General features: G+C 48.2%; 3 protein-coding genes across 8 annotated transcripts in view; 1 reads left to right on the forward strand and 2 right to left on the reverse strand.

The window, feature by feature from the left end:
* The window catches only part of SPHK2 (sphingosine kinase 2), a 32171-nt gene extending 30045 nt beyond the window's left edge, over nt 1-2126 (forward strand). Inside the window, exons 5-6 of the mRNA XM_084805675.1 lie at nt 1-799; nt 882-2126. The exon at nt 1-799 is cut by the window's left edge and continues 500 nt beyond it. Of these exons, the coding sequence (XP_084661801.1) occupies nt 1-515 (515 nt within the window). The 3' untranslated portion in view covers nt 516-799; nt 882-2126. The remainder of the gene's footprint in view (nt 800-881) is intronic.
* Nucleotides 2127-18893: 16767 nt separating this feature from the next.
* Nucleotides 18894-36886, reverse strand: DBP (D-box binding PAR bZIP transcription factor). Its single transcript, XM_084805683.1, has 4 exons — nt 36450-36886; nt 28827-29162; nt 23729-23949; nt 18894-19192 (listed from the first exon to the last, which is right to left on the reverse strand). The coding sequence occupies exons 1-4, from the start codon at nt 36610-36612 to the stop codon at nt 18977-18979; spliced, it is 936 nt and encodes a 311-aa protein (XP_084661809.1). The 5' UTR covers nt 36613-36886; the 3' UTR covers nt 18894-18976.
* Nucleotides 36887-39306: 2420 nt separating this feature from the next.
* Nucleotides 39307-57032, reverse strand: ISOC2 (isochorismatase domain containing 2). 6 transcript variants are annotated; one of them, XM_084805685.1, is made up of 7 exons: nt 57001-57032; nt 52699-52879; nt 51278-51416; nt 49150-49362; nt 48417-48487; nt 48160-48277; nt 39307-39924 (listed from the first exon to the last, which is right to left on the reverse strand). In XM_084805685.1, exons 3-7 carry the CDS (start codon nt 51407-51409, stop codon nt 39844-39846), a joined length of 615 nt encoding a protein of 204 aa, XP_084661811.1. In that variant the 5' UTR covers nt 51410-51416; nt 52699-52879; nt 57001-57032; the 3' UTR covers nt 39307-39843. The 6 variants fall into 6 exon arrangements, with proteins under 6 accessions (XP_084661811.1, XP_084661812.1, XP_084661813.1 ...); XM_084805686.1 differs by having other exon boundaries at nt 52699-52917; XM_084805688.1 differs by having other exon boundaries at nt 39310-39924; nt 48160-48273.
* Between the last annotated feature and the right edge of the window lie 3037 nt (nt 57033-60069).

Raw genomic sequence — 60069 nt, forward strand, 5'->3', positions numbered from 1 at the left:
CCCTGTCGGAGGAGCTGCTGGCGGACAGCAAAGGATCCCGGGAAGCAAACCCAGCTGTGGCTGCGCCCGCCGTCTCACCTTCAGCCCGGCAAATACGCGGCCCCCCGGACGACTTCCTGACCCCGCTGGACCAGCCGGTGCCCAAGTCGTGGGTGACAGTGGAGGATGATTTTGTCTCGGTGCTGGCCATCTACCAGACTCACTTGGGCGCCGACTTGTACATGGCTCCCTTCGCCTGCTTTAACGACGGCCTCATCCATCTCGCCTATGTGAAGGCGGGCATCTCTCGGGCAGCCCTGATCCGCCTCTTCCTGGCCATGGAGAAGGGCACTCACTGCGAGCAGGAGTGCCCCCACTTCACCCACATCCCGGTCCGGGCCTTTCGCCTTGAGCCCCTCACTCCCAAAGGCATCCTCACCATCGACGGCGAGAGGGTGGAATACGGCCCCATCCAGGGGCAAGTCCACCCTGGCCTCGCCAGCCTGCTTACTGGCGTCAAGGTTACAACATTCTGACCCAGGACCCAGCTGCCTCCCCTGCGAGATCAACGTTGTCTTATACGTTGTTGCAAGACGGGGTGGACGGGGAGGCCACTTTTTCTGACTTGTTTGCCCTCTGCTGGCTGGAGAGGGCATTGCTGCTTAAAACCATCCTCCGCCCTTCTAGGCCTTTGAGTGTGCACACCGTATATCCCCCTTAATGAGCCTAGAGGGGTAACAGCTCTTGCCACTTCCCCCCCACACACACACACGCGCACACACACACACACATTCCTCTGCTGCTATTTGAGGTATTTGAAGTTGCCTTCTCTCAACCTGGCGCCCTCCAGATGTGTTGGACTACAATTCCCTTCGGCCCCCAGCCAGCATGGCCATGTGGAGGGTGCCAGGTTTGGCGGGTGGGGTTGGCCAAAGTCATCTTGCTCAGTTTAGGATTGTGGAGTGGTGACAGTGATGGGGATCCGGGAAGTCAGTGGGGGAACCGATAGGTCCAGGGGCCCAGCTGAGCAACACTAAGCTTCCTTGGCCCTTCAGCCCATGGGACCAAGAGCAATTGCCCTGTTTCTCCATCCTTCCTCTCTTGCCCCCTGTTCTAGGGGTGGATCCAGAATTAGTCATACTTAGAGCAGACCCAAGTATGACCAAGTCTGGATCCTACTCCTTGTGTTCTAGGTTGGCCCACCTCCAAACTGGAGTTCACGCCCCTCTCATGCTGAATGGGAGCCCTGTAGCACCATTGCCCCGAAGGACCCCAAAGGGTATTTGCCGCCCTTGGATCCCAAACGAGGTTAGGGCAACAAAAGGCCTTCCTTGCTGGGCCTGTGCCACTCCATTTTTTGCCCAGAAGAGTGTGTGTGTGGATGTCTTAACCAGTGTGGTGGTGCCCTCTAGACTTATTGGATGACAATGCCCAGCATTCCTGACCATTGGCCATGCTGGCTGGGGCTGATGGGAGTTGTAGTCCAAAGTATCTGGAAGGCGCCGGGTTGGGGAAGGTGAATGGGCAACCTTTGGCCCTCCAGATGTTGCTGGACTATGGCCCCATTACCCCTGACCATTGGCCATACTCACTGGGGCTGATGGGGATTGGAGTCGAACAACCTCCGGAGAGCTACAGGCTTCCCACCCCTGGTGTAAATAATGGAGGGACAAAGGCCTCTGAAGCTGGGAACTGAACATATGAGGGCGCTTGCAAACACTACCCTTTGTCTCCTCTTTGAACCCTTAATGTGAAGGAGCCGGTTGTTTCGCGTCCTCTCTGGGTTTACGGGGAAGCAGCAGGAGCCACCACTGCCTTTTTGAGGTTGTGTTTGGCTCTTCTGCCATCCCTCCTGCAGGGGCGACCAAGGACATTGAAGGGAAGGGAAGGACCTCTCCCTCTCTCCCTCTGTGCAGCCTGCTATGGTTCACTTCTAGCTGGACGGTGTAGTGGAAGGGGATGGGATCACACCCCTCCTCCCCAAATACCTATGACCCTTAATCTGGCTCTTTCTGGGAATACACTGGATGAATGTAACTGAATTTCCCTTGCTGGAGGTGTTTTAATTTTGATAGGGAAGTTATCTTCTTTTTTTCTCCTCCCCACCATGTGGGGCTTAACAAGCAATTAAAATCATCTAATACTGTAATAGATACGTGTCTGTATATGATATGGTATTCATTACATATGTATTGTCTGTCTGTCTCTTAGTGGGTGTCAGTCTTGGAGATCAGTTTGGTAAGCGTCCTTCTCCCTTGTGGCAAACTTTTCCCAACTCTCCCCCATGAAGTGGTAAAGCCCATATATAGATCGGAGGTCGGCAGCTAGGTTGGCAAATGGGCTGATCTAGAGCAGAGCCTCACAGCCATGGGCTACAGTTTGCTGGAAGTCCCAGACTGCCACACCGCTTCCCCTGCCCCACCCTTACTTCCTTTTTCAAAAAGAAAACTAAAGAATGGTTTGCTACATCAGACCAAAGACCCACGTACTCTCTTTCTGCTAACAGTGGCCAGCTGAGTCCCTCTTAAAGACAGCGTTCCCCAGCCTGATGCCCTCCAGATGTTTTGGGCCTCAGTGCCCAGAATTCCTGATCATTGGCCATGCTGGCTGAGGCTGATGGGAGCTGTAGTCCAGAACATCTGGAGGGCACCAAGCCTGGAGGAGGATGCTCTAAAAGGTCACAAGCAAAGCATATTGATTCTAATTACCAGTTGCTGGTGGCAGATAAACTACTTCTGAAGTTGGAGGTTCTGTTCTTAACTGTCATGACATCCTTGATAGGTCTCCCCCGTTCCCCCCCCTGCTCTTTTCAAAGCCGTCTAAGCTAGTAGTTCTGCAAGACTGGCTACCCTCCAACGACAAGCTGGATCTGGGGGAAGGGCCCTTGTTATTCACTAGAGCAGCCTTACCCAACCTGGTGCCCTCTGGATGTTTTGGACTACATCTCCCAGAATTCCTGACCATTGGCCACGCTGGCTGGGAATTAAGGGAATTTCAGTCCAACATTATCTGGCGAGCACGAGGTTGGGGAAGGTCATACCAGGGGGGTAGAGAGGACTGATGGGTCAGCTAGCACCAGATCTGCGGGCCAGATTTGAGCCAGGGGCTGTTGATTGTTAACACAGCCATATACAGCCCACAGTAGGGGTCTAACAAACCCATTCGCATTCTTTAACTGCTGGTTTTAGTTTCCACTAAAGAGTTAAGCACGAGAGCAGGATCTGCGTACTGCTCCTGCCTGAAGCAAAAGCTGGTCCGCGGTGTTTCCACGTCACAAAAATGTCCACGGACCAGGCTGTCGTTGCTGATGATCACAGCTGTACCATGAACCACATGGGTGTGGGGGCCACCCTGACCCCTTCCTGGGGCATCTGTGTCCACCACAGCAAAGATGGAGGCTTCCTCACTGAGGTGGAGGGCCCTTTGGCAGCCTTCCCCAACCTGATCCCCTCCAGCGGTGTTGGACTACAACTCACAGCATCCCCAGCTGGTCTGGCCGGGGATCAGGAATTCTGGCATCTGGAGGGCGCCATGTTCGGGGTGGTTGCTTTATGGTGTTTGGCTGAAACATCAGGCAGGTTTGTAAGAAGTGGGGGAAGAAACATTGCCTGGTCCTGGGCTTCACTGGAGTTTTCGCATGGGGCTATGCTACTGATGTTTGGGAGGGCAGATGCGAAGGCACGGAGACCCTTGTTTCTGAATGGTGCTCCTGTGAACACTCCTGGGCATTCTGCCTGCCTGCAGAGCTGGGTATGTCCTGTTCCCCCCTGCCCCCCCCCCATGGGCCAACTCAGACTGGAGGCTCTAGCAAACCCGAACATAAGTATAGTTGGGCATCCCAGTCTGGCTTGTGGGGATGGAATGGGAGCGGGGGGTGAGGGACTGAAAAGGAGGAAAGTATGACAGAGCTGTGGGTCGGGGGCACAGGCTCCGACCCACAGAAGTAGGGTGGAAAGGCAGGAGACTTGTGCCTAGATAACAAAGGCGCCACTTGTAAACAACCAGGCTAAACTTGGCCAATGTTGTGTGCAGTGAAGGCTGGTGGCTCCAACGTCAGTGGGGCAGTAACACCACTCCATTAAAGGAGCTATCACTGATGCCACTGAAGTTTAGAGAGCCCCCTGTAGACCCACAACCAGCCTCCACTGGTTGTGGGTCTACAGGGGGCTCTCTAAACTTGGGTTTGCTACCTGCCTGGGACTGCAAATCAGGAGTCATCGGCCACGTGGCAGGCCAGGACGCAGGGCTAATGGGTCATGTTTGGCCTGGCGAGTTATAATTTGGGACAAACACTTCCCCCAGTACGAGAATCTCTCTTTTTCTTTCTTATCTCCCCCCCGCCCCATTTTAATGACTATAATTGTGGCTTACCTCATGAGCAGTGCATTAGGAAATATTGCTATTCTGTGTTTTGCTGCTTGTTGCACTTCTATAACCAGCGACAGATAGTGTTGCACAGTCTGACATCTGTTATCGTAGCTTTAACACGAGCTGCGCTGCCAAGAAACTGACTTTTGGGACACTGTTAAGGTTGTCCAGTTAATTTTTGCTCAAGATGGCAGCCCTGATCCAGGCTCCTGGGAGAACGGCAGGAAAGGTGAATGGCAGTTCACCTTTCCCCAGCAATGGACTGAAGTGCTTTCAAGAGCTGTGAGCGTCAGTGTCAGCGCCAGGTTTTGGGAAGGGAAGGCCTTGGGCAGCCTGCCCTGAGTGGGCTGCCCTCCCCTCGCTGTTGTCACCACTGCCCAGAAGGAGAGGGCAAGGGAAGTGGAGGAAGCTGGCCCTGGTCTCCTTGTTCCTGACACTGCACACTTGGAGACGGGCAGGAGAGCAGGCAGCAACAGCAAGGTCAGCACTGGGCCTGTTCCTGGGAAGTAGGCCATGGCAGGTGTCCAAGGAGGCCATCTCCTGGCACCAATCCTGGACAGCACTGGTTATCAATTAGCCTGTGTGTATGTGGCAAAATAGCACTGCATTTGCACACCTGACACTGGACTGGTTGGCTACCCATCAATAACTTTTTTTTTGGTATTAGTGGGACAGGTGACATTGTTTTTCCTGGATCAGGGCTTGTGCTCCAAAATCTTTGAGGAAAAATGCTAAATGTTTGACTTTGTTCTCTTAGAGACCATCAAATGTCATTGTCAAATAACATCAGAAGAATGCTGGATATCCACTCTCAAAACGGGGACACATACAGCTTAGTATTTATATATGCAGGGGTAGGGGGAATAATTATATGGATTATGCACACAGATGCAATTATTGAGCTACTTATTGCTCTTAATTTATTCTGGAGCCTGTAGAATTGCTGCTTTAGTCTTTTTCTTTAAAAAAAATGCATATGCATAAACCTGCTTGGGCATTGAAAATTTGCTCTGACTTACTAAAGAATGTTGTAAGAGGTTTGAAAGGTGGGGAAATCTCTCTCCCTCCCTTCCTCCCTCTCTCTCTTGTCTCTCTCACATGTGCCGCTTGCCTTATAGCTCCCATCTTGGCCTCCTCATCTTCATTGTTGATCATTTTTGTGGCTGTTAGGGAAGCTTAGCTCGGAGACCAACAGGCAAGGCCGTGTGTCTTAATCTGGAATCTGCTGCACAATTTTAGCTTGCTGAGCATTCCAGCCTTATCTTTTTATTAAAATAAAATAAGGCTTTAGCCCAAGGGTAGGGACTGTTTTTTCCATCAAGGGCCACATTCCCTTGGGGTAATCTGTTGGTGGGCATATGCCAGTGGTGGGTGGGGCTGAAGCCAACTGTGGCTGGAGCCAGAGCCCCCACTGTCTGACACCCTGTCTCTCTGTAACACCCCCCTCTCTTTGACACCCCTTTTGTCTCTCTGTCTCTGACACCCCCTTTCTGTCTCTGACATCCCCTTTCTGTCTCTGACACCCCCTTTCTCTCTGTCTCTCTCATACCCCCCCTTTCTCTTCCTCCCCACCCAACAGGCTGCTGTGGAAGGGATAGATTGCTCTTGCCAAAGATCAGACGTGATAGCTTGCAGAGGGCTTTTGAAATGAGTCTGAGAGCTGCATGTAACCCACCCCTATTCTAGCCCCTTATGACAGTGGAAATAAATTTTTGGTAATGGTAAAAAATGCTTACTGGTTATGGAGATCTTAAAAAATACAACACCCGCTGTTGGTAAAAGAGAAGGGAGAGAAGGTATATCTTCACCTAAACCAGTTTGGAACCAGTTGAACTGTTGTTCCCAGCCAAGAAACCTGTTGAAAGCATGAAGAAAGTTGACTCCTAATTGTTATGTATTGTACACTCTTACAGTCATTCCATCTACCTATACAACGCCAATAAAAGAGCCAGTGTGGTGTAGTGCATTGGACAATGTCAGATCTGTATTGGAGAGACCCAGGTTCAAATCCCCCCTCAGTCATGCCATTCACTTGGTGTCCCTTGTACTCTCAGCCTTGCCTACCTCATAAGGTTGTTTGAGGATTTAAAAAAGAGGGGGAGTAACCATCATATGCGCTACTTTAATGTTCTCGGAGGAAAGGTGGGATTAAAATGTAATAAAGGGGGGGGGAGTGTTCACAGTCACCTGTTCATCTTTCCCTGTTTTTCAGAATTATGTGGGATTCACCCTGCCCTCTCCCCCCTAAAAAGTGCTGAAGGGTGCAATCCTATGCATATTTAGCAGAAATAAGTCCTATCTCCCAGCTTCTCCATGCTAGGAGTTGTAGGACTTCTGTCTAAACAATGCGTAGAATCAGGCCCTAAACTACTGTTTAATCAATATCTATATATGGCAGGAGTGTTGAACCTCAGACCCATAGACCAAATTTGGCCCTCTAGGGTTGCGTAGATGGCCTAGCCTGGCCCTGCCCCTAACCCCCCAACTGCCAATCATTGGGTGGTGTCCCAGCCCCCCTCCCATTCCAAAAGGTTGAAATGCCTCTTCTAAGGCTTAGCTACTCTCAGTAAGAGCTTTAAGCTGAAATCTGCTGGTATTTTTTTCTGTTCTGGCCCCACCAACCCCTGGAATGCAGGGCCCGAGGGTGTCTCCCAATCTGAATTTGCTCCTTGTGCTGAAAAAGGTTCAACGCCCTGTTGAGTGGCACATATCATGCCAGTGGTTTCTGGTGGCCTGTAGCACAGTTTGAAGGCGCATGGAGAAGAGGGGTGGGTGTGGTCAATGCCTGTGTACGATGCCCTGGCTTCTGTGGAAGAAAGGTAGGATCTAGATTAAATCCATCAAATCTGTGGCTGAATGTACATTCCTGACACAGCATGCTTGTCACTCTTTTAGAGGGAATAGAAGACATTGCAGCTGCAACCCGGGCAGTGATGGGAGAGATGGCAGCGGCTGCTGGAGTTCTACTGATCTTTATGATCGCAAAGCATGATGGGGATGTAGTTTTTATGACTAGCCCTGTGCTGTGGGAAATGACCCAAGCTGCCTTGAACAGACTTTCAGAGGAAAACCTTAATGCTACCTTTGCTGTTCTTTCCTTTTTTAAAACAGCAACAACTCTAAAACATTTCCATACAGACCTAATTACAAATGCTAATAGTTGTTTCCATTCGTCTTGCTGAAGAGCTCTGTGTGACCCCCAAACACCTGCTTATTCTCTTACCAACTGAGTCTGGGCTTTATCTGTTTGAAAATGGCAGAGGACTCATGACAAATATGATCTGATACAGGTAAGAATTGGTTCGCAATCTTATTCAGTGGAGGCGATGGTGGCAAAGGAACTGGACTTCTCTGCCACCATTTTGGGTCTGTTTAGGGTTTCCCCATGGACCTTTTTCAAACGGTTAAAGGCTTCCTTAGAGTGGGCTCTGGAGTGCAACAGCTTGAACCTTCAACAGCCTGCCGCGACCGATTTGCAGGGCATTTCGTGGAGAAAACTGCTTGTATCCATGCCAGCGTAGATGCCCTGTTGTGACGGAGGTGGGTGGGGCCAGAGCTCCGTCTAGCCATGTTGTGAGGGATTCTTTCCAGCTTGTATCCATGCCAGCGTAGATGCCCTGTTGTGACGGAGGTGGGTGGGGCCAGAGCTCCGTCTAGCCATGTTGTGAGGGATTCTTTCCAGCTTGTATCCATGCCAGCGTAGATGCCCTGTTGTGACGGAGGTGGGTGGGGCCAGAGCTCCGTCTAGCCATGTTGTGACGGATTCTTTCCAGCTTGTGCAATTTGAGGATGTAGACAACCTGCTTGGCGGGTTGAGACCGGCCACGTGCTCCTTGGATCCTGCTGTGGGAATCTGGGCTGGACATACAGACCTTGGGAGTGGTTAACACCTCCCTGAGAGATGGTGTGGTCGCTGCTGCTTTGAAGGAAGCAGTGGTGAGTCCACTCATGACGATGCCAGGCTTTGATCCCATGGTTTCTGATAATTGCCTTCCTTGGGCAAGGTACGGGAGTGTGCAGTGGCATCTCAACTCAGGGCAGTGCTGGGTAAAACTGGTAATTTAGGTCAGGCTTCCCCAACTTGATGCCTGGCAGATGTTTTAGACTACAGCTCCCAGCACACCTGACCATTGGCCATGCTGGCTAGGGCTGATGGGAGTCAAAGTCCAAAACAACTGGAGGGCACGAGGGTGGGGTAAGATTGGCCGAGAGCCATTCCAGTCTGGTTTCAGGCCTGGTTTTGAATGGAAACAGCTGGGTCATCCTAGTGAATGACTTACACTGGAGAATGGATGCGGGGGGGGGGGCAGCCCTGTTGGTTCTCCTGGACCTCTTAGCAGCTTTCCGTAGCATCAACTGTGGTATCCTTCTGTATCGCTTATCTGGGTTGGGCTTGGGAGGCATGGTGTTCCAGTGGTTCTAGTCCTTCCTGGAGGAGTGGTCTCAGAAGGTGGTGCTGGGACTTCAGTTGCACCCCATGGCTATTGGTTTCCGGTGGATCTATTCTGTCCTCTGTGCTTTTGTTAACATCTACATGAAACCACAGAAGGAAGTCATCCAGAGATCTGGGCTGAAGCGTTATCAGTATGGGGATGATAACCAGCTCTCTCATTTCCATCTACACATCCCAGGAAGGCTGTGAAATTCTTGAACTGGAGGCTGTTTTGGAGTGGATGAGGGTAAATGAGTTGAAACAGGCTGGAATGGAGATGCTATGGATAGGGAAATTGCCTGCTCTGGATGGAGGTTTACATCTGGTCCTAGATGAGGTTGTGCTCCTTCTGGGTAAGTTCAGCAGTCAGGGAATTCTAGACTGCGATAACTTGGAAAACTCAGGTAGCTCTTGTGCCCAGGAGTGCTTTTTACCAGGCTGGTATGCCAGCTGCAGCCCTGTCCAGAGAGAATTGACTTTGCCACAGTTACCCGAGTTCTAGTGACATCCAGACGAGTGCTGCAATGTTCTTCACGTGGAGTTGCCTTTAACAGGTGATCTGGAAAATTCAGTGCAGAATGCGGCAGCCCAAGTATCGGTGGGGGTGGGGTGGTTGGCTCATGCGACACCCACGCTGTGCCAGCTGCACTAGCTGCCAATTTGTTTCTGAGCCCAATTGGAAGTACTGGTTTTGATCTTTAAAGCCTTGAATGGTTTGGTACCTAGTTACTCCAAGGTTTTCCTTCACCTGCACTTTGACATCACAAACTGGGGCTCTTCTCATGCACCCACCATTAAGAACAATCAGGTTGGTGGGCTTGAGGTAAAAGGTTTTTTCAGTGTTGGCCCCCTAACTGTGGAATGCACTGGGTTTTGAGAGGCCCTCTTCTTACATTCTTTCAGGAAGGCCTTAAAGACCCATTTGTTCTCCACAGTTTTCTTATAAGAGAGGTTTTAGTGGACTGTTTTCTTGTTTTCTCTGTATTTGTTTATAGGTTTTAGTATATTTCTGGGTTGGAGTTTTAAATTGCCTGGTTTTTAGCACTGTTTTTTAATTAATCTTTTGTTCTGTTGACATTTTTTCGCAGTTTGGGAGGATTTTCACCTTCAAATGTGTCATATAATTTTTTTTAAATAAATAAATCTATACCAAGCTGCTACAAGAATGTGCTAATATCACAGGAGGAGGGAAGTCTATAATGCACTGCCCAGTGTCCTGTCTCCAAGACCCTGCTGCCCTTCCTCTATTTCCTAGTAATGCTCTACTTTTTCTTGGTCTCTGTTACAAAACACTCTCCACAAATCCAAACATCACTGTGTAAATGTTTGGGTATTTTAATTAACTGCATTATTATTTAGCCTAGAGCATGGAATTTGGTTTTCTGATCTGGCCCAGAATACATTCAGCCTTGCCTGTGTGAGCCCAATTGACCTTGCATTATGCCTCATTCTTTGCCCCTCATCAAACCTCTCACCCTGTCCATTCTAGACTAATTTCGCTTTCTTTCTTCTTAGCCACGTCCCATATTCTGTGCGGGACTGATTGTACCTGCAACTCTGGAACTCTCTTCCTCAATGTATACGATAACTGGAGAAATGCAGGCTTCATTTGGGATGTTTATGTCTCTGTCCGAAGTGTTGTATTGGTTAACTGTTTTTGTCTTCAACTGCCTCCTGCCAATGATATAGTGTTTAAAATAAACCTTTTTAAAAACTAAAAAAAGCAAAACAAAAAAGCCCCTACGCAATAAAAGCAATAGCATGGAATCCAATGGTTGTCTAGATTTTTTGCTGAGTTGGGCAGTGTAATAGGGATGCAGTTGTATTGCGTCAAGTGAAAGGAGAACCACCTCTGACTTCTGTTTAGCTCATCACCTACAATAGAATCGTAGAGTTGGAAGGAGCCTCAAAGGTCATCTAGTCCAATACTTCTACAGCATTTCTCATCCAGCCTCTGCTTCAAAACCTCTAACCAAAGAGAGCTGGCCACTTTCTGAGGCTGTCTGACAAGCAGCTCAGAGCACCAGGAGGTTCTTTGTAATGTTTAGTTGAAATCTCCTTTCTTGTAATTTGAACCTGTTGGTTTGGGTCCAGTGGAGGCTGGTGGCTCTGATGTCAGTGGGGCTCCAGGTTTCTGCGCCAGGATTCAGTCAGAACTCTAAAGGAGCTATTCAAGGTGCTTCCCCACCAGGCTCCACTGTTTGGGCCCTGTCCTGTAGAGCAACAGAGAACAATTTTGCTCCATCGTCTATATCAGCGGTGGGCAGAAAGTTGATATCTAAATTTTTTTGGGGACTTCAGCTCCCAGCATTCCTGACCACTGGCTATACTGGCAGGGGTTTCTGTGAGCTGAAGTCCAAAAATTTGGAGATCTACCATCTTCCCACTCCTGATCTGTGTCAGCCCTTCAAATATTTGAAGAATCATATTGCCTCTTAATTGTTTTTTCTCCAGGCTAAAGATACTCCAGCCCGCTTTTAAACTTTTCATGTAGGACTTGGTCTCCAGCTTCCTTTACATCTTGGTAGCCCTCCTCTGGACACATTCCTGTTTGTCAATATTTTTAAACTACAGTGCCCCAAACAGGATGCAGTCCTCTGTATTTTGAGGTCTGACCAAAGCAGAACGGAATGGCACCATCACTCCATGTGAAATGTAGCATCCAGATATCTGTTGGAATGCATTTTGTTAGTTTTGGCCCCGTTCTCCCTCCTGTCAGGATTGTCGTGAATCCTGTTTCTGTCTTCTGCCTAAGGCAAGGGGGGCAGCACCACTTTCACGCAGAGGGCCAAATCAAATTTTGGAGATGCTCTCAGGGGCCACATTCCAATGGTGGTGGGGGCCAAAGGCTGGGGAGGCAAAATGCCAGCATATTTGAGCTTAGAGCTCTTTCTGCCAGTAACAAAGGCTTGGGGGAGGTATTCCAACCTTTTAGAATGGGGAAAACACACACGCAAAAGCTGGGAAACTACCAAACGATTGCTGGTTGGGGGAAAAGGCCCTCTGGAGAACCCTGCAGGGCTGGAATTGGCCCCTGAGCTTGAGGTTCTGCACCCTCTGATCGAAGGGACCAGCTCAGGGCTGTCCCTATCATTAGGCATAGTGAGTCAACTGCTTCAGACAGCAGATGTGGGGGGAGAGGCCGCAGGCCTCTGGCCTTTCCTTCTGAGTCCCCCAACCATTCCCCTACCTTGGAGAGCATGTCTGTGACATGTCTGTCCTGCACCCCTTCAAATAGCCTGCTGCCCTTTGGGCGTGCTATCTGGTTACCAGGGTTGAAGTAAGATTCAGCTGCCAAGCCAGTAAGCTTCAGTATGTGGAATGGAGAGGGGTACCATCTTGTCCTTCCCTCAGGCAGCAAAATACCTCGAGCCAGCCCTGTACTAGCCACTTCTCCCAGCTTGGGAGTGCGAATGTGATGAGCATTGCCTCTGTTCCCTCACTCAAGCCCTCCATGAAGTGGTATAACCCTGGAGCCAGGTGGAAGCCTGTGGCACCCCCCCCCCCGCCTCTCTGGCCCGAGGAGCCATTAATGAGCACTCCCTGGGTATAGTCCATCAGCCAGATAATAGCTGTTTCTTAATGGGGCTTGCTGGCTAGAAGAAATGGCTTTAAATTAGCATTAATGACCCATAATGGCTGGTGGCTACTAGCTTTCATGCTGTTATTCAAACACAACCTGGAGCCAAGAACTCTTCAGATATGGTTTGGTCTTTTCAACTCTGATTGTGTGTTCTTCAAATAAGGAACACAATGTCCCACAACTTTAGGCTGAAGGGGGTAGGCATGTCTTTTGGCGAGTTTGAAGCTCACCATGCTTTTAAACAGCTTCCGCTACCTGGTGGCTCATAAAAACCATGTACCAGTTTCTTCACAATGACATCTGCACCGAAGGCTCTGATTTGCAGTACCCATCTTTGGGCACAAGGTGGCAGCCATGTTGTAGTAATTGTTGTTGATGTAAGTCGAGTCTCTTCGTGACCCCATGGACCACAGCACGCCAGGCCTTCCTGTCCTCCGCTCTCTCCCGGAGTGTGCTCAGGTTCATATTCATTGCATCGGTGATGCTATCTAGCTATCTCATCCTCTGCCGCCCCCTTCTCCTTTTGCCTTCAATCTTTCCCAGCATCAGGGTCTTTTCCAGGGAGTTTTCTCTTCGCATTAGGTGGCCAAAATATTTGAGCTTCAGTATGTGTCCTTCCAATGAGCACTCAGGGTTGATTTCCTTTAGGATTGATTGATTTGTCCTCCTTGCCGTCCAGGGCACTCGTAAGAGTCTCCTCCAGCACTACAGTTTGAAAGTATCAATTCTTCGGCGCTCAGCCTTCCTTATAGTCCAGCTCTCACAGCCATACATTACTACTGGGAAAACCATAGCTTTGATTAGACGGACCTTTGTTGGCAAGGTGATGTCTCTGCTTCTTACTATGCTGTCTAGGTTGGCCATAGCTTTCCTCCCAAGGAGCAAGCGTCTTTTAATTTCATGGCTACAGTCACCGTCAGCGGTGATCTTGGAGCCCAAGAAAATAAAATCTGTCACTGCTTCCATTTCTTCTCCTTCTATATGCCAGGAAGTGATGGGCCCAGATGTCATGATATTAGTTTTTTTAATGTTGAGTTTCAAACCAGCAAATGTTGGCGATTTGATCTCTAGTTCCTCTGCCTCTTCGAAACCCAGCTTGTACTTCCGGTAGTTCTCGGTTCACATACGGCTGAAGCCTAGCTTGTAGGATTTTGAACATAACCTTGCTGGCATGTGAAATGAGTGCAATTGTACGGTAGTTTCAACACTCTTTGGCATTGCCCTTCTTTGGAATTGGAATGTAAACTGACCTTTTCCAGTCTTGTGGCCACTGTTGAATGTTCCAAATGTGTTGGCATATTGAGTGCAGCACTTTAACACCATCATCTTTTAGGATCTTAAATAGCTCAGCTGGAATACTGTCATCTCCGCTAGCTTTGTTGTTAGTAATGCTTCCTAAGGCCCACTTGACTTCGCTCTCTAGGATGTCCGGCTTAAGTTCAGTGACCGCACTATCATGGCTATCAGGGACATTCAGATCTTTCCTGTATAGTTCTTCTGTGTATTTTTTCCACCTCTTCTTAATCTCATCTGCTTCTGTTAGGTCCCTGCCTTCTTTGTCCTTTATCATGCCCGTCTTTGCACAAAACGTTCCCTTGAGATCTCCGATTTTCTTGAAAAGACCTCTAGTCTTTCCCATTCTATTGTTTTCCTCGATTTCCTTGCATTGTTCATTTAAGAAGGCCTTCTTGTCTCTCCTTGCTATTCTCTGGAAATCTGCATTCAGTTGGCTATATCTTCCCCTTTCTCCCTTGCTTTTCGCTTCCCTTCTTTCTTCAGCTACCTGTAAAGCCTCATCAGACAGCCACTTTGCTTTCTTGCATTTCTTTTTCTTTGGGATGGATTGAGTTGCTGTCTCCTAAACAATGTTACGGACCTCTGTCCATAGTTCCTCAGGCACTCTGTCTGTCAGGTCTAATCCCTGAAATCTATTCCTCACCTCCACTGTATATTCATAAGGGATATGATTTAGGTCATACCTGAATGGTTTAGTGGTTTTCCCTACGTTCTTCAATTTCAGCCGAAATTTTGCAACAAGCAGCTCATGATCTGAGCCACAGTCAGCTCCAGGTCTTGTTTTTACTGACTGTATAGAGCTTCTCCATCTTTGGCTGCAAAGGACATAATCAATCTGATTTCGATATTGACCATCTAGTGATGTCCATGTGTAGAGTCACCTCTTGTGCTGTTGGAAGAGAGTGTTTGCTATGATCAGCGTGTTCTCTTGGCAAAACTCTATGTTGAAGACATAGAGACATATACAAGACAATGCTTGGCTGTTATCCCGGTGATTTTTTGACTTCCTCCTTTAGCATTCCAATCCCCTATGATGAAGAGGACATCTTTTTTTGGTGTTAGTTCTAGAAGGTGTTGTAGGTCTTCATAGAACCGATCAACCTCAGCTTCTTCGGCCTCAGTGGTTGGGGCATAGACTTGAATTACTGTGATGTTGAATGGTTTGCCTTGGATTCGTACTGAGATCCTTCTATCGTTTTTGGGATTGTACCCCAGTACTGCTTTTCCCACCCTTTTGTTGACTATGAGTGCTACTCCATTTCTTCTAAGGGATCCTTGCCCACAGTAGTAGATATAATGGTCACCTGAATCAAATTCGCCCATGCTTGTCCATTTTAGTTCACTGATTCCCAAAATGTCGATGTTCAATCTTGCCATCTCATGTTGACCACCTGCAGCTTGCCTTGATTCATTGATCTGACATTCCAGGTTCCTAAACAATATTGTTCTTTACAGCATCGGATTTTCTTTTCACCACCAGACACATCCACAGCTGAGTGTCCTTTCAGCTTTGGCCCAGCCACTTCACTCTTTCTGGCACTACTTGGAAATACCCTCTGCTTTTCCCAAGTAGTATATTGGACACCTTCCGACCTGAGGGGCTCATCTTCCGGTGTCGTATCTTTTAGCCTTGTGATACGTTCCATGGGGTTTTCTTGGCAAGAATACTGGAGTGGGTCGCCATTTCCTTCTCCAGTGGACCACATTTTGTCAGAACTCTCCGCCATGACCTGTCCATCTTGGGGGCCCTGCATGGCATAGCTTATGGCTTCACTGAGTTACGTAAGCCCCTTTGCCACAACAAGGCAGTGATCCATGAAGGGGGTTGCAGTAATTAGAGAATTTAAATTAAAAAGAAGAGGAAGGCTAATCTGGGGACTGGAGTGAGAGATATTTTTTTTGCAGGAATTGTCCAAGTACGTTTCCAAAAAGCAAAACAGGGATGTGGTGTGTGCACTCCTGTGCAGGCACGCACAGGTGCAACTCCAGACAAAATGTACATGCTCGTCTATTCCTACTCCAACAGGAATCGACGTACAAGTGACTGCTCTACTGAGGCTGGGCCTGGCTGAACTCAATTGGAATGGCTCTGTTTTAAAAAGCTCTAGGCAGGCCCCACCTCACGCACTCTGTATGCCCGACATGTTATTTCAAGACTGATCAACTTCCCCAACCTAGATCCTTCCAGTTGTGGTGGACTGCAATTCCCAGCCAGCATGGGGACGGCTGTAGATGTACCTTGTAGGGTGACATTTTGGCCTTCGCTCCAGGTTGCATGCATCCCACCCCCAATCTGATTGTTATCCTTTTCTAAAGCAACAACGGTTGGCTTGGATTCTCCTCACTGCCACCACCGATTCTAGCTTGTTGCCACTTGCACGTTCCTTTTTGTGGGTGAAAAATTCCTCTCAAATACAAATACACACATACCAACTTTACCGGTAGGTTCTTTTGCAAAGGTTGCTTGGAGGAACAGTTTTGCATCTGAAGGTCTCTTGGCTCCCACAGAAACCTGGCTGATTTTGCTCCCCCCTGACCCCGGCCTTCTGACTTGAGTGGATGGCAGTAAGAAACATGAGCCTTTGTGGTCATTGCACCTCACATGTGGAATGTGCCATCCCTCCTGTCTACTGCTGACTTTAATAATTGGACGATGCAGCTCTTCTCCCTTTTGCGTTGAATACAAACAGATGCTATTTCTAAAAGCTAACAGCAACTGTTTCATTTGTTGGCTTTTGGAGGTTGTTTTATTGCACCTTTATATCAGTTCTCCCCTTGTGCTTCCCTGCAATTATGAGGCAGGGCATAAAATGTGTTGGATCTGGATTTATACTGCACTGCTAGAACTGAACTTCCCTGCCCTCTCCTTCCCAAGGCAGCTGGTCCAACTCTCTAAAAATGCTAGAGTCAGGCATCCCTGCTGTACGGAGTTATTGGAGGGATCTCCCAAAATTGGGTAGAGGGAATGTTCTGCAAGTGGAGCCCTTCCCCACGTAGGAGGTCCATTCCTCTTGCAGAAGCAGATCCTTAAGCCAACCTGATATTTTTAAGTAAGTGCCTACATAAATAAATGGTTCTAATGGAAGAAAGCCTTTGTCCTGAGTTCGCCAGTCCAGCCAGCTGTCTTTGGCCATACAGGCAAAGAGCAACTGCACCCAGCTTGAAACAATACAGGCACTCAGAACCTGGAGGCTGTGTCAGGTTGGGACACTTCTGTCCCTTCCCCAAGTACAGGATGCAGAACAGGCAATAATGTGCCAAGTGACACAAGTTACACCATCAGGGATGGAGAGCATGAGCCCTTCCAAGGGATGCCAGACCAACTCCCATCAGCCCTACCAGTGTGGTCAATGGCAAGGGATGTTGGGAACTATAGTCCAGTATCTGAGGGCCCCCAGGTTCCCCACTGTTGCTATATAAGTTGCAGACTTGATCTGTCTTGGGAAGTAATGTTGCCCCCCCGCACCCCCCCAATACATGGAAGCCTTGGCTAAAAATTTAATAGGATACAATAAAGCAGTCTTCTCCAACCTGGTGCTCTCCAGGTATTTTGGACTACAACTCCTAGCATTCCTGACCATTGGCCATGCTGGCTGGGGTTGATGGGATTTGAAGTCCAAAACATCTGCAGGGAAGCAGGTTGGTGAAAGGACCCATTTTTTTCTTCTACCATAGAGCACTGGGGAATGATGGGGGATGGCCACCTTCTGTAAGCCAGAGGGCCAACAAAACCTGGAAAAGAGAAAACTGACACAGAATGTATATAAACTCTCACAGGTGTCAGTGTGTATTATATCTATACAGGCATGGTGAACACAAAGACAAAGATCTCGTTTTGTTCATTTTTTTCCCGAATCCTGTCTTTCTTTATTCCTCATTGCTCATAGTATACAACTGTAAACATCCTTTTGAAAAAAATCTCTGGTCATGCCCATTTCTCCCCCCTCAAAAAAGTTCTCAGCAACACTGTTACATGGAAAATTTAAAAGACCAGGAACCTCCCCAAAGGAGATAAAAAGACCATATTCCCCCATTCCCTTTCTGTACGAAAGAACCATCCTTTCCCCAATAGAAGAGCATAGTTTAATCTCTCAAGTCTCTCCTGGAGCCTATACATACATACATACATATATATATGTATATATATATATATATATATAGTTTGTTTTACAAAAGAAGAAATTTATATATATATATATATGTGTATATATTTATATATATGTTCATATTTATGGAGGGTCACCAATGAGGTTTTGTGTTTGTTTTTAGCTTCTGTACATATGACAACATCAGACAGTGCTGGACACAAAACGTGAGGAAGGCAGAGGGGGAACAGAAACCATCACTTGCCTTTTAACTAAAAATAGGTATAATAAGATAATCATAATAATTCAACTAGTAACCCCTACACCTGCCTTCTGACACAAAGCCCCATTCATCCAATTGTGGAAAAATATGAGTGTGCAACCCGTTTGTTTTTCTAATTTGGCATTTCATAGGCAGAAGAAAAGTTATGACGTTTACTAGTGTCCAAAGGAAGAAAACGCTCCTGTCTTCTTTTCAGGATGCCAGGACTCCTGGGTTCTCTCATGAAGGGCATGGCAGGGCATAGTGGTTCGATGGGCTGAGATGGGAACCCAGAACACCTGAGTTCCACACCCACATTTGTATCTGGGTGCCTTTCATGTCCTTAACCACCACCTCTGACAAAGAGTCAACAGGTGAGATGAGCAAGGGATTGCTGTGTGCAAACATCTGCAGAAAAAAGATGCACCTGCTGTCAGAAGGGAGAGAGAGAACGAACCCAGGCACCCTGACACGCCCGATGCCTCCTGGGCCAGCCGTGTCAGTGACCCAAATGCCACATATGACAGAGGTGAGCAGAAGTGGAAGTCTGCGACTGAATTCTGCCCTTCGGATAGAAAAGTCTGCCAACAAGCCAAACTCTAGTATGTGTGTGTGTCTGCATGTGTGTGCAATACATCTTCCAGCGCGCTACAGAACCCTTGTGTGTTCACGGTGTGTTCCATGTGCCTACAATGCCCAGTTCAACATCTCGAAGTTCACCGCCCCTTTCTTGGTGAGGGTCAGCACGAGCCAACCCAGGAAGTCTTATCCCTTCTGTCGTGTACCTGGACCATGGTAGTCTCCACATGTGGGAATCGCTCGCCTTGGACCTGTCCCCTCGTTCCAAACATCTGTTTGAATATTTGTTTGCCCGGTTCGGGAAGACGGGGGTCAGGGTTGAAAAACCAGGGTGGTCCCACCACCTCAGTGGCGAGACGGTGGAGAAGAGCGCAACATCCCTGCCGCAGGTTTTACAAGGTGCCGTGCTGCGATTCGTACTTGGAGAGGATGCTGCGGTAGCGGGTCAGTTCCTGGCGGATGTTAGCCACTTCCTGGCGCAGGACAGCATTCTCCTTCTCCAGGAAGGCCGCCCGGACGGTGATCTGGTTCTCTTTCAGGCGGCGGGCATCCCGCGAGCGCTTCGCTGCCTCATTGTTCTTGTACCTCCTGTTCCAGTATTTCTCATCCTGGCCCAACAGAACGCGAGGCAGAAGAGAAGAAACAAAACAGCAGGTCAGAGAAAAAACAAAACACAAATACGGCGTCCCAGAAAACGCCAGTGCTCATGCTTCACCTGTGCTTCACACAATCTATACACACAAGTATTTCATATCGTGTCATGTCTTACATTTCTATACCACCCAATAGCCAAAGTTCTCTGGGCAGTTTACAAAGATTAAAAACCTTAAAACAGTACAATATTGCACATACTATAAAAACAGTTTAGCAACAAACATTATCAACAGACAGCAGACACACATATGCACACATATATCCAAACAATATCCCATGACCCGATACAAAACCTATCATATGCTACCAAGCACAGTTCCAGAGTAGGCTTGTGAACAGTTGCTTCTTTTTCTTTTTTATCTTGATATCCCAGCGTTCATCCAAGGATCTGAAGGCACACGATTCTCAGATGGTCCCTCCATCCATCCATGGCCTCCAGACCACATTCTGGGCTTCTAACAGAGGCTTGCGCCAGCAGGAAGGCTACTAACTTTGATGGCCGACTGGCAGATCTGCTACCTGTTGTTCTTAAGAGAGTTTTTTCCCCTTAAAGGAGGATTTTTTGGGGTGTGCTGGTTTTTGAGTTTGTGGGGAGGTTTTGCACCTGATGTCAAGAAGCTCCCTATAGAGAAGGGGTGCTGAATCTCTCTCAGCCCATGGGCCTAAATCAATTTTGGAGAAGTTCTTGGGGGCCACATTCCAGGGGTGGGGCTGAGGGCAAAGGGGGTGGGGCTAAAAATACAAGAAACCGAACACCCCCCACCCCCGCATATTATAGCTTAACGCTTACTGCCAGTCACTGAGCCTTAGGAGAGGCATTTCAACCTTTTAGAAGGGGGAAGAAACTGCCCCAAAGCTAGGAAACTGTGAAATGATTGGCGGCAGGGGAAATGGGATGGGAGGGTGTTTATCTGGGGACCCCCAGAGAGCTGGATTTGGTACCCAAGCCTGAGGTTCATCACTCCTGTTATGGAGACTGTGCTGATTCTAACTAAACCAAATGGGCGGACTGGGGGAAACGGGTGGCACAAAACAAAAGATGAACTGGCCCAGGATTCCAGCACCATTTAGCCCAGTGTGGCATAGTGGACAGAGTGTTGGACCAAGGAGACCCAAGTTCAAATCTTCATAAAGCTCAGAGAGTGACCTTGGACCAGCCACTGCCTCCCAGTCTGGGAGGATCCCACACTTGTTGTAAGGATAAAATGGAATGGAGACTGTCATAGGCTCATTACAGGAAGGATAGGATATAAATGTCACAAACCATCTCCCCAAGTGCATTTTGGTGCCTCTGGTTCATTTCTGCTTTCATGCTAAATCCCATTTGCTGGAATTGTTCTCAGTGGCTGCATAGATGAGCACATCTGAGCATATACAGGCTACCCTTCTATTGCTTCTGAACTTCTCCTGTATTTGAGGCCTGGGGGCAAGGCTTCTGGATTAAGACTAAGATACAGTTCTTTAAAAAAAAAAAAAAGGCTAGCCATCTCCTTATGCTGCCAAGGTATTGTTTTGGAATCTCTGATGGACAGGCACGTTCCCAAAAGGCAAGCATATAAATCCTGAAAAACATGTGCAGAGTCTTGCACAGACACCCTTTTGTGTCATCACTTTCCAAAATACACACACATGCACACATGCTCTACTCTCCTTCAAAGAGGCACACAGTGCCAGATAATCATGCATACCTATGGGCTCAGAAAATAGGTTCACACTGACAACGCGTTCCCCAGAAGGAACGCGACTCATAATACTGTCACTCTTCAACAGACACATAAAAAACCCTTGCTTAACTCCAAACACACATTCATTGGGTTGGATCCACACTTAGTCATACGTAAGAGTAGGCTTTAAGCCCCATTGATTTCAATGGGACGACTCAAAGTATGACCAAGCCTGGATCCAACCCACTCGCCCCAAATGCCTGCACTTTGGAAAAACAAACCACAAAAGAACCCTCCAGACAGACACAATCGGGGCTAAGGTAGACAGGATGCTGGATATCCATGATCAAAACTCTCCTCTCTTTAAAAGCAGCTGTGGGAGTGGGTTTGGACTGGGGCCATGGTGTTGGGGGGGAGGGGCTAAACCTGATCCTCAGGAAGCTTTCCTGATACATTCCCCCTCCCAAGATTCCATCTGCCCTGTAAGTGGAAAAATCTATGTTTGCCCCCAGTGGGGTAAGCAGCAGCTCCAGGGGAGGAGAATTAACTCTCCCCACTCCGCTAGTGTTGTGGTCCTGATTCAAGTATTTTTTAAAATCAGTTTAGAAAATGAGAGTGAGCCGCTCATGGGTCTCCAACATCTATCTGGTCTACAGTTTGGTCCTCATATGCAAAAATTAAAACAAAAAATCCTATTAGTTACACAAAAAGCAAAGGTAGCCATCGTGGCCATTAGAAAAACTCCAGAACCTTTAATAGTATAATACCATGTGCTCTTTCTCTCTCTCTCTCACACACGCACACCCAGATTCACAAAAGGACCACCTCCAATAGATAAACAGCACACACAGTACTCACACCACATTAAAAATCATCATCAAATACACGTAGCGTGTGTATTGTGACAAAAACTACATTTGTGAAATCTGTGTCCCATTACACAAGATCAGCCTTCCCCAACCTGGTGCCCTCCGGATGTGTTGGACCACAACTCCCAGTATATCCTAGCCAGCATACCCCTAGAATGCTAGGGCTGGGGCATGCTAGGAGTTGTAGTCCAACAAATCTGGAAGGTGCCAGGTTGCGGGCAAGGCTGCACAAGATCACTGATGGCAGACCAGCCTTCCTGAAAGGCAGCCTGCTCACCACCACCGACCCTCCCTGGAAGTGTGCAGCAGCAAGAGTAGGGCATTTTAGGCTGGATTATCAATCCACGCAAGGCAACGGTGAGGCGTAAATGCCTGACCAACTCTCCAGATAAACTGATGGTGCAGCCTAGAAGATTTTTATTTATTTATTTATTGCATTTATACCCCGCCTTTCTCCCTCTCGCAAGGAACTCAAGGCGGCTTACATTATCCTCCTCCTCACCGTTGTATCCTCACAACAACAACCCTGTGAGGTAGGTTGGGATGCCCCTCATCCTTTCTACAAAGCACAGAGGTTCATGTGGAAAATGGTCCCTGCAGGGAAGGAAGTCTGAAAACAACCCCCTGCCCCACAAACTATCACACCTGTGGTTGCTGATGAGACTTCTTTGCTCAAATTGCCCTTACTGACTGGCCAGTTAACATTTATTTGTTCAATATTCCTTCCACATGCATTCAACTAAATTCCCATGGAGCAGCGTAGATTACCTGATTGAACTTGTATGTGCGCGCGTGCCAGGCGAGATGGACAAATAAACAGAGCTAGTACAAGGCAGCTGCCTATGTTACCACATTCCTCACGGGAAGACAAGGCTATCAATGGCTACTAATCACGAAGGCTGTATTACTCCACTGTCAGGAAACATGAGCGGGAGGATGCTGCTGCACTCATGTCCTTCTTGCGGGCTTCCCATATGGCATCTGCTTGGTCACTGTGTGAACAGAATGCTGAGCTCGATGGCCTGTGGTCTGATCCAGCACAGCTCTCATGCTGTCAAGGTTGTTCCTAGCCCCTTGTCCCCAGGTGACCAGTTTATGTTGCCTCAGTCAGGTGTACGTGTTTCAACCCCTCTTTAAACCGTTTGTTTTTTGGGGTTTATTTATATTGTACTAAATTTCAGTATATAATTGCCAACCAATAAAACTAAAGGTTAGACCACTGCATTTAGGTTTGTTCGTTTAATTCTTATGTAAATTGCTCTGAACAACTGGAAAGTGGCATACAAGTATTTTAATAAATAATAAAAGTAATAATAAATTCAATTCCCCAAGCTGTTCAATCCCATTTGAAATTTCTCAACCTGTTCAAATCAATCAGTCTTCTGTTGAGCCAGTGCAGTGTAGTAGTTGGACTAGGAAGACCTGGGTTCAAATTCTCACTCAGCTATGAGGCTCATTGGGTTAGCTACCATCTCTCCACCTAGCTTACCTCACAAGTTTGTTGTGAGGACAAAATGAGGGCATGCATGTGAGAAGTACACTGCTTTGAGCTCCTTGGAAGAAAAGTGGGATATAAATGTATTAAATAAAAAACTAACAGTGTTTATAACGCTGTTTGTTTTTCTTGTTAGGTTTGCTGTTAGTTTTTGTTGCAATTTATATTTGTATTTATTGAGTTTGATTTTAAACACAGGTATAAATGCCCATGTATTTTTTTAAATACATCCAAATTGTTTCAATTACATTGGGGCGGGCGGGCGGGCGGGCGGGGGGGGGGGAGAGACAGAGAGAGAGAGGAGAGATTAAAGCAAGTGTCTCCTAAAAATCATCAAGGACATAAACCCCCTGGGTGTAGTCTCTGAATCAGAGGCAAGGAAGCTAGAGTTGGGAAATGGTGGTGGCAGCAGCAGGAGGGTGGGTGGGTGGGATGGGTTGTATGTATTTGCTCCAATCTCACCTTCTGATCATCTGGAACCTGTATCTTCCGTGCCTTTTTCATGATGGGTTGGGGTTTGAGCTCCTCCTCAGAGAACCGATGCTTGCGGGGGTCAAAAGTCTCGTGTCCTGGAATGCTAGACAGCGCCAAGTCAGCAGGGTCAGGGTCAAAGTTCATGAGGACCTCCACTGCCTCAGGGTCCACCGGGCTCGGCGTGCTCCGGGACACAGGTGTGATGGGTCCTGAGGGAGGTGAGGAGGCAGGAGAAATTCAGGTGAGTTTTATGCAAAAAGGAGCCACAAGAGGGCAGCAGCAGGACCCAGGTAGGTTATCTGCAGTGCAGGCCTGTCTGCCCCATTCCTTCTCTTCCTCATGATCCCTACAGAGTCCTTTGTAAGCTTAAACACACACATGCACACACCCTTTAGGTATCCATCCTGACATCTTTCTTTTCTCTGCAAAGCCCTCCAAGAAGGTGGCTAAAGGACTTTGTGGGGAGGAACAGGGCAACAGGGCATGCGTCCTGACAACAAGAATGGGTGAATTGGGGACACATGGCTTCATGCTACTCAGCCAGCTGCAGCTGCACCCACCATGAGGATTAAAGACAGGCTGAGGGGGGTGGCAAATTTCTGAGGATTAAACAGCATCACAAACCTGTTTTGGGAACAGCACTGTGCTGTCTGCAGCGTCCAGCCAGCCACGTGGGCCTGGCAAATCTGTTAAATGTTTAACAGATGGGGGAAACAGGCATGAGCGAGAGTGGATTCTGACAACCACCAGCCATGTGATAGCTGCTTTGAAAGCTTACCAGGGGCCACCACCTGGAGAAATAAGGAGATGTGGCAAAGGGTGGGGCTTATTATTGGGTGGCTAGAGGAGGGAAAGGACTCTCCCTCCATGCGCAAAGGGTTACTTGGAGATGTAGGTTGTCAGGATTTGCCCAAGATAAGTGTGCATGAGCGAGGCCAGGAAACACTAACCTAATAAGGGTGCAATCCTATGCATGTTTAAACAGAAAAAAAACCCCTACAACTCCCACCAGTCCCCAGCCAGTTGTAGGATTTTTTCTGCCTAAGCATGCAAAGGATTGCACCGTAAGTAAACCTGGCAAATCCCCTAAGAAGCCAGGTATATAGAGTCTCGACACCCACCACTCAAACCCTCACACTAGAATAATCTGGGTTCTCCCTCATCACTAAAATCTTCCCTTCAGATATCCTGGCTCCCCATGGCTCCTCTTAACCTCAGAGAAGTCACGATCTAGGCAGCTTTCCCCACACTCATCCCCCCCCCCCCGAACCCTCAGAGGAGTCCCATCCCTTCTCCCCTTACACACAACTAGATCTCTCTCCCCCTGGAGACCCCCATCCTGGGTTGGAGACCCGCATCCTGGGGCGGAGACCCCCTCCCCACTAGGTTCCACTGCTCAAAAGAATGCCTGAGTCCCACACTAAATCCCTTTCTCCTTCGAGAACCTAACAGTGCTTCCTCTTCCCCCAAGCCTATTACCAGACCCCTCTCCTTTGACGAATACAGAAGTCCAGGCTCCTTCTGACAACCACCCACTACTAGACCCTTCCCTCGAAGAGCTCGGGAGTCCTCGCTCACCCCCCCCCACACACACATTCCTGCCTCCTTGGAAAACCCAGGAGTCCTACCTCACAGCCCTCCTCTACCTAGATTCCACCCCCATACACACACCTTCCCCCCAATTGTTGCGCCCCGCCCCGCCCCGCCCCCTCACTGCTGAACTCCCTTCTTTGAAGAACCCAGGCATCCTGGCTCCCTTCCCGCAGCCCGGAGAGCCCCCCCGCGAGAGCCCAAGAGTCCTGTCTCCCCCAAACTAGAGCCCCCATAAATTCTATTCCCCCCCCCCGCACTAGACCCCCTTGCAAAACCCAGGAGCCCTCATCCTACCCCTTCCCGCCCCCCCGGCTCCCCCGCCCCCGGTCCTAACCTGCTGGAACTGCCCAGCTGGGGCGCGCGCGCTCACGCGCGGGCGGAGGCCCCGCCTGCCCGCGCCCGGCCTCACACCGCAGCCCCACGTGCCCGCGGGCCCCGCCCCGCGGAAGGGGGCAGGCTGCCAGCTGGCAGCCAGCGCCGGAGCCGAGCCGAGCGACATGTGTTCGCGGAAGCAGGCCGAGGAACGTGAGCGGGGACAGGCGGCTCCGTGCGCAGACACGAGACTGGCTGCCGCCGCCGCCGCCGCGCCGCGCCGCCGGCCTTCCCAGGCGGGAGCAGCCCAAGCCAGGAGCCCCGTGCAGCAGCGGCAGCCCAGCAACAGCAACAGCCCGGGATTCCCCGCAGCCGCCTGGCATGACGGGCCCAGCAGCCCCCCCCCCCTCCTCCTCCTCCTCCATGCTCAGAAGCCGCCCCAGGAAGGGGGAGGGAAGCCTGCCCCCCGGGATGCTCTGGAAGGGAGGCGAGGCGAGGCGAGGCGGGGCGGGGGGACGCGCCTAGTGCTAGTGTCCCGCATTCCCTCTCGGGGAGGGGTCTACAGCCAGCGTGGGGTGGGGGGCACTGTCAGTATTCAGGCATGGAAGCATTCGGCTTCGGGCACAGACGCGTTCCGGTAGGCGTGAGGGGAGGGGACGCTGCTGGCCTCCTCCACGCTTCGGAGTGCGCCCCCCAGAGCGGGGAGGGAAGCCTGTGCCCCTGGAGATATCCAGTGCTGGTACCCAGGATTTCCTCTTGGGGAGGGGTCTAAAGCAAGCATGGGGGGCACACTTGGTACTTAGGATTCCTGGGTTCTCTGGGATTGGGGGAGGGGCAATCCTTTGATTTGGAATGGGAGGGGGGGATAGGTGGGCAATCGTATGCAGGACTTCTGGGCTTTCGGAAAGGAAAAGGGGCATCTAGTGGATTATTGGGCGGGCCGGGGGGGAGGGTGCGGCAGGGTCTCTGGTGTGTGAATGTGGCTAAGTGGGGGCAGGGTGTGCCTTGGTACCCAGGAGGCTGGGAGATCTAGTGACTGGTATACAAGCAAGAGAATCCAGGACTGCTCCAGAGGCGTTGGACTACAACACTGAGCATGCCCCAGCTGGCTGGGAGGTGTAGTCTAACACATCTGGAGGGCCCCAGGTTGGGCAAGGCTGGGCTATTGGTATTTGGGATTATTGGCTTCTCTGGAACTGAAGAACTAGAGATTTGGAGAGATGGCAGGAGTGTTGTTAGCAATGGCATTTACGAATCCAGGGTTCTCTGCCCAGGGAGCAATGGCTACTAGTTCGGAGAGGTGAGGAAAAGGTTGAGAGTCCAGAGGTCTGGATTACATCTCTGGGAGGAGTAGCAAACATGGTTACCTTGAAGGGAAGGATGGAAAGTTGGGGAGCCAGGATTTCTGGGTTCCCTGTTTAGAATGGAGCTAGGTGAGTTAGTGAGGCGGAAGGGGAGAAAGAATGAAGTTGGGGAGAAATAGGGTTCACAGGGTGGGAGTCCATTCATATACTGCCAAGCGTTGCGGTTTAAGAGGAATTACCCAAATGTACCAAATCTGTATCTGTGGATGACATCATTCCTTTTTAATTACATCACGCTGTGACATCAGTGGGCACACAGCCCACTGTTTGACTGACGAGTTACCATTGCTGGGAGTCAACTCGGTGCACCGCTGGTGTGAGAATAACTTCTTGAGTGCGGATCATTGGGGCCATGTAATTCACTAAGGATGGAGTCAAGTCGTCCCACTAACTTGTTTTCCCGATATTTGTCTCCATAACCACAAGCGCTTAGACTCCCAACTGTGTTTCAAACAAAACCCAAACATCTCATGACATCCACCCTCCTTCTCAAACTGCATCAAAACCACGACTCTAAATGAAAGCAGAAAAGGGTCATTCAGAATGAAAACGGGTAGGTAACTTTCACATTCAAAAGATGGTGTAAGATACTCAACCCAAGCCTCCATAAGTGGTGGGAAAAGCAAATCACACCACACCCTCTACCCTCCCACTGGGAATCAAAATATACATACTTCACGTAGCAAAAAAGTCTGAATATTATTGCAACCAAAGAGAGTTTGAAAATATATTTCAGCTTCAGGGAAAGCTTCAAACATTTTCAAGTAATGGAAAATTAGTTTTAGAAGCAAGGGTGGGTGGGAATCCTCCTTCCAAGATGAGCAATATGAATCCCCCCCGCAACCATCTCAAAAGCATTAGTCATTCAAACTCATTAAAGTTTAAAATAACACATATGGCCAGTACTGAAACCATAAGCATTCATTTGCACATCTTTATCATTCTACTGTATAAAATAGCATCCCTTCCCATGTACTCTTTTTAATGTATCCAATCTGATTGTAACATGGAGTTCCCATCCAAGGGATTGACAAATTCCATACAGGCTTGGCTTCAACAACGCTACAGCATCAATTGCTCCCAAACTATTCCATAAGATTCCTTCTCCTGTGTTCTCAACAACAAAAGTGCATTGGAAGTACTATTGAAATTCCAAATATTTGTAATCTAGCTAGGTAAGCATCTACCCTCCACAAACCAGGAGGGGACTAAAAACAATCTTTTCTTGCAATCAAGATCAACATTTGTTTTTCCTTTGTATATTGCCTTTTTGCAAGTGTGTGTGTGTGCGCGCACGTGTGTGCTAGATATACAATTATTTCAGCAACAAGGGAGGGGAACAGATAATTAAACTGGGGTGGAGATTAGAAGCACTAGAGGAGAAGGCTGCCATTACCTTTGCAACCAGAGGTTGGCATTGAAAGCTACTTGTAATCAGGGAGATTAGAAACTGTCAATTCTCTCTGCAACCAGGGAGAGGGCATGAAACCGCCTTTATTCCTTGCAATCAGGGAGGGTGCTACAAACACTTCTTATATCCAGGCTAGTGTGTTCATTGAGCCCCCAAAATATCCAAAAAGGTAAGCCAAATTTTGCACTTGGAGTAATACAATTAGAACATGATAGGTTTAACACCCCCAAAAAGTAATGCATGAAGTCTGGAGAAAAAGCTGACTTTTTTTTAATTAAAGAAAAATGTTGACACAGCTCCTTCAAGAACCACTTCCAGAAAGTGGGAGAACCACTAAAGTCAGCAACTACACCTTCGCCCTTTGCCCTGCCCCTCACCCTCTCACCCAATGTACAGCACAGTTTACCTGTCTTGCTGGAGTGGTGGTCGTAATCGCTACCCACCAGGCCTTCGCCAGATGACGAGCAGACGGAAGACGAAGATGCACAAGAAGCCGGACGACTAAGGTCCACCACGACCCCACTGGAAGGTGAGGCTGTGGGCTGACTGCCTGGCGAAAAGGGTTGATGGGCTGGACTTGGCGGCAAGCCGTTTTCCAGCAAAAATTCATCCAAGTCGACGTATTCAATCTCATTGTAGGGCAGAGTGCGTTCCCACAGAAGGGAGCCCAGGTATGCGCAGTGCCCCGGTCGCGAAATGTTCACGTCATCCTCCATCTTGCGTTCCTTGTCTTTGATAACACCTGCAGTGGAGCAGAAAGGGGGTCAGGAAGGGAAAACTTGGATTAAGAAGCAACAGTTATCGAATGAGAAACATCTTAAGAGTGGGGTTCTAGTGCAATCCAACCAGAAAGAGGCAGGAAGCAAGGTGGGAAGTGAGAATCTAGGCAGCTAGACCTGAAAGACTTCACATCCATGCTTTTAAATGTGGAAAATTTGAGATTTGCCAGTTAGGGACCAGTGGAGAACCTGGAAACCATATCAAAATCACTGATAAAAACCTCTTAGTCATCAAGGAAGGGGACTCAGTATTTTTTATGCTCTTCCCAAGAACAATTACATTTTTGTTAAAAGAGCAGAATGTTATTAATATGATCAATATAATCGAACAGTATTACTTGTTACTACTACAACACTATCAGCACATATGGTGCCTTACACAGTTTTGTACGAAAGAAAGGAAAAGCCCCTGCCCCAAACAGCTCACAATCAGAAGTGAGGAAGACAAGTGAAGGAGAGGGAAGGGGGAGGCAAGCAAATGCAGCTACAAGTATTTAGGCTTTGTTACAGTTGGGAAGGAGGATTTAAGGGTTAAGCCAAAGTAGTTAAAGAAAAGAATTCACTTTATAGGGAACCAAGTATGGTTTTAGTACAAATGCATGGGCCTGCCCTAATCTGAAAACTACCTCTCCAGAAGCAGAAAGCTGGCTCCAATGCATGAAACTTCAATCCAGTATCGTTTTTTGTTACCGTTTCTGCCATCATCTCCATTTCTACTTCTGTAATGTGAAGGCCTCAACGAGATTTCAGAAAGGTAAATACAAAGCAGGAGCTTTTGATTGACAAACTATCCTTGCCAAAAGTCATCCTGGGTCTAGTTACAGAAGAGGAGTAAAGCTGAAGGAGTCAAAGCTCAATTGGTTCTCTGGGAGGTGTGCCTAGTGGTATGTAAAAAGTGCGTGCCAGGAAGCACTGTGCTGTCGAAACTTACGAGTGTGCATTTGTGTGCATGTAATCCTTAGCACAGTGCTAAATCAATAAAGGCGATTATTCAGATTACCTGGTGAAGGCAGATGCACAGATTACCTATCTGTCCATGAGACCACTTTCCTGTCCAGTGTACAAAAATAAAATAATCATTGAGTCAGTGGGCAGCAAGAGTTTTGCAAGTGGAACAGCAATAGATCCCACGGCGTGGGGTGTGGGGTGGGGAAGGTGATTTGGGGGCTGATGACTGTCAGATCACCAAGACTCATGTGTACAGGTTTGGCTGTGGGCATGCAATGCAACCCCAGGCAATGCGGGACTTTCAAGAGCCCTGGGCAAAGCACTACTTGGCCTGCGCATGACGTACCTTCCAGCGTTACTGAACTACAATGCCCAGCATGTCCAGCCAGCCATGCTGAATGGACTATCACATCCTTGCACTATGTGTTTCCATGCAGGGCGGTGGCTCAGTGGTAGAGCACCTGCTTTGCATGCAGACGGCCCCCGGTTCAATCCCCCGCTTTTCCAGATAGGGCTGGAAACATTCCTGCCTGAAACCCTGAAGAGCCGCTGCCAGTCAGTATCCACAATACTGGGCTAGATGGACCAAGGGTCTGACTTGCTATGCGGCAGCTTCCCATGTTCCAGGAATGTGCATCTTCATGGACTGGGTGGCCCAGTGCATATGGATTTAGTGGTTCCTTACATTCTTATAGTTGAAGGGCTCCAAGCAGATCACACGATTCTGCTGAAACAGAACACTCCTTTTTCATGGTCCCAAATTAGAAGATCGATGCTCTGTATGGGGACTGATAGTTTTGAAACTCAAGAGACAGCTTCCTGAGGAGGTGAGGATGCTGCCAGAACTTGCCCAGGCCCCATCGCTCTCTCTCTAGCCTGGGACATCTGTGCACCGTTCACCAGCAAAACGTGAGCGGTTGCCTCACCCTAGCTGACCCTGTGCTCAGCCACGCTTGACTGGGTTCTCCTGCTCCCTCGGAGCTCGTTCGGCCCATTTGCCTGCCTGAATCCCTTTAGCCCTCTATCACTTCTTGGCCTGGGCAGGGCGGCAGCCACAGGGTGGCCCTGGTGTCTGTGTGCACATGAGCGCACTCAGTGCTGTTTGGAGGCATATCCAACTGAGATCTTTACTGCGCTGGCATTCAAAGGTGCTGATTCTCCACCCACCCCAACACAGAGAGAGTCAAACAGCAAGGGGGAAATCCCGGAGATTCCAGCTTCCACGGCTCTCTCCTTACCCTCACTCAACCCACAATAAAGGACCCAGAAGTTCCAGGCCTTCCCAGTTCTTAGTTAACCCCCCCCCCGTAACCTGGTGCTCTCCAGATGCACTGGGACTACAACTCCCATCAGCCCCAGCCAGCAGGGAGTTGTCATCGAATGCATCTGGGGGGGAGGGCAGTGCCACTTTGGGGAAGGCCCAGATCAACTCCCTCACAGCACTAACATTACTGAGCAGGGAGACAGACCCAATCCCCCCTTACCTTTCACGATGGCCTACTACTGTTTCTAGAAGGCTACTGAGTCAGGCGTGCATGATTTGGCTAAAACTGGGGTTGGGGTGGGAAATGTGGATTTAATTAGGACCCCCCCACACACTGCCTTTTCTCCCATAATCCCAGTCCCCCAGCCCCGGCCCCTGTTTTGCCAAGAGACCTCACTCCAGCTCAGGAGACCTCACTCTCCCATGCACTCCAGCAGAGCTCTGGCTGCCAACCTCACCTAGGCCTCTCAAGCCTTGAGGGTAGTGTGATTTACAGGCCAAGATTCTCCTTAAAGTGCCCAACCCACCGCACGAGGCTCAGGCAGCCCTGGGAGTGGCGCCCCATACCTGAGCCCTGACTCTGCCTGGACACGTGGAAGAGAAGTCCGGGCCCAGCTGACAGGCTGTGGCGACACTAGCCTGGCGCCCCGAAACTGGGCGAGTCACCCACAACACCCCATAGACCGTCTGAATTAAACCTGCACATGACTCCCTATCCCGGACAGCTGCCCTGCTCTGATTTATCCCAGGTCATTCTCTCTCTTCCCCTGTTCTTCCAGTGCAAACACGCCGCCACAACAACTACCACCAAAAAGTCAGTGTCACTCAGAAGGATCATGTGTTAGAAGCTGGCAGCTGCAAGGTATTGGTTGAAATCCTGGCTCAGCCACTGGACTCACCAGGGCAGCCTTGGGCAAGTTCTTCAGCCTCAGTTTTCCCCATCTGTAAAATGGGAGTAATAATGAACTGCCTTGACAAGTCTATTGCGATGATAAAGGGGATAAACGATTGCAAAGAACATGGCACACAGAGAACACTGATGAAATTCTATAAAATATGTAGAATATAGTACATAAATAATATTAGAAGCATTCTGTCACCATTGCCTCTAGCCCTGATTCTTAATTTATTTAGGGTGCAATCCTATGCATGTTTAGACAGGAAAAAGCCCTACAACTCCCAGCATGGCTGGCTGGGGAATGCTGGGAATTGTAGGACGTTTTTCTTTCTAAACATGCATAGGATTGCACCCTTATTTTATTTAAAATATCTCTAGTCTGACTTTCAGGACAGAAATCCTCCCAGAAGTCCTTAAGTGGACTGATTCTTCACAACCCCTCTCACCACTTCCAACGATTGCCCTGCCCCAACTAATCATTGACTGTGCCTCCTGTTCACCATGGCCAGCTCTGTCCTAATGAAATAAAGCTAGATACAGAGCTGTAAGACTTGTCTGCAAATCCTGGCTCCACTAGGGACCAGTCAAAGAAGCTACCATGTCTCAAGCCTCAGTTTTCTTCTTCTGTGCAGTGGGAGCAAAAATCACACTAGGCTCAGCGGGAGCTGTTGTGAAGATGACAACTATTTTCAGACTGCAGAGCCACCCTAGGAACATAATAAAATTGCATCCCCAACCGCCAGTGCCAGACATTCAGGCTGCAACCACATGTATGCTTGCTTACCTGAGAATAAACTCCACTGGGTTTGGTGGGGACTTCCAAGTAAACATGCATAGGATCAAGTTCAATATCACACTGGAGTGTGTCCAAAAAGACACCCCAAAGCGAAAGAACCCACCCCACAAACCCAGAAACCAGAATCAGGCTAGGTTCTTAGTGGCTGGCATCAGGAGCAGATATAGTCCCCCCCCCTGCTCACACCTTCTCAGTCTAGCTGTTTACTTTCTCTTCTAAAGAGAAATGGTCGCCATTCACTTCCTATGAAAAGCAAAAAAATGCATTGGGAAAGGGCATATACTCGACATTAAGCTGGATCCCACTCAAACAAATCATGGTTGGGGGGAGCACATGCAGTCACTTTGTGCATGCAGAATGCACTGCACTCTTGTGGGGGGCGTGCAACATACAAGACCCCCCCACACACACACACAGACATACACTCTGCCTGTCTAGCTGGCAAGAGAATCAGCATTACATTTTTAAATATTACATTAAGTTGACCCCACATACAATCCTAACCCACCTGCTCTGCAGGTGCCTGCTCCCACTGCCCAAATCTTGACTTGGCTTACCAGGTGGTGCACATCCCACAAGCGGGTCTGCCTGCCTGGGGAGTATGTGTGTTTCCCCCTTATCAGTCACTGCAGAAAGTGCCAGGAAGATACCCACCGTCAGTGTTGGTGCGTCCACCTCCCATCCTGCCTGCCAGCCAGAAGCCAAATGCCAGCTTGTGGTCGGGTTGTTCTCGCCACTCTTCTCCCTCCCTCCCTTTGTGAGGCGTTGCCCCGGGTGGCACCCTGAATGCCCCTGTGATGTACCAGCCACCGCCTCCCTCCGTGCCCTTCGTTGCCCGCTCACTCACTCGTGCGAAAAGACTTTTGAGAGTGTTTCCTGGGGCGAAGCTACAGAGCGCGCGCACCCGCACGTTTCACTCCCTCCTGCTGCGTCCCGTGGCTGGGCTGTGTGCATCTTTAAAGGATTTACTGCTGCCAGCAGCAGATGTGTGTGTGAGAGAGAGAGAGAGAGACAGAGAGAGAGAGAATGTATGTGTGTGTGCGCGCGCATATACAGAAACACTGCTTGGTGGTTCACCCTGGAAAACCCTGATGAGTTGGCACCTCTCCAGCAGTGAGAACCCAGGAGTCCTAGCTCCCAAACCTTCCCTCCCCCCGGCTCATAAAGACCCTTCTTTCCTCCCCCACCTCCTTCCACACAACCCAGGGCTTCTGGATCCCAACACTCCTGTCTCCATTCCAAAGGAACCCACTAGACTTCACTTCCCAACACAACCCAGCAGTCTTGGACAGCGCTTCTTTCCCACCCCCTTCCAAGTCCATGACAGACACTTCCTCCCTGCAGCCCCCACAGAAAACCTGACCCCTCTCTTACCCTCCCTAACCCACTCTTTCCCATTATTATTATTTTTAAGCAACTATCAAAATTGCCTGCCTGCTTTACCAAATGCAGAAGGAGGTGCACAAGGCATTTAAGGCTCACACTTAGAAACAAACCAGAATCTGAAAATCAGAATTCAAGTCTCCATTAAAAGAAAAAACAGTAACAGCAGCAAAATACAGAGCATCTCCATAGACTTATGGGAGCAGAGAGATCAGCCTTCCCCAACCTGGGGCCCTCCAGATGTTCGGGACTTCAACTCCCATCAGCCCTGGCTGGCATGGCCAATGGTCAGGAATGCTGGGAAATGTCGTCCAAAAATCTGGTTGAGCGGGGGACAAGGCTGGGGAAAGACTCCATTCCTCTATCAGACAGCCCAGCAGTCTAGCTCCTCCTACATCCTATCACATTAGAGGCCTTTACCCTCCTTCTCCAGAACTCCCGGCTCTCCCAGCCCCCTCCAGCAAAAACATACTCCACTTCCCCCGCCCTGCACTTCCATACCTTCAATAAGATCCTGTCCAAAAGGACACAGGGAATTGTCCCTATGCATATGTAAGTTGGCTGAGCCCACAGGCACATTCTTGCAAATAAGTCCATCAATATTTCTGATGAGGCAAATGCCTTGCACTGGGAACTCTCATGGTGCAAGGGGTAGTTAAAATGAAGGGGAAGATTGCATGGATTTGTGGGGTGAGATGGAGGCCACCTGAAATGGGGATGCTGCATTAGAAGCACCACTCCCTTTATTCTCCCCCCTCCCATCCCCAGATCCAAGCAGAAGTGAAAGCAAGCTGAATGTTGCAATTTTGAAGGCCATCTGGATGGAAGTGGAGGTGGGATGGGAGTATATAAATACACTGCGTATAAATACATTGCATAATCCATCGCCTAGTAAATATATTCATAGGAAGGACTTCATTTTTTCCACAGTGCCCTGCTGGGGCCTTTGCAACTCACTGATTTTGATGTGGATTTGCTTGCTTAGCTTTTTTTTGTTTTAAGAGGGAGTGAGTTACTGAAATTTTGAATGGAAGGATGTGCTTGAATGATGCTTATGAAGAAGTAAAAAAAATGCACAGGATGGACAGACATATGGTCAGGCGTGCATAGGAAAGACATTGTATCTATAGACAAATATTGGACAGACGGATGGCGTCAAAGGCCAGAAGAATAAGGGGCAGCAGGTGGAAAAACATTACAGAATATATTAACAGATTGAGCCTACGAAGGTTTAGTTGCAAGAAATCTGTTCATCCCTGAAGTGCCATAAGACACTTGGAGTTGAATATAGATATTTATGGAATGACATGGCACAGATAGGAGAGTAAGAGAGGCCTGTACTAATAATACAGAGTGGTTGGGAGGACACATATGGGCCAAAAGCCATGCCCAGGCACTCAGGCACCTAACATAGCCCACAGGAGACAGATTGGCTAGCCCAGCTTTTTCTAACCTGTTGCTCTCCAGTCGTTTTGGACTACAAATCCCTTCAGCCCCGTGCAGGAAGGGAACTGTCATCCAAAACATCTGGAGGGCACCAGGTTGGGAAGCCAGGCAGGTGCAGATTCAAGCTCTGCTCTTGCCAACCATGGCAGCTGCTACCTTGGGCGCATCCCTCTCAGTTCTCCCAACTGTAAAATGGGCATAAGAACAACCCTGTCATTTCAAGGGCAAACACACACAACACAAGACTATTGTGGCCCTGAGTTTTAAACAGCAACAACATCCTGTGTGCAAAAATGCACAGATCGATTGGAGATGGATGGAATGAGCTTTCTCCAATCTGGTGCCCTCCAGACGTGTTAGACTACATACAACTGGCTGGGGATGCTGGGAGTTGTAGTCCAACACATCTGGAGGGCTTCAGGTTGGGAAGGCGGAATTAGATAAAGCTGTTTGTGAGAGGAGAGATAGGCGGGCGGGCAGGCAGGAGGGTAGGTGGATGGGGGGGTGTCACTCACATGTGCCCAGGTCCTTGGCCCCCCGGCGTTCGGGACTCTTGACTGGTCCCTGCAGGAGACTCTTGAGACTGACCATGGCAGAACTCGGGCTGGCTAGTCCCAAAGGAGGAGACGAGAGCATGGGGCTGGGTGCCGGGCTGCTCTGAGTCGCTGGACGGGCCATGGCGAAGGCGGCAGCAGCAGCAGCAGCAAAATCCAAGAGGTGCCCACAGGGGAGATATATTGGTTTTTCCTTCGGCAGGGTGTCGAGCAGGGGATATCGAATCAAATTAAAAGCAAACAGGACGGTGGGAAGCAGCAGCAGCGGCAGATCCCCGAATGGGAGACCGAGGGAGATCCACAGTTTCGACTGAGATGCTCAATAGGAAAAGAGGTTCAAGGTTTGCTTGCTTTTGAAAGGGGTCGATCTCTCTCTCTCTCCTTCCACCACCAGCCTCGAAATAAACCTCCAGGGAGCAGGCGATGGCCCCCGCCTTGTCTTGCCCCGCTCCAAATTTAGCAACCAACCGGCTCTGAGAAGGATCTTCCCAAAAGATGGGTAAGAAATATTTCCTTGCGCGGGGGGGGGGGGGGCTAGGAAAATTAAAGGTGGGGGAGAGAGAATAAAAATGAAAAATCAGCTCTCCTTAACTCCAAAGAGGTTCGCTCCAAGGAACGGGAGGAGGAGTATATTTCCGAGCCCAGAAAGATCTCCTTAGATCCAAAGAGATTCCTTTCGGGAGCGGTGTATATATAATTCCAAGCCCAGAATTAAAGCCACCAGTTCTCGGGTGACCTACGGAGAGCTCTCTCCAAGGCGTACGGAAAAGACAGTAGATCCAAAAATCACAGCAGTTCTTGATCCCTTATCTAAGGACTTCGTAGTCTCGATGGGCAGCAGGGAGCGTGATCGCCTCGGCTGTTTTCCTCCAGCCAGATCCTAGAAGGGCTGGAACAAACGCGTCCGTGTTCTAGAATGTGGAGGGACACTGTCTTGTCCGCTGGTAATGAAGGCATCCGAGTTTTGGGGGACCTCGTTCGCCTTCACTTAATAATTAATAATAGTAATAATAATGGGAAACCGAAAGCAGATCTTAATGCTTTCCAGATTTCTTCTCTGCAGCTTTCTGGCTACAACCAATACATTTAAATTATATATATTTATTTTATATATAAAATTACAAAAAATACACTCGTTACTTTCCTCCAGTCTAGAGCAGTTTGCAACTGCCTCCGATCTTTCCCCCCTCCTTTTGCAACATTCGAAGTGGGAGGAGCCGATCGACCAGGCTGGGCGGAACCTAGTGTGTCCTTCTCCACCAATCGGCAGCTCAAGAGCGTGAGATTTGCAAACACTGCTCCCCCCACCCTTCTCGTTCTGTCATGTGCGCCTGCCATGGGGCAGGTGGGGCTCTGACCTAGATTTGGCCAATGGCAGCAGAGAGGATGGGAGGAGCCTGACCCAGTTTTGGCCAATAGGAAACGGCAGGCGGGGAGGGGGGCAAGGGAGATTGTTCAGGACTGGGAGCACGTGGGGAGGCACGTGTTGCTGGTGTTGTGAAGAGGGAGCCGAGCAGGGAAAAAGTTGGGTCTTAAAGGGACAGCGAGAAATAAATGGGAAAGAAGAGTAGGTTTGGTGGATGGCGTGCTTCTCCTATGGGGCGGTATGGGAGCGTGCACAGACTAAATCTGGAGTCCTTCTGTGGGGGTCAGACTCAGAGCTGTCTTATTTTCTCTTAGGTGGCTTTTCTTTCTGCCACTCATAAATGCAGGGGGAAAGTCTCAGGAAAGCAGCTCGCCCATTTCAGAACATAGGAATCCAAAGGATTAATATCGGTATGCTAACATGCCATACACCCCTCTCTAAAATTATCACCATTATCTCAGTATATATAAAGTGTGCTAGCAAGAAAGGCTCACGTTTAGCAGCAGGGCCAAGCAGCTGCTATCCATCTTTGCCAGACACCATTTCATTAGCTGTCTAACCACAGTAAGATGTGCAGAACTAAAGCAGGCTCTCACTGGATTCAGCATCGTGGGAAGGTACAAAACCCGCTTCACATCCAAATGGGAATAATGAGCACGCGCTTGATGGAAGCACTTGCTGCTCCAAATATGTCTCACAAAGAGTTCCCAAGTTCAGGCTGGCCTTTTGTTGCATAAAAACGATTCCGCCCCCACCACACATTGTTTTACTTATCTAATGGGGGGGGGCTTCATTTTGTGGAAATGTCACTACCTAACACTTCTAAGGTCTAGGAACCCTCTCAGAGTTTGTGTCTGGCCATTCTAGTCCCAAATAGGAGGCAGGAAAAAGGGAATCAGGATGATCTGATTGTGCAACTAAGTAGAATTACCACTTAACCAGAACCACCAACAACTTATTCTTGTGTCCTTTGCCTGATGTGCAGAAATTAGCAAATAAAACTTCTTACACCAAAGAGGTAAACATAATCTTTGGCTAGTGCCTTCCTATGAAGCTGTTAAAGACACAACTTCATTGGCTTGTTGAAAATTTGCCAGCCCTCTTGGGGCCTAGAAATATACATGCCCCTGTTTGCTACTCAGAGTGTGGAACAGGATATGAAATGGTGAACATGGCAAACATTACAGAATTCTTAAAACCAAGTTTCTTGCCCTCATGATTATGGACAGACCTAGAAATTATGTAAGCACCATTAGGTGGGGCGCTTCAGGTCAGGGTGTAAGACCTCTATGTAGGTTCCAGTTCCACCTTCCCCAAGCCCAGCTCCTCATCCTGCTTTTAACAAACATAGCACCTGCTCCCACCACTCCAATATTCCTAGATTCTTTTCCTAAATCTGCAACACAATGTGGAGAAGAAAACAATTCTAAATTCCATACGTAAACACAGTCTCAAAGGAGATATGCACATTTAAGGGAATTGTGCAGATTTAAAAAAATTAACACCATTTATTCTAACTGCAGATCACAAGTGTTCTCTGTTTGCAGAATCTGGGTTTTTTTTTACAAGTGCAGAATTCCAAACCTTTGCATATGGATTCAATACGAAGAAAAATGTAGACTTCTGAGAAGACACCAGTAATCTTTTGACCCAGTCTCTTCTTCCTCTTAGAAATCCCATCTTCTCCATCACCCCCACCCCAGAAGAGAGGGAGACCCTAAATTTGAACCCGGGGTCATGCCCTTGAACATGTGCAAAAAAGCGACTCTTCCATCCCACTGAATAACCAGAGAAAGACCCATAAGCTTGGAATTAGGGCACAGGTTTTCCAAGCAGGCTACGACCCCATCATCTCCCTGTTTAAAAATTAGCTTGGCACATCTTGATTCTGTTTCTCCCTACCCAAAAGGTGGCAAGGCCCAAACTAAATGGCTGGAGGTGCTTTAAAAGAGGAGGAAGAGGAGGCTCATCTTCGTCGGAGCAGCTGGCCTAGCTGAAAAGGGGACTTGGTCCTGTCAGGAACGGAAGGAGGCCGCTGTCTGGGGCAGGGTCCTTAATCAACTTCTGGATCTGAAAAAGAGAGAGAGAAGCAACAGGGGTGAAATCGTCCAGGGGCTGCCAGCTAAGTGCGTAAAGTAGCATCCCCCAATGTGGGTCCCTCCAGATGTTTTATACTACAACTCCCACCACCCCAATCATTGGCCATGGTGGCTGGGGCTGATGGGGGTTGTAGTCCAAAACATCAGGCAGGCACAACTTTGGGGAAGGCTGAGGCAGAGCCTCCTTTTAAAGAAGGGGTGGGGAAACTTTCCTTCTGTCAAGGCCTGTATTCCCTCCGCGGTTATCTGTCAGGGGCTGCATGTGGAAAGTAGGCGGAGTTGGAGCCAGAAGTGGGTGGAGCCTGACACTGTTTGAGGCCTGCAGATGCTCCACCCCTAATGGAGGCTGGTGGCTCCAATTTCAGCGGGGCTGTGCATCCATTCCGGGTTTCAGTCAGAACCAGCCAGGATTCTAAAGGAGCTATCCAAGGTGCTGGACCCGACCCCCAAAATAGGTTCAGCACCTTGGATAGCTCTTTTAGAGTTCTCGGTGGTTCTGACTGAAACCTAGAATGAAGTCACTGCCCCACCAAAATTAGAACCACCAGCCTCCACTGTCCCCCTCCCCGTTCTAAAGCTGCAGAGAACGTTCATGGGAGATATGGGAGATTAAGACGGCAGCAGCTAGAGGTTCCCACTCTGCTTTGAAACAATCCCAGTTATTTTATTTATTTATTGCATTTATATCCCGTCTTGCAAGGAACCCCAGGGAGCGTACATAATCCTCCTTCCCTCCATTTTATCCTCACAACAACAACCCTGTGAGGTACGTTGAGCTGAGAATCTGTGACTGGCCCAAAGTCACCCAGTGAGTTTCCATGGCTGAGTGGGGACTAGAACCCAGATCTCCTGACTCCTAGTCCAACACTCTAGCCACCTCACCACACTGGCACTACACCACACTGGCTACACCACAGTTGCCAGTAAGAAAACAACAACAACAACAAAATTAAAAAAATTGCGAGTCTCAATGGGCACCAAGGAAGGTGTCTGGGGGCACAGTGGTGCCCGGGAGCAACATGTTTCCTACTCCCACTCTAATGCAGGGCTCTGTTGCCAATCTTCCCCCCACCCCACCTGAGGCAAAGCTGATGCTTGGATATTGTTTTTTTATTTAATTTATATCCTGCCTTCCTGCCAAAAATGCCACTCAAGGCAGCTGACGATAATAAAAAATGAAAACCAAAATATACTGGGGTTTAGTTATAGGATTAGAGCACCTCAGGTTTATTTCACAGCTTGTTGAGTCGGGTAGGATGATGGCAGATTTGGAGGCTTAATACTCATCCAAAATGTAACAAACCTTACGTACAGAGAGCTGCGTTTGCTCAACATTTTTTTTCTTTCTTTTTTAAAATTATTTGTCTTGTAACACACACTTCCACACCAGTGGGACTCTGCTTTTAACCTCTACTGAGTAGAGGAGCAGGCACAGGCTAGTCTAGAACAATCAGAAAGCTAGACACAAAAAGGGAAAGAGGCTATGGAAGGACAAGACTCTCCAGTGGTGGTGACCTGCAAGGTGTGTGCAATGTTTGTTTTCTTATCTGAGAACAACATGGCCTACACCTGCAACAAGTGCAAGTTGATCACGCTGCTGGAAGAAAAAGAAAGAGGACTGGAGCGGCGACTGTCGACCCTCCGGGGAATAAGAGAACACGAAGAGTTCTTGGACAGAATGGGGGAACTACAGCAGCAAAGTGAAGACCAGAAGCTTGAAGAGCAACAGCAAGCTGAGGCAGAAGTGGGAAATGCTGAGGTGAGGAAAAATGCAGTAGAGGATACTCCTTGGAAAAGGGTGACAGTTAGGAGAAGAAGAACTAGACGCCACTCTGCACCAGTGGAAGCAGTAGAGCTGTGGAACCGATTCCAGGTACTTGAGGATGAGACAGCCTGCAGAGGAAGAATTACATGGAACCTGCATGAGAGTGAGCAAGAGGCTGAAGGTCAGTCAAGCAGAGGCGATGAAACCCAGGCCTACAACAAGAAGAAGAGAAGAGTGGTAGTAGTGGGAGACTCCTTGCTGCGTGGGATCGAGACCCAACTATGTCGCGAAGACCCGTGGACTCGCCAGGTATGTTGTCTCCCGGGAGGACAGATTAGAGACGTGACTGAAAGGTTGCCTGCACTCATAAAGCCCACTGACAGGTATACCTTTCTTCTCATCCATGTGGGAACAAATGATACCGCCAAGCGGAGCTACGAAGAAATCACATCAGACTTTGAAGCTTTGGGAAGGAAACTCAAGAACTTTGGGGCCCAGATAGTTTTCTCATCCATCCTTCCAGTAGTTAGAAGAGGGACAGAAAGGGAACGAAAAATACTCCGGGTGAATGACTGGCTATGAAGGTGGTGCCGGCGTGAGAGATTTGGATTCTGGGACCACGGGCTATACTTCCTGGAAGATGGGCTGTTGGCAAGGGACAGGTTGCACCTCACAAAGGATGGGAAGAATGTGTTTGGCCACAGCATAAAGAACTTCATCAGGAGGGCTTTAAACTGAATCCTACGGGAAGGGAGATGTAAAGTTGGGGGTAACAATGGACGAAGGCTCATGCACCGCAACGGAGAGAACAGCTCTAATAGCGCCCAAGAATAGTCTTCAGACACATGTAGGAAGAAAGCCAGACTATGAAGCACATGGTCTTCGATGTCTATATACTAATGCCCAGAGTATGGGAAACAAACAGAATGAACTTGAACTCTTAATACAAGAGGGAAATTATGACTTGATAGGTATAACTGAGACTTGGAGGGATGACTCTCATGACTGGAATACAGCAATTGAAGGATATAACTTGTTCAAAAAGAACAGGAGGAACAGAAAGGGAGGTGGGGTTGCACTGTATGTGAAAAATACATATCTCTGCACAGAAATACAGGAGGATGAGCTCGGTAGCCCCATTGAGAGCATCTGGATCAAAATAAATGCAGCAAAGAATAAAAGGAACTTGGTGGTCGGAGTCTACTACCGGCCACCTAATCAAGGAGAAGACGAGGATGAAACTTTTGAAAAGCAAATAGCCAATGTTTCAAGGAAACATGATGTAGTAGTAATGGGGGGACTTCAATTTCCCTGATATTTGTTGGGAGACAAATTCTGCAAAACATGGCCCCTCCAGGAAATTCCTGACTTGTGTGGCGGATAACTTCCTCCTACAGAAAGTAGAGGAAGGAACTAGAGGGTTGGCTATCCTTGACTTGATCCTAACCAATAGAGATGACTTAGTGGATAAAGTAGCAGTTACAGGAACTCTGGGGGAAAGCGATCATGTTATACTTGAGATCTTGGTTCTAAGGGAAGCAAAAGCCGAGTGTAGTCAAACGCGTACTCTGGATTTTAGGAAAGCTGCTTTTAATAAACTCAGAACAATGATAAGTAAGGTCCCATGGCAAGCAACTCTAACGAGAAAAGGAGTCCAAGATGGGTGGGAGCTTTTAAAAAAGGAAATTCTCAAGGCACAATTACAAACAATTCCAACAAGAAGAAAAGGTGGAAGACAACAGAAGAAGCCAATATGGCTTCACAAAAAGCTAAGAGATTACCTGAAAACAAAAAAGGACACATATAGGAAGTGGAAAGAAGGCCAAGTAACAAAGGAAGAGTACAGGCAGGTAGCACAGAATTGCAGGGATGGCATCAGGAAGGCTAAAGCTGAGAAAGAGCTGAGGTTTGTGAGGGATACTAAAAGCAACAAAAAAGCTTTCTTCAGATATGTACATAGTAAAAGACAGAGGAAAGAAAGGGTGGCTCAGCTATTAAATAAGGATGGCAAAATGATAACAAATGACAAAGAAAGGGGAGAGGTGCTCAATTCCTACTTTGGCTCAGTCTTCTCCCAAAAGAAGGTCTATGACCCCCCTGGAAAAGGCGAAGTACAGGCTGAAGGGGCAGGATTGCAGCTTGAGATTGATCGGCATATGGTCAAGGAACACCTAATTCCTTTTAATGAGTTCAAATCTCCAGGGCCAGATGAACTGCACCCTAGAGTCATAAAGGAACTGGCAGAAGAACTCTCAGAACCACTGTCTATTCTCTTTGAGAAATCATGGAGGACAGGTGAAGTGCCAGATGACTGGAGGAGGGCTAATGTTGTCCCTATCTTCAAAAAGGGTAAAAAGGAGGAACCTGGGAACTACAGACCAGTCAGTCTGACATCAATCCCTGGGAAAATTCTGGAGCAGATTATAAAGCGATCAGTCTGTAAGCACCTTGGAAACAATGCAGTGATGACTCAAAGCCAGCATGGATTTGTCAAGAACAAATCCTGCCAGATGAATCTGATCTCATTTTTTTTATCAAGTAACCTCCCTTGTGGACTGTGGGAATGCTGTAGACATAATATACCTCGACTTCAGCAAAGCTTTCAACAAAGTGCCCTGTGAAATCCTGATTAGCAAACTAGCTCAAAGTGGGCTAGATGAAACAACGATCCGGTGGATCCACAGTTGGCTACAGAACTGGACTCCAAGAGTGCTTATCAATGGGACCTTCTCAAACTGGGGAGAGGTAAAGAGCAGGGTACTGCAGGGCTCAGTCCTGGGCCCAGTACTCGTCAACATTTTTACTAATGACTTGGAGGAGGAGGTGCAGGGAATGCTGATCAAGTTTGCAGATGACACAAAATTGGGTGAGATAGCTAATACCTTGGAAGACAGAAACAAATTTCAAAGTGATCTTGATAGACTGGATCTCTGGGCAGAAAACAACAGAATGAACTTTAATAGGGATTAAATGCCAAGTTCTGCACCTAGGAAAAAGAAACCAAATGCACAGTTACAAGATGGGGGATACATAGCTCAACAACACTACAAGAGAGAAGGATCTTGGAATTGTTGTCGATCACAAGCTGAATATGAGCCAACCATGTGATATGGATGCAAAAACGGTAAATGCTATTTTGGGCTTCATTAATAGAAGCATTCCTGCCAACCTAGCAGTTCGAAAGCAAGAAATTGCAAGTAGATAAATAGGTACCGCCTTGGCGGGAAAGGTAACAGCGTTCCGTGCACCTCGGTGTTCAGTCATGCCGGCCACATGACCACGGAAGCATCTTCGGACAGCGCTGGCTCTTCGGCTTAGAAACGGGGATGAGCACCGCACCCTAGAGTCGGACACGACTGGTTGGGGACACCTTTACCTTTACCTTTTTAATAGAAGCATCGCTTCCAAATCCTGGGAAGTAGTAGTTCCCCTCTACTCAGCACTGGTTAGGCCTCCTCTGGAGTACTGTGTCCAGCTCTGGGCACCACATTTTAAGAAGGATGCAGACAAACTGGAGAGGGTTCAGAGAAGGGCAACAAAGATGATCAAGGGACTGTAAACAAAGCCCTGTGAAGAGAGACTGAAAGAACTGGGCATGTTTAGCCTTGAGAAGAGAAGACTGAGGGGAGATATGACAGTGCTCTTCAAGTACTTGAAAGGTTGTCACAGAGAGGAAGGCCAGGATCTCTTCTCGATCATCCCAGAGTACAGGACATGGAATCATGGGCTCAAGTTACAGGAAGCCAGATTCCGGCTGAACGTCTGGAAAAACTTCCTGACTGTTAGAGCAATACGACAATGGAACCAATGACCTAGGGAGGTGGTGGGCTCTCCCACGCTGGAAGCATTCAAGACGAGGCTGGACAGCTACCTGTAAGGGATGCTCTGACTTGGATTCCTGCATTGAGCAGGGGGTTGGACTTGATGGCCTTGTAGGCCCCTTCCAATCCTACTATTCTATGATATTCATCCCTTATTACCATGGCCTCTCATTCCTTCCTCCCCATCCCTACCATTGGAAGTTAAACCGTAAACTCCTTAAGTTAGAGAGTTGTCCTTTTGCCCTTGGAAATGTTAGCCTGTAAATCAGCCTTCCCAAACCTGGTGCCCTCCAGATGTGTTGGACCACAACTCCAATCATCCCCAGCCAGCACAGCAGCCATGCTCACTGGGGATAATATGAGTTGTAGTCCAACGCATCTTGAGGACACCAGTTGGAGAAGCCTGAGGAGGAGGAGGAGGAGGAGGAGGAGGAGGAGGAGGAGGAGGAGGAGGTGGTAGTGGTAGTGGTAGTGGTTATCCTGAGAGGACGACGGCTTTCTACACAGATTGAGGAAGCCTTGACAATTCCCTTGGGTCATTCATAGGTCACCGGATTTCTCCATGGGACTGTGAACTCGGCGCACCCAAAGGAAACAACCCCGCTATTTCAAAAAGAAGTCTTGTGACATCTTAAAAGACACAACATTTATTGTGACTTAAGTTTTTGTGGACTGGAGTCCACCTCATCAGATACACAAAGTGTTATCTTCATTTGGTTAACTATATATATATTGCTCTCTCTCTCTCTCTCTCTCACACACACACACACACACACACACACGTATTGAGGGAGAAAATGGTAAACAGTGGGACCAAAAAGCCACAATTGCACAGGGTAATATGCAAAGTTCAGCTGTATACAAGAGAAGCACAGTGATTAATCGCAACAGCAGTAAATGGTAAAAACACAACCTTCCTGGACTTGCTGTGGTCACTTGACGCTTGTATAGGGAAGGAGACCCAGTCTCGTTTGAATCTCCAAATAAGCAGAGCCAAACTTGCTGATAAATTCTAGCTTAGCAATTGTTTCTAGTTCTAGCAATGTTTATACGACCACTTATCCAGGAGGGGTTGCCGGGATCAGAGATGGACAGCATAGCCAATAGTGAGGAATGATGGGAGTTGCAAGCCAACATCTCCAGGGCCACAAATTGCCCACCCCTGGCAGGGAGGCCATGTGTGAAAGGGGAATGGAACCAAGAGCCCCTAATCTTGTCAGGGGCGGAATATTTCCCCAAACACACCTCGCCTTCTGAATCACTCCTTGCATGTTTTAACAAATCAGAGTCTGACAAAAGGGATTATTGGGGATTCCATGATTACTCTCTTTGGATCAGAGTAAACAGCGTTGTTGTAATCCATGATCATCTTCAACCCATGTACTACATAGGCAAGGAATTCTAGAAGACCTCCGCCCAGTCCCATTGGTTACTATTGTGATCCATTCAGAGATCACTGTGTGTTTGTGGGAGAACTCTGCCACAGACAATCACTCCCTCTAACACCAAACTCAGGTGGTGAGTGCCAACACCAATGTGCCAGAATGGGGCCACTGAGAAACAAGAGGGAGGGATCAGCATGCTCAAGGAAACCCCAAGGTTTGCAAAAGTATACAAAATCTTTAGGAGGGAAAAACTAAGGGGGCAATCCCACTCCCCCAAACAGCCCAACGAGAACTCAACATGCTCAGTGGTTGCAGAATGCCAAATGTCTGTGTGTGTGTGGTGGGGAGGGAATGAGTGAGGGCATGGCTGGCTGGAACCCTGAACAGGAATGCTCCACACTGCAACATTTTGTTGCAGGTCCACCATGCAAACTTCCCATGGTTCACATATCCTGGAGATCCAGTGTGGCATAATGGCTAGAATGTGGGACTGGGTTCAAACCCCGACTCAGCTATGAATCCCAATGGGTAACCCTGGACCAGACACTGTCTGCCCCTTAACCTACCTCCCAGGGATGTTGTTTGGATAAAATAATATGTTTATTATTTACATTTGACTCTTCTAATTAACATACCCAGAGTGGTATACAGCATAACCATCAAACCATATAATATAAGCGTAAAAATACAACACAATTTCTAAAAGCAGATTTCTAAAAGATGGAGACGAGAAGGAATGGAGGGACCCCTGTACATTGCCTTGAGCCCCTCTGAGTACAAGTGCCCAACTTGCAGCTCTCCAAAGGCTGTGGACTGCAACTCCCATCATCCCTCACCATTGGCTATGCAGGCTACGGCTGATGGGAGTTGCAGTCCAACAACATTTGGTGGGCCACACAGCAATCAGGCCTGCCTTAGAGGAAGGGCAGGATAAAAATGCCATTGATAACAACGCTATGCTGGCATTAAATTAAAAGCAGTAAAACCAAGGGCTCTTGACGTACAATTGCAGTTCTTCCCTTGTCCCTCTATCCACTGCAGCCACTAAACCAGACTTCCCCAAGTGGTATCCAGGGGAAGGCTGCAGTGAACAAACCAGGCGCTGAAGCAGCACAGAGCAAGGTTATCCTTGCAAGAAGTTGGTCAATCATTTTTGGACTACACTGGGAGTTACCAGCTACAACATAGTATGGGTGGGGGTGGGGGCAGGTGTGCAAGGGAAGGCAGAGAATTACCTCTCGGAAACGGGGGTGGGCAGCATCCTGGACAAGTTGCAGAATGACCCCCTCGCTGGTGGTAAGGAAGGCGCCGCTCTGACGTAACCTGGACAGAGCCACAATCCTGTCCACCTGGCTGAGATAAGGAGGCAGGGGGAAAAACTAGACTCATACACACATATAGTACATATCCAAGGCAGAAGAGGATTGCTTCTTGCTGCCTCCCCCCCCCCCCCAATGCTAGACCCCTTCTCCCCGACAGCCTTGCCGATCACCTGCGGGAAGAGCAGGCATCCACCACTACGTGAACATCCAGGCCTCGCTCCATGACATCTAGTGCTGTGCTCTGTATCCAAAGAGAAAATGCACAGCACTCAGGTCAAACGGGGATGGTGCAGAGCCCTCATTCCCACCACGCTGTAATCTAGTCATCGTTAGTAGTGGCTCTCATGTATAATCCAGCCGAGGTTGCACCTTTAATTTACAAAAGACCACTTGGGCTCTAGATCTACAACCAACCAACGGCTTCTACAGTCGTCGGCATCCTCACAAGAGGGATGTGTTCCCTCCGGTCTTAGAAGCAGGGGAAATGCAATTGCCTTAGTTTCCCTCTCTCAACTTGGGGTGGGGGGACATGAAGTGCCTTGTTTTCTGCGTTTCTAAGAATTTAAAAATATTGAGCAAGTCCAGTGCAAGAATTTAGAACTTAACTTCAGGGGAGGGGGAAATGGTGACAACACAGTCTTCCTAGTTTTACTATGCTCATTTAATATCTCCATGGGATAAGAGAACCCTGATCCTTTGTTCAGGATCGATTCCTGAACAAAGAGAATCAAATGTGATGACAAATGTACTGACTGTCTTCTCTGCAGTGTGGAGGTTGTGGGTTTACTTGCCTTAAGATAGACACTGGTCAAGCCTACAAGCCCAACTCCCCTGGCATTAGGTCTTGTGACCTACCAGCCTATCAGATCCTTATCACTGAAAGACATGCCTCTGGTCACATACCATGATGCAGGCCTGTGTCTCAATCCCACACAAAAGCACAGATTTCAGGTTGGGAACAGCTGCCATCTCCTTCTCCACCTCTGGGACGATCATGCTGAAGCATGTCTTGGTGTATTTTGGAAACTCTTCCACGCCCAGCTCAGGCACTGTTGGACCCAGGCCCTGGGGGTATTGTTCGGTCACCACCGTGGGGATCTGAAGAGCTTGGGCAACCTGCAGGAGGAGGAGAAAGAGCCTTGCGGGTTTAGAAGCAGCAGGACTCCCAAGGCTCTTTGGGAAGGAAGTGGGTCTTCTCATAAAATGAGAAGTATTATTTTCAGGAGTTGATATTATGCTGACCCCAAGTGCCCATCTGTGTAAGTGCAAGTTTGTTTTCAATGAAGGCATCATAGATCGTACAGACTGTAAATGCTTTTCAGTATTTGGAGGCCATATACTATAAGTTACTTGAAGGCCTTTGTCTGTACCAGCCTGCCTGCGCTGGGATCATCAACAGAAGCCCTTCTCACTTGCCTACTGCCAAGGGTGGTTAGATTGGTGAGTACAAGTGAGAGGGTCTTTTTGGTAGTGTCCCTGCACCTCTGGAACGTCAATCCATCAGGGGTTTGTCACGCCCCTTCTTTGCAGGTCTTCAGGAAAGCTCTGAAGAACCACCATTTTCAATGGCCTTTAAAAAAAATGGGCTGCTGGTTTTATTGATAAGCGCTGTTTTTATTGAATCGTAGTGGTTAAGACGCTGAACTGCAGACCGGAAAGTCGGCAGGACAGCAGTTCGAGACCCGAGTGCCGCGTGACGGAGTGAGCTCCCGTCTTCAGTCCCAGCTTCTGCCAACCTAGCAGTTCGAAAGCAAGAAATTGCAAGTAGATAAATAGGTACTGCTTTGGCGGGAAAGGTAACAGCGTTCCGTGCACCTCGGTGTTCAGTCATGCCGGCCACATGACCACGGAAGCGTCTTCGGACAGCGCTGGCTCTTCGGCTTAGAAATGGAGATGAGCACCACACCCTAGAGTCAGACACGACTGGTTGGGGACACCTTTACCTTTTTATTGTCTTGTATTGTCCATTTTTATCTTCTCCTCTGCCTTGTCAGGGTTCCACCGTTAAAGGTAGTCTAAAAATAATTTTAAATAAATATAGTTCCCCTCTACTCAGCACTGGTTAGGCCTCATCTGGAGTACTGTGTCCAGTTCTGGCCACCGCACTTTAAGAAGGATGCAGACAAGCTGGAGAGGGTTCAGAGGAGGGCAACAAAGATGATCAGGGACTGGAAACAAAGCCCTATGAAGAGAGACTGAAAGAACTGGGCATGATTAGCCTTGAGAAGAGAAGACTGAGGGGAGATAGGATAGCACTCTTCAAGTACTTGAAAGGTTGTCACAGACAGGAATGCCAGGATCTCTTCTCGATCATCCCAGAGTGCAGGACATGGAATAATGGGCTCAAGTTACAGGAAGCCAGATTCCAGCTGAACATCAGAAAAAACTTCCTGACTGTTAGAGCAATACAACAATGGAACCAATTCCCTAGGGAGGTGGTGGGCTCTCCCACACTGGAGGCAGCCATCTGTTGGGGATGCTCTGACTTGGATTCCTGCATTGAGCAGGGGGTTGGACTCGATGGTCTTGTAGGCCCCTTCCAACCCTACTATTCTATGATTCTATAGTAGAGACGTTATCAGCAGTAGTACACCTGTTCCTTTTTTTCCGTACCCCACCATCATCGCTGGTCAAAGTGGTTTTGCAGGTTTCTGTACCAAGGGCTAAAAGTACTTGCTAAGCACCAAAACCAGCTCTCAAAAGAGTGATCAGCACTACTACAACACATATGTAGAGATTATGGTGCAACTCTTGCACGCATCTATTGGATAGCACCCGTGACAAATAGAACTCTCTCCTCTGCAATGCCTGCAGCAATTTTGGAATAGGTTTTAGAAACCTAAAACAGTCTCCCACAACCTGACACCCTCCATGCTGGCTAGGAATTATAGGAATTGTAGTCCAATACATCTGGAGGGCTGGCCTAGAACATCCCTCCCTTTCACTTCACAGTAGCCAATAAATGGAATAATTTCTCTTTCTCCCTACCCCCCATCTCCCTCACCCATTTCTCATCTTGCACATCTTTTACCTTCAGCATCCGAGCCGCCACAGACACAATCTGGGGGAAGTAGCTGATGTTGGGCCGGAATTTCTCTTGCATATCGCACAGGAACAGGATGCTCGTTTTGGGAACCACTTTTCCAAGCCGTGCCACCAACATTTCCAGGCTGGGACCACACAGAGACAATAAAGAGAAATATCCTGGAAGTTTCCTTCTGGCTGCTTTTGTCAAGATGTATTTTGCTCGTATGGGGGGGGGGGGCTTTACATTTTACTCTGATACCCTTTTGAGGAGGTTTTGGTTTGACATCCCACTCCCCCCACCTCCACATACTACGCAGTGAGGTGGAACCAGGTTTCATCTTATTTGGAGCAGACACATTAAAATCAATGACTAAGGACGCAATCCTATGCATGTTTGGACAGAAAAGAAGTCCTACAACAAACAGCATTCCCCAGCCAGACATGGATGGGGCATGCTGGGAACTGTAGGACTTTTTTCTGTCAACGCATGCATAGGATTGTGTCCTTAGTTCAATGGAGGTGGTGGAAATCAGTCTCTACTACTAGGTGTTCAGCGCTTGTTAAGTAGCCTACAAAGAGAGAGGCTACTTGCAGAACTGCCACCAATTTCAGCACAAGATCAATCCAACACTGACCACTATCTGTGCAGCGATGGAGACTGGCATCCTCGCAGCCACCCCTTATGCTCCAGGGATAGAAATCAGAAGTAATTTTGAATGCAGCAGAACGTCTAACTTGGGTGTCCAACTCTCTACAACAGGTGTGAGAGCCGTTTATCTGCTGAGGGTCATATTCCCTTGGTATAATCTGTCAGGGGCCGCATGCTGGCAGTGGGTGGTTCCCGGTGCCGGCCCCAGGTTTTTGAGGGCCCTTGGGCAAGGCCCCCTCAATAGGCTCCCTCTGTCAGGGAGTCTGCCTTCTCACCACTGTTGTTGCCAGCTGCTCCTGCTCATTCTTTTTCTCATCATTGCTACCACTTGCTAGCTTGATAGGCAGAGAGCCAGCGAGCAAGTAGGCCACTGTGTCTGCTCCTCCTTACCACCATTATTTTCTGGGGTAGAGCGGGAGGCAGGTGAACAAGCAGGTTGCAATGGTGAAGAGGAGGAAGTCCAGGGGGCTCTTGTCAGTGGTCCCCTGCTGGGGCGTGGGCCCTCGGCAGATGCCCAACCATGCCTACCCTTCATGTCAGCCTTGGTGGTGCCAAAGCCAAACATGAGCACGGCCACCCCTTCTTTCTTTCTCATTCCAGCACCTCCTTCTCTTCTCTCTCTTCCCCCCACTCCCCAAGGCTGCCATGGGAGAGATAGACTGCTTTTGCCAGAGGTCTGAACTGATCCCTTGAGGGGGACTTCTGAAATTAGACTGACGGCTGCAGGTTGCCCGCCCGTGCTGTTCAAGAACTATCACAAAACAACCATTATTTACATTTTGAATCTTGTGAAGACTTTTGAGGAAGATGGTGCTTTGGTAGGTGGTCCACATGGGAGGGAGGGAGAAGGTTCCTCTTCAGAGTGCGTCCAACAGGAAGTAACTCCTCGCACCAAAACATGAAACTGTAAAGAGGGAGCTTCTAATCTAGCATTGTTCCCCTCTGGAGTTGGGCTTCCTGAAGGGGATAGGCAGAGCAACCCGTTTGCATCCAGTCTTATGTCCAAAAGAAAGGGGGAGAGAGAGACAGAGAGAGAGAAGTCTCTACCATTTTAATATTCAGTTTAGCGATTGGCCAGGGCAACTGGGAAAAATGGGAGTTACAGTTCAACACATCTGGAGGAGACCACATTGGGGAAGGCTGGTTTACGGTGCAATCCTATGCATGTTTAGACAGAAAAAAGTCCTACAGCTCCCAGCATTCTTCAGCAAGCACAGCGAGTTGGGGAATGCTGGGAGTTGTACAACTTTTTTCTGTCTAAACATGCATAGGATTGCATCCTTAGAGGATCAAAACCAAGAGCCCTCTTTTGGGGAACTGGGGGAGTGTGATTTGAACCCAGGATCCTTAGAATTAATCCTTTCTGAACTACACTAGTTCTTTTTGTTTTTCTGTGGACTTAGATGGTGCAATGTTTTCACGCATACCCACATATACATACACAGAAATGAGTGTGCATGGGGGTTTATCGTATGTACGTGGCAGCGACAGTAAGTTTGCACAAATATGTCTGTCAGATTTGTGGGCAGTAGTGTGCTTAACTAATTTTAGACTCCGGACATAACTGTTTTATGTTCCCCCAACCCCACACACCTTTTAGATCACAACATGTATTACTGGGGGCCCTTCTGTTCATTCTGCTGAGTGGAGTCCTGCCTTAATGGTGCCACCATTTGTGAGTGAGCATGAAGACTTTATTTCCATCTTCTGAGTGTGTAATTAGATGCCAAGGAGGAAGTCTGGCCTCCCCAAACTTATTCACAGTTGTGTAGAAAAGGACATTTTGGCATGTACTCCCCCACCTCCCCGCCCCCCACATGAAGGCTGCCCCTGTCAAAACTCTGTCTTCTGCACAATTGTTGTAAGCACAGAAATCCTATTTTACATCTGGTCACCACCAACTTTAAGAAAGACAGTGCAGATGATTTTAAGAGAGAAACATGGCCGCATGGCAGGGTGTAGTTGTTGTTTTAAAATGTGCATATTATTCCAAATGTTTATTTTGAAAATGCTCCGATATGATTTCCATTCTCCTCCTTTCATTTTATCTTCCCGATAGCCTGGTGACGTAGTTTAAGGCTGAGCGAAAGTAGGTTGCTGAAGGAAGGCCAGCCAAATCACTTCATCAGTTAGCCATGTCCAAAATCTCAACACTGCAGCTTATGTACTCCACAGCCTGCTGCTAAGCGGAAGGAGATTGGTGCCCTCTGCTGGTAAAGAAAAGGGTAAGGCAAGCCAGTTTTTCCGGGGGGTTGGGGGGACCGTTGTTGAAGGCCGTTGACCCAGGGGAAAAGTTGTTCAGGGCCACCAGGGCAGGTGGGTGCAGCCAGAGGCCAGAGTGGGTGGAGTTTTCAGGACTGCATAGCTCTTTCTCGCTCTTTGTGCCAACCCATCCTTTCTCCGCCTCTCACAAGCTGTTGCTGAATGCAGTGCAATTCAAAAGGTGCCGGCCACGTCAAGAGGTGGAAGCAAATCTCTGCCCTGCCACAGTTATTTCTTCCAGCATGGTTGGCTCCCCACATAAAATAAATAGTGTTTCCCAAAATCCTCTGCGACACCAAGATGGCTCGTCTTCCTGAGGTTACCCAAGAAACCTTGAGCAGGAGAGGCAGATGCTTCTGCCCTACTACAGACCTCTCTCCTAGATCCACACAAGGGTTGTGCAAGAGGAGGATGGTTCCCTCTTAAACTCGGATCGGGATTGCAATTTGGGGTTGCTCATCGATCCATCTTTCTCAGGGAAGCTCAAGTAGCCTCAGAGGTACAGATCACCCGATGCACCAGCTGCAGCCCCCTCCTAGACAAAAACAGCCTGGCCACAGTTACCCAGGCTCTGGTAACTTTCTGGCTAGACTACTGCAATGTGTTCTGTGAGGGGCTGCCTTTGAAAATTTCCTGAAAATTGCAGCTAGTTCAAAAGATGGCTGGTAGTGTGCTGAGAGGGACTGGCCATTGGAAGCACATCTCATCAGGGCTAAAAGTCAACTCAATTTCCAAGCTCCGTACAGTGCTGGGGTTCACCTTTAAAGTCCTACACTGCTTGAGAGACAGTACCCCAAGAAACCTAGGGACCACCTTTCTCATTATGAACCTGCCTGGCTATTAAGATCTGCAGGAGAGGCCCTCTTGACAACACCATTACTCACAGAGGCCTATTTGTTGAGCACACGTGAAAGGGCCTTCTCCTGTGTGGCTCCCAAAGGATGGAATGCGCTTCATCAAGAACTACAATTGGCCCCCATTCTCTTGGCTTTTAGAAGGGGTGTGAAGACACATCTTTTTAATTTAGCCTTTTGAATTAGGTTGCTGTTTAATGTTTTACTGTTTTTAACCCTGCTAACATTCGGTGGCCTAAAGGGGTACCCCAAATGCACTTTTCATTGCAGAATTTACACAGGAGTAGACCTACAATATAGCCCTCCTGTGACAGTGCGGTTTTCTGTCACCTGCATAATGTCTCCACGTTTCAACCTCGTACAGCTTTCTTTCTGGAAAAAATCCCCAAGGCAGGGCATAAAATATCCCCAGAACCTATTGATTTAGTCAGTGCAGTGTATTTATATCCTCCAAACCAGGCACTGCCCCAGGGGCATAAAAAATGTCCCATGGATTTTACAAATAAAACTGGTCTAGGGAAACAGGCTTAGGACACTAGATTGCATCTAGATGGCCATGGGATTTTTTGGTTTCTGGGAACTGAGCTCAGAGCCAGTGCTCTGAGGCTGGTTCCCAGAAACCTGGCTCCCTGCTGCCTTATAGGCAGGGCGGTTCGTCCCCAGCAATGCGCTCATAAGAGCAGTGTGGAGCAGCCGAAAAGGGGGCATTCCCGGGGGTGGGGAGGGACTGCGGAAGCACTGGTACAACACTTCCTATGCACTGTCCGGCCTCCTTCCCTCACTCCAAGGCCCCTTGGCTAGACAGCCAAAATTGGTACCCTTATCTTTGGCGATCCCTGCCATCTGAGGCAAGGTATTCGATCAGGAAGAAATCCTTTTTAGTTGTGGTGCTCACCAGGGAAGCTTGCCCACTGTCAACATTGATGTCTTTTAGGTGTCATGCAGATACCTTTTTGTTTTCTCAGGCTTCTAATTTTTGATGTGTTTTAACTTCTGCTGGGGTTGTTTTTAGGTGGATGCCTTCAACTGTTGTTACTGTAGTTTGGATTATTGTTGCTTTAATGTTCTCTGATAGGTTCTGCAAATGTTCTTTTTAAATTGAAGGGTGACACAGAAATCTTTTAAATATAGTAAAATATAAACAGTAGCTCTTCACACAGCATATAGTAACAATGCACCGGTAGGACTGGCTATTCTTAATTTGTTTTTAAACATATTCCGGAATAGTTTACCACAGAAAGTGGGACAGGAAGATTTTAAAAGTGAGATTTGCGAGCAAGGGACCCAACCAAGCCCGATCTTACACATATTTACTTAGAAGTAAATCTTACTGTGGGAGACTGAGGAAGAGATAGGAAGCAACTGCTCAACTGAGAGACCAGCAACTTTTGCTCCTCCTCTCCTTGACCTGTTTTCCATTTCAGCCAGTCAATATGAACTTTGCAAGGAAGAACTGGTACCTTTTTCCCCTCTTCCCTCCCAATCCCCTTTTCCTTTTGTGTTGTGTCCTTTTAGACCATAAGCCTCAGCGGCTGTCTTGTCTTCTATTGATATGTAAGCATCCCCGAGAAGGGTAAAAATCATTTAAAGACATACATACAAACTGACTGCAGTGGGACTTACTCCCAGATAAATGTCCGTAGGGTTGCATGGGGGAAGTAAGACGCATGACAGCTGAGAGTCCTGGGCGTTCACACCGCGTGCAAGGGGTTAGCTATAGACCCACCCCAATCGCCAGCTGTCATTAAACACGAACGTTTCCAGCACGCAACAGCCTAACACTTGAACACTGCAATCCAATGCATGCCTACTCAGAATTAAGCCCCACTGAGCTCAATGAAGTTTACACCCAGGTAAGAGGGGACAGGATTGCAGCCTAAGATTCTCAATCTGGCTGGGTCGCATGTTACACCCCTCCCCTCACCCCGTTTCCCCATAATATTTCTCCCCACTTCCACTCACCTCTCCGATCGCCAATTGCAACACTTCGACTTGCCACCCAATCAGAAGCGGGATCTCTAACCCGCACAACCACACCTACAGAACAGCTCCTGGCCAATGAGCTGCCGCTTAGGGGACATTTCGGCGTAATGGAACCTTTCCTTTCCCTTCAGCCAATGAGGTCGCCCTTTCTCCCGTTCGACGCGCAGCCAAAATGCAACGCGACGTTCCAAAGTCTCGTATCAAGAATTGCGTGTAGAGCAAAAGTGTTGCGTGCTAGGTGGGGGGAAGGGCGGCCGAGGCAGTAGCTGTAGAGATATTTCCTTTGTGGCACATGCGCCCCTGGAAGCTCTGTCGCGCCCACCCCCTTTCCAAGATACACGTGGGCTGGGTGTGATTGGTCTGTAGGAATTCTGCACATGCTCAAACGCACACTCCCCCTGTTACATTTGGGGCTGAGCCCTAGGTTAAATTAGGAAGAGAGAAGGTCATGCTTAAAACGTTTATTAGTATGAATTGCTAGATTCTTTATGGTATCTATAAGTTGAGGCTGCAATCCAATACTTGCCCGAAAGTAAGCCCCATTTAACTCAATAGGGCTTCCTTCTGAGTAGACACACGTAGCAACACAGTGGAAAATTCGGAGTCGGTGGATGCATCTTTGCATAGATGCGTGGCTGTGAGCAGGGGCGGCATCATCAGGCAGCTGCCCAGGCCTCAAGTAGGGTCCTCCACTTCCAGTCCCTGGAACTTACTGCTTCTGCTCTTCCTTGTGCTGTCTGTTTGCCTGGCCTGACCAAGTGTGCAGTGAGAGGAACAAGGGGAAAAGAACATGCGTTGTCCTTTTTCTCTGGGAAGTGGTGCAGATTGGGCCCAGAGGGAGGCACAAATGAGAGAACAGCAGTGGTGGGATGGTTATTTACCTTATGGAAAAGAGACCACCAAGAGCATCTTGCCTTACTTTGCCTAGCGCCCCCCCCCCCCCCGAACCAGCACTGTGCACAGGAGCAAGTGTGATGTCGAACTAGGGCTGGGGAAGATGAAGGTCAGACCCCCACTTAGCCAAAAAGCTCCGTTTGACCAGTCGCTGTATCTCCCAGCGTAGTGGGATAAAGGGCAGGGGAGAGAGCAGTGGATACAGCTTTGAGCTCCTTGAAGGACTGGTAGAGCATCTGCCATTTTGCACACTGCAGCTGCTGAGATTTATTTTGAACTCTTGATGGATACCCTGTTACAGGACAATTATGTTGGTCTGTATATCCTGAACGGAAAGAATGCACGCTCACTTGGCTTTTAAATGTGGAGGATAAGAGTATTTTGCAGATGAAAAGAAAGCTGATGTCAGGGCCCCTAAGAGACTTAAAACAATGTGTAATACATAATGCAGGAAGTAAGGGCTCACAAAATGATCCCTGGAATGCACATTTAAGCACTTTTCTATTTTCATTGGTGAAATGTAGGGCATGGGGCATTACAGGCTGATTCTGTCCATGTTTCCTCAGGAGGAGGCCCCAGTGGGCTTACTCCCATGAAAATGTACATACAGTTGCAGCTGTAGCAAGGAGCCTGAGCAGCAATCATTCCTTAGATGGTTAAACCAAAGCTGGTGCACCTTAAAAAGGGCAGGGAAAGATACTAAAATAATTTAATTTCCTTTCTCACCATTCAAAAGGGACATACAATAGAAAACTATATTCCTTGTGGACAGGATCAAAATCTAGTTTGCTAGCCCCTCAGCAGGCTTTTGCCTGCTGTCATCTTTCTCCTGCTCTAACATAAAACTCTCCCATTTATTTCAGAAAGGCAAGACTTCCTGAGCACAGATTATCTGCTTTTGTCAAATATGGCAAATAAAATAAGCTGCATTAGATATAAAAAGGTAATCAATTTGTAAGCAAAAGTTTGTTGTTTTTCAGACCCACAAAATTAACTACACATTTGGGAATATCAGATGGTGCTGCCATTCCTGGAATGGAACCTCTTCAGGCGGCAAGTTTGAGACAGCAGTGTTAAATGCTATTTCCACCCCCACCCCTTAAGTCCTCTTCATACAAAAAACTAGAATGGAAGGAAGCTAGGCTAGAACACTTCTGATACGCTAGCTTGCTGCATCCAGGGAGGTTTTGACATATGGAAGAGTTATTATTCTCCACCTGATACTGTTATATAGGGTCTGAATGATGTATCTGAAGCCGTTGATAAGCTTAAAGCAGCCATTCCCAACCTGGTGCCCTCCCACTTGTTTTGACCACAACTCCCAGCATTTCTGACCATTGGCCATGCTGGCTGGGGCAGATGGGAGTTGAAGTCCAAAATATCTGGGGAAGTCTGGCTTTAGAGTGCCTTGCACACAACAGTTTAGCAGTGTTCAACATCTAAGCTAGGGCAACACGTTGGGATGCAGGCATTATGTTTCTATTTTATATTATCTTTTTATTTTATGGTTTGCCTTCCTGTAGTACAAGTAGAGTGGTACAAATCAAACCTGCCCATTTCATATGAGAGGGCAAAGTATATATTGACCTTTTCATAGGTAGGAGCATGTATTGACATGCTACTCCAGAGACACCCATCTGCCTCTTGGCATGCTAGACAGAGTGGGAACTTGTTCTTAAGTTGTATGGATCCTTTGTATTTTGTAAGTTCCATTCATAAGTGAGTAGGAATGTTGTCATGGGTGTGTGACAAATGTCCGTTAGTCCCACCTAGTTTCTGAAACATTGGGGTGGAGGATTGGGGAGGACAAAGGAGTTTTCTGGGGGCAGCAAAGAAGAGCAAATGTGCTTTATGAAAGCACTTATAATTCTTAAGCTGTTTTATGAAGACGTAATGCTCAGTGCTGTGAATGTGCTATCATACCCACTCAGCAAACTGAAATTGCTGCAGAGGATAGTAGGGATTTTGTAAGACCGTTCCATTAGCGACCCATTTTCCAACTCTGAATTAATAGCACTAGATAGGATTAAGCCACAGTAAAAAGAAACCCTTCTGTGTCCTCCTAGTTTTGCCCTGCTGCTGCTGCTGTGTATGCTACTAAATACCAGCTGCTTGAGAGCCACAGTAGGAGGGATGTTGTCGTCATGCCCTGCC

This window comes from Heloderma suspectum, chromosome 6 (genome assembly GCF_057233095.1).
Source record: "Heloderma suspectum isolate Gila_16-S chromosome 6, 16-S_ref, whole genome shotgun sequence".
Classification (NCBI taxonomy): Eukaryota; Metazoa; Chordata; class Lepidosauria; order Squamata; family Helodermatidae; genus Heloderma; species Heloderma suspectum.

Coding starts and splice junctions, on each gene's coding strand:
- ISOC2 (XM_084805684.1), bottom strand. CDS start 51,409: ATGTTGGTGGCACGGCTTGGAAAAGTGGTTCCCAAAACGAGCATCCTG. Junction 49,363..51,277: donor TGGCGGCTCGGATGCTGAAG/GTAAAAGATGTG, acceptor CTCCTCCTGCAG/GTTGCCCAAGCTCTTCAGAT. Junction 48,488..49,149: donor AGACACAGGCCTGCATCATG/GTATGTGACCAG, acceptor CTTTGGATACAG/AGCACAGCACTAGATGTCAT.
- DBP (XM_084805683.1), bottom strand. CDS start 36,612: ATGGCCCGTCCAGCGACTCAGAGCAGCCCGGCACCCAGCCCCATGCTC. Junction 29,163..36,449: donor GGCCAAGGACCTGGGCACAT/GTGAGTGACACC, acceptor GCTCCACTGCAG/GTGTTATCAAAGACAAGGAA. Junction 23,950..28,826: donor CCACCACTCCAGCAAGACAG/GTAAACTGTGCT, acceptor CACCTCCCTCAG/GACCCATCACACCTGTGTCC.